Source organism: Cryptomeria japonica, chromosome 8 (genome assembly GCF_030272615.1).
Source record: "Cryptomeria japonica chromosome 8, Sugi_1.0, whole genome shotgun sequence".
In the NCBI taxonomy this organism is placed as follows: Eukaryota; Viridiplantae; Streptophyta; class Pinopsida; order Cupressales; family Cupressaceae; genus Cryptomeria; species Cryptomeria japonica.
In genome coordinates, this window is record NC_081412.1 from 487,426,240 (window position 1) to 487,498,328 (window position 72,089).

Here is a 72,089-nt window from a genome sequence, read left to right on the forward strand (position 1 = left end):
AGAATAGAACCCTTAAGGATATTGCTAGCTGCATGATTCATGGTTGTTCTCTGGGACCAAATTTTTAGGTAGAACCTATCAGTTGTGCTATGCATATCTAAAATTGGGTTCCCCACAAGGCTTTGATGGGTATGACTCCTATTAAGGCTTGGTGTGGTAGAAAATTGATTGTGAGACACTTCAGGGTCTTTGGTTATCTAGCACAGGTATGCATACCTCCATTGAAGCATAAGGTATTGGAACCTCAGAGTAGGCCTCACATATTTGTTGGATATCCCAAGGGTGTTAAGGCATATAGACTTTTGGATCCAAAGACATGTGATTTATTCATTGAGAGGAGTATTCACTTTGAGTAAAGCTCTCCTAGCTTGGTCTCTCATACTTTTCATCATTCATGCATAGTAGAAAGTGATGATTGCGACTCAAATGACAATTCCACCTCAACTCAAACTTGAAGGTTCACACTTATGCAAGGTTCACTTGAAGTTGAGGAAACTCATCTTTCATCTCCTCTAAGACCTCGTTGTTCTCGACAAACTCTTGAATCAGTGGGAACTCTTGTTGGGGATCCTTTTGACACTCAAAGGACTAGGTCTCAATATTAGCATCTTCCAGATGCTTACATTGCTTCAACTTCTGATCCACGATTCTTTAAGGAAGCATTAGGGGTTCCTGAGTGGGATTCAACAATGGAGGAAGAGTATAATTCCTTGATGAGGAACAACACATGGGAATTGGTCCCTCTCCCTAAAGGGAGGAAGATGGTTTGATGTAAGCGGATCTATCAGACTAAGTTTATAGCGGATGGTAGTGTGGATAAGTACAAAGCTCAACTTGTGGCAAAAGGTTTCTCACGAGTTCTTCATGTTTATTATACAAAGACCTTTTCCCCCATAACTAAGATGACCTCCATTCACTTGACACTTTCTATTGTCACAACTCATGGTTGGGTTGTACATCAAACATATATAAAGAGTGCATTTCTTCATGGGGATCTAGAATATAATATTTACATGGAGCAACCACAGTGATTCATTGAGGGTTCTTCTTTGGTTTGTAGATTGAGGAAATCTATCTATGGCCTCAAGAAGGCCCCTAGGGCTTGGTATGTTAGGATGAATTCCTTTCTTCTCTCTGCAGGATTCATCAGGTGTCATTTAAATCAAAATGTCTACATTTTGTGACAAGATGACTCTCACTTGCTACTTGTGCTCTATATTGATGACTTGATTGTTATAGGGAGTACCTCATCCATCATTAGCAATGTCAAGGTTTCTTTGGATGAGATATTTGCTATGACTAACTTGGACCTTTTGCACTACTTTCTTGAGATTGAGATATCATAGTCTTTTTCTAGGATTACTCTTGCTCAGCCCAAGTATGCTCTTGATCTTCTAGGACGGTTCCATATGGTTGATTGCAAACCTATGTTGACTCCCTTTCTTTTAGGAGTCAAGCTTGATGCTAAGTGTTCCACTCCACTTCTTGAAGCCACATTATATCACCAGAGTCTCATCTACTTGACTTACATGTGTCTTGATATTTTCTTTGTGGTTGGCATGGTTTCATGCTTTATGAAGGAACTACATGAGCTTCATTGGAAAGATGCCAAACACATCTTACACTACATATAGGGTATAAATCAGTTTAGGATTCATTATGCATCAGGTACAAGACTTACCTTGGTTGGTTACATAGACTTCGATTGGGCTAGAGATCTTGATGATGGTAAGTCTACTTTAAGCTACAAATTTAATCTTGGTTCTAGCCCCATTTATTGGTAGAGTAAGAAGCATAATGTTATTGCTCTTTATTTAACTAAGGATGAGTATCGAGGGGCTATTAATGTAGCTATGGAGGCTATTTGGCTTCAGAATATTCTATTTGAGTTTGGCTTCACCACTCCATGGCCTACAATACTTCATTGTGATAATCAGAATGCAATTCATATCTCGAAGAACCCGATTCACCATAAGAGGAGCAAACACATCAAGATCCATATGCAGTATATCAGGGCGTTGATATAGGAGAAATTCATTGATTTGTAGTATTGTCCTACAACAAAGAAGGTTGCAAACATCTTCATCAAACCCTTCACTGAGAGTAAGTTTCATCAATTGTAATCTCTCTTGGGGGTGTGTGATATTTCATCAGAGGGGGTTAGGTGACTTCTCCATTCTCTCTTAGGGGGGGTACTTTTTCTTCACTCGAGGTTTTGTCATTTTCATTCTTCTTTGAGAGTATTTTGTTTTTTCATCTCTCTTTTGGGGGGAGTTTTTTCCCACTAGATTTTCTCCCTTTCTCCATTTGTGAGAGATTGCATTACATTTGTACATGGGTACCTATCATGGCCTAGTAGTTAGGACCCATATTGCATTGTTAGCTTGACTCTACATTCCACTAAGCTGCACTTTAGGGAGGATGTTGGTGTAATTAATTTGTTTTATTTATCCTTAGGATATAATTACACTTCACTTAAGCTTACTTAGGGAATTGCATAATCTTAGTTAGAGCATTTCCACTTTAGGTGGAATTGTCTTTCCCTATTGCCTTGCCTTTATAAGAAGGCTCATGTACATTGTATGTTGATCAAGCTTTTACATCTTGATGAGAATACAATTTGTTCTTGTTTATTTTGTTCTATTTTTCATGTGTTATTCAATGGCCTCTAGATCTTGGGTTCATAGTTAATTCTTACAATCATGAAGGATAATCGAGTGGTCACCCAATACCATAAACAAAATTAGAGCAAGTTTTGGACAACAAAATCAAGTGCAATACTAGAAACAAAGAATACATCAAATAACCAGTGAAATGGAAAGGAAGGCCAATGAAAGAATCATCATATATTTCACAAGTCGAGTTAAAACATTTTGGATTTCCTCCAAATTGGAAAATTGCATAATTACTATTTAAATAGCCCCACACGTTTGATGAAAGAGTATCCCAGGAAATCTTACCATATTTCATTGCATAAGTTTAATTTGTCTTATGATACAAAAACACACATCTACAAAATCTCACACATAATACATTCTGATTTCATGATATTTGGATTAGTTTTTGGAAAGTTATCACCATTAGAATATTGTGACATAGAGCATATAGCATAAAGTTCAAATGTGAAGTGTGCAAATATTTTTTTACCTTGTGGCTATTACCAAATTTTGCTACACCTAAATTTGGTGACCTGTTACAGGCCTTATACATTGCATTTTGAAGAAAGAAATAGGTTTTCATTTCATAACTATTAGGTATGTGGGGTAAAATGGGCTCCCACAAGGGTTGAGCTCAGCATACCAGTCATCACTTACATAGTGACACTAATTAGCTACCAGACATGGAGTACAATCACATCTATAGTCCCCTATATTGTCACTCAATGACAGTATACACTGCCATCCAGTGGTAGCATATACAACAATGAAAAAATGGTTGCACTTAATGAGAAACAGCTAACTAGAGCCATCATGCAAATGAAAACATGGAGTCATAAAAGAAATGACTAATTACAGTCATATAAGACTGTCATAATATACCATAAATTGTCTCAGAGCAGCCAATTAGACTCAAAACTATGAAAAAATATTTTATTGATATTGCAGTCCCAGTTTCAAAGCAACACTCTTCACAGCAAAGAGTAATACTCAATATATAGAGCAAAGGTTTGAAGCATCTTGCATAGTCTATAAATAGCCACAATAATATCAAAAGCCATAGGTATCTTAAGGACAATTGCAGAGACAAGTCTGGATAGATTTTCAATCCATTACAAAAACTCAGAGAAATATGTAATGCCCACCAAATTACCCTAGATAATTAAACCAAAATCTGCCAACAAATGGAGATAATTTTAATTTTTTTTTTAAATTAATCTTCACTACAACGTTGATACTAACTTCTAGTTTGCATCATTACTACTAATAATGCATCATTAACTATATACATGATCACGTGAATCAACATGAACATAACCATGAATCATATTACGCAAACAGAACGTCTATTTAATCATTAGCATAACTACATAATAAAACCATATAATGCATCTCCATTCCCTAGGGTATCTCAATGTCACTACTTGACATTAAACTAACACATCACATATCCATCTAGAACACCATATACTATCATGCAACCAAACATTTACTTCCCATGCAAATATGATAAAACATTAACACATATGCATAACTTTATTCCCTTTCATACTCTTTCTAAGGTTCATTTTTAAGTACCAATTGAATGTTTCTAATACTCGTCTTTACTCATTTTAACAATAAACACATCATGAAACTAAATGCATTTATCCTTCTTTTACTAATGGTATCTGATTATTTCCTTAAGCACAATTCATCAAGAATACCATCCATATCCATATGCAAGATCATAGCAGCAAGTATTTATCTACATCCAAATAGGATTCTAATCTACTAAACAGGTTCGAGAGTCATATGATTGTACAAGAATAAATACAATCTAATATTTCAATCCCCTAATTACAACATAGGATTTCATTCTCAACATGATAAACATATCTATAACATAAACCACATACCAATACATCATCTTAGAACAATAGCATAGTTCTTCTATATCAATTTCATTTACATAAGAGAACATGGAGCAAGCACATAGTCTCTTTGATACATCCCATCCTATTGATTAATAATACAAGTTACATAGACAAGTATTCATATTCCTCATTTACAAGACATCATAATATGGTAACAGATCTCTAATACATATAAATCAACACCATAGGACAACTGCATAATAAAGAGCCATGTTTTACATATGAACCACAACTACTCCCTTAACTTCCATATCTCAAGATATCTAACATTGGAGATTAACATCTTTCAAATCAAGGCATATATGATAATTAACTTAATCACTACTATCCATAAAATGTACTCAAGACATAGCATACATATCTCTGAATCATTTAATTCCTTTATAATCAAGAACAACATCTACAATAGAATACCCATTTACAACAATCTTATTCAATACATTTCATTCAGAAATCATCTTACTACATGTTCTCAATACGTTGATTACATAATCCTCTTTACATTTCCATCTGTAATACTACATGATATCAATTTTGATTACATAAATATGCTCCAATAATCCAAGCTCATGATGAGATACTATAGATCTAAATCCACGCACACTAACATCCAAGAAGAATATCCTAATGGTATAAGGCACCAAACCACCCGACCATGTGGAACCAAATAGGAGCCACCCCATGTGCTAGGAGATGACATAAGGTTTCAATTCACATTCAAGACCTAAGTTGACACCTAATAACCATAGGATACAACATGACACTACAAGAATCCAACATAATAATATAACATCAAAATACATCACATGGCTAAATCAAAGCAATCAACCTCTAGAGGCACAATAAAAAACAAGGCATATGGATAATGGACACATGTGGGTAGAGTGTCATCACATTCTAGCCTCATGTGGCATCTGTCTCCACCTTGGAGTCACTCAAGGGAGATTGGGTATACTGTTCTAACGGTCTTCCCAATCTAGGATCCCAAAAACCACCTCTCTGGGTCCGTCCAATTGAGGCATACAACAACATATTCGTTATCTTGATTAGGTGAATTCCTAATTACCCAACCCACTAACCAATTCTTAATAATGTTATCACTTGAAAATTAAACCATAAACTCTTCATGTGGTCCCATCAAGTCTAGACCCCCTCCTAGAGGCCTAATGCTCAAGACCCTGGTCCACACATGCAAGAGCCCACTCTCCCAACCATGGAACATAACCATAGGGTAAAACACAACACAATAACAACATGAAGATCAACATGGAAACCATCCAAAATTCATTGCAAAATTGATACAACTGAATCACAAAGATAGTCATCAACATACAACCAAGAGTCACTTAACAAGGATCAAGCCATAAACTCATAATTCCCAAATTCATTAATAAAGAGAGGCTCAAGAATGTCAAATACACATAAATAGGGGAAATACATGAATCCAATAACATAGAATGATCCTCCATAGCGAGGCACAACATAACCTCTCTCTAGAGCTACAATTAACCATCCTCAACAGTAAGGAATTACTCAGCTTGTTGGAGAAACATATCAAAAACTCAATGGACAATCACAAAACCACTTTTCGAAGCCCAAATGGATTCACATATATCATAAATGAATGGCACAATGCCCCAAAACCATGAAACATAAAAAAACAAACCTCTAGAATGAAGACCAAGCAGAGAAATCAACTAAGGGACTCAAAAACCAACCCAAAAATCTGCTAACACTACTTTGGCGCTATTGAAGCCCAGAGTAGCGCTATTATAAAAGGGAACCAACTCACGAAAAAAAGGATACAAAGATACTCAAATTTTCTCAAATTCGGGCACGAGCCTTACAATGGCATAATTATGACCTAGAAGTCACTAAAAGCCAATAAGAATCCAAAACAAAGCCTTGTTAAGGCCAACAATACAACGCATCCAAGAATTCCAACTTATATCGACAACAACTTGAACATAAATGATTACAAACATGACCACTCTAGATCTAGTCAAACCAAATGGACACAAGACAGGGTATGCAACAACAAATAAACCTCACAAAACCAACTGTTACCACAATGCATTCACATGCAACTTATAATAAACATATCAACATACACAAATTCCCTTTTCCAACAATACAAAACATAGATTCATAAAATCACACATAAATCTTTTTCCCAGAATATTACTCCCAATTACTGATAATAGAATAACCATTCATTCCCAAATCTCCCCAAACAATCTTTTAGCAATCATGAAGAAAACAAATCTTTTAAAAAATCAAAATGCAAGAATGGAAAAATATCTCCAACGTGGAAGTAGAGTGATGGTAATGCAATCGTAGAAGGGAAAAAATCCAAACAAACAATCTTTCCAAAATTCAACCCAACCAAGTAATTCTCCCTCAAAGCAATTCTAAAATCCAAAAGTTGTAGAAAGATACCCAAAAGCACACCCACAAAATGCTCACAGAGCCAATAAATACAATCTCATTCAAAACTACAGAAGAATATCCGCCAATCAAAATATTCCAATAAGATATATTCTATACCAACCCCCTTTCCAAAAATCAAGGTAAAAATATAAAATAATATTATTTACTTACCCTCAAATCTCAACCAATAAAATAATAGGGTAGGTATAAACATAATATTTAATTACTCAATTAGTAACAAGAGAATGTAATAATAATTGTAGACACCTAAAATTGTCATGTCTATTTAATTTTATTTATTTAATTATTTTAACCTAATTCTTCTATTAATTAAATAAATCTTTATTTATTTAATTAATTCATTTATCCTCTCTAGCCTTATTTCTCATTTAAATAAATACCTTTATTTATTTAAATTATCCCTTTTCTTAAATTAAATAAATATCTTATTTATTTAATTGATCCCACTTCTTCTATTAATTAAATAAATCTTTATTTATTTAATCAATTCATTAAACTTTTCTACCCATGACACATGTCATTCATCTCTTAATTCATACACTACCTACCCTCTCATTATTTTCTTATTTTCTCTACCTACCCTCTAATCATAGCCGAACATTTATCTTTTACACCTCTCAATCTTATCCCTTCATTTCTTATAGTATCTTCTATATAAGGAGATGCTTCCTTCATTATCAACCCTAATCAATCTATGCACCCTAGACTACCTCACTATGCATTCAGCCCCGATGATAACTCGACTACACTACGCTTTCGAACTTGCATATGCAATCAAGCCTACTTGCAACCACAAATTCATAACCATACTTACCAAGGAACATCATACTCCTGTAGAAGATCAAAAGGACATCAAATTCACAGTGAGCAGGGGTATTATAGTAGGGCCAATGACTATTTAAGTAGTAGAGGACAACATCAAGCTAATCACAGGGATAGTGATAAGGTGTGTAGTCCTTAGCCACAATACCTATGCCAAGAACAATAATGATATTCACCATCATAAGAGTGTCTCAGTACAAAAGGACAGGTCTGAGATAGGTGCTCAAGACAGTGAGGGAAAAGTTTGTAGTCAAAACCATTATGAGCAACCATAGCACAAATCACAGTCACTAAGCAATTCAATGCCTTTGGATAAGTCATTTTTAAATTTACAATGCTGGAGAAACAATCCAGGTACAAATGACAGCTTCACTATCAAAATAACAGTACAATCACAACCAAAATGAATAAAAGAGCATGAGTATCCACAATCATATGCATAGCACTGACAATAAAAGGACAAGTGAATGATTAAAGTTAGAAGCTATGAACACCATGAATAATTGGCTATGACAGACCCAGAAAGGGATAGTTCAAAGCAAAGGTATTCTGAAAAAGACATTACAAACAATGTAGCTGACATCTGTAAAAGAGCTATAGGCTACATGATAAACCAATAAAGTATTATTATAAACTTCTGAGAAAGTCTTAAATATCATAAGATATGTTAAAGAAAATAGTTAGATCAGAGCATCATTTAAGGGCAACCTCTACTAAGGATAGTCACACTATTGGGAGAACAAGGCAGATACATCTTTTGTTCACTATTATATGATAAGACAAATTATGATCAGTCAAAGAGCATCTTAATAGTGATAGACGATAATAAAGATTACATGAGATTTGCAGGATAAAATATCACTGTCATTTGCAAAGTCATGAAGCCCATCAATGGTGAGGTGCAACCTTCATGTGAAAGAAAATATGCATACAGTCCAAAAATTCCAAAGTACTATCAACATTTGATTATTACTCAGATAAGAATTTATCTTTTTGGTTTGATATCAAAGATAAAAACAACTTTCTCAATGGAATACGTGAGTATTATCTGCAAAACCAAAAGACAATGACCATGTAAAGGTATCCAAAGAAACAATACATTTTAAGAACAATAAAGGGTCAATCTGAAAAATGACTATCTCATAATATACTCAAGTATTATGTGACTCATGTGCAAGATAAAAGAATATTAATAATCACATAAGTATGAGAAGTTGCATATTTACACAGTGTTCAAAGAATCACCAAAGTGATAGCTATAAAAGATAAATAAATTCACAAGTGCACAAGAATGAGGAGTTTTAGAAGAACAACAACCCTAGATAACAGAGGTTTTCAAGATATAGTCTGCAGTTATCAAAGTGCACAATTAAATCAGTCCAAATGACAATAATGGAAGTTCAAAGTGAATAGATCACATGTTAATGTCTTGATAAGACAAGGAACTTGTGACAATGTCAATACATAAATGTGTCATGGGAGTCACTGAATACACAGCAAGATGGGTAGGATATCAGTGACAACCATGATCATCTATCTCATTATAGGAAGCCAAAAGCCACACAATGATCAAACATGACAATCAAAAGACCACTATCATTAATAATCAGTCAACCAAGCATTGATCCAGAAGGTAGCAACCCAAAGTCACCAGTAATAAAGATCCAAACGTACAATATGTCTCAAAACAGTGTAAGAACCGTATGGAGACTTCATTCAAAGACAATGAATAAAGGATTAGATACAATGGATGTCGATGAAAATGAATTGTAAGGAGAAATCACACAATGATAATGATCAACCACAGATAGCAAGCATAAAGTCACAAATTAAACAATGGCAATGATGATCTTCAACAAAATGAGGTCCTGAAGGAGATTTAAGGTTTGATCATTGTTATGGAAAAATATGAACACAAAGGCATAGAAATGGACAAAGTGAATGATCAAAGCATTATGACAGGGTACTACCAAGGATCGCTACATATACAATCATATAGATGCATCACTATCAAAGCCATAAGTGGGCCAGCAAGGCATTACCTATGAAAAGCATACACAAACTACATTACTTTTCAATAAAAATTCCAAGTGGGTGATTCATATGTGGCAGAAATAATATCAGACAATAGATTTTTAACAACCATGATACAAAGCATAAGAACATTGATCAACATCGTCACAAGCACATAAATCAACCCATAAAAAAACAATGAGGCTTTATGACCTACAAAGCACATGTCATCATACAATAATTAAAGAGAAAATGAATAAGAATATGGGCATTGATACACATCTAAATTGTTCAAAAGCACTTAAGGGTTAGCATTTTATAGTCCTTCTCAAAAGATACAAACTCAATCCAGAGGGTTTGACTGTTGTTATTCAGTAATTAGGCCACAACCTACAATGAATGGTAAAACTCTCATAGTCCAAAGAAAATATACAACATCATAGAGTTCCTTTAAAAAAGAGAAAATATAATGAAAGAACAGTCACTACTAAAACTTCTGAGCAAATGATGCTGATGTTTTCAAACCCCTAGCATTTTTTTAGGTTGTATTCCTATATTTAGGGTTTGAGAAATCGAAATGATACAAATATATGAGTAACCTCAGCCGTATATAGAGATGTGCTGCTAAAACCATAATACATGCATGGGAAAAGCAAAATATTCCAGAGATAGCAGAGAGGAGAAATAAATAACACATACCATGCTCTAAGAATTATGATTTCATGTGAAGTCCAAATTCCAACCACGCAAACCCTCTGTTCAAGCCTCAGATTAAGTTCCAAACTCAACCCTAGTTTGAGCCAAAGAAGTGTGCATGGTGGCAGAGGAGCAATCTTCTCAACAAAGACAAAGGTGCAAATAAAAATAATAAGTGAAATTAGGGTTTAGAGTGCTTCTAAATGCATGCCCTATTTCGAGCTTAGAATGGGGTTTTCTATTAATTTTTTTAGAAATAAATCATTTCCCAACAATAGCCTCGAGTAATGACTTAAAAGTCACTGATTTATGCTATATTTAGAACCCCAAGCTAAGAAAGGGGGGTGTGATCATATAAAGACAAAAAGAATGTTTTTTATGCTTTTCAATTATATGCCTTCTCATAAATAATTTTAAAAATATATTTTTAAAACCTCAAAAGATGAAAACAATATAGAGAATTATTTCAAACTCAATATTCATTCATGGATATTTTTTTTAGCCACCGGTTTACCTTTGATTGGAGAAACATGCAGATCTAATAAGGGGAAGAGGTTCTTTTTCTTTTCCAGTCACTATATTTGGATAAGGGCATCATGCAGTTTACACAAAGAGAGGGTTGCTTTTTGGCAGCTATTTTTGGCATTTCAGAAGCATGAAGAAAGGGGGATGCTCTTTTCAATTCATAAACTATTTTTGGCATCAGCTTGACATGCAGTTCAATAGAGGGGGTTTTCTTTTTCCTTCTATATTTGGCAGCATACATGATGCATATTTTGATAACTTAATGATGAACTGTAAGTACCAAACTGGTACTGAGAGGGGGGGTGAATCAGTACAATCAAAAACACTTTCCAAAAACCGGTTAGACAACAAACATTGCAAATGACTATCAAACAATAACACCGGTCTGAAACTGAGTACAACCAGTAAAGCTAAGAATGACTGTGACAAGCATTAACTGGTTAATCACTTATCTTTCCACTCGACTTAATACTACACTTCCATTTCACCCTTATCCATGAACAGGTAATCAATCATCAGAAATATAATAACAACTAGTTCAACATGATTTACCTTTAGACACAAATCACTTAAACCATCACATGAAAACCACCACACATAACACACATATTTTTCACGTGGAAACCCAACTAGGAAAAACCACGGTGGGGATGAATACCCACAAGCTGTTTTTGAACTCTTTAGAAGTCCGCTCTGTTAGGAGCTTAGTCCGATTAAAGATTGTTACAACAGGTTTTGTTAGGAACCGATCCTGCTAGGGATCACCCGGTTAAGGGATAGCTAAATACCTGGTTAAGGGTTAAACCTTGTTAGAGGATTTCAAGAACTCAATGAATTTGAGTCACCCTGTTAAAGGATTTACAACAAGCTGGTTAAAGCTACCTGGTTAAGGGATTTTCCAACTATTGAAGTGATTAAAGATCAACAAGTATTACAATGATCTAATAATAGCACTCAATGCCAATGCAGATCCGCTTCAGTTCCTTCCTTTTGTACACACACTATGCAGGTATCGATCCTCTTATCTCATTTGATCTGGCAAGAATCATGTATCTCTGCACTTAGATACACACACACCATTTGCCAACAACCTCAACATGAAACACAACATCGACCTTATAGGAAATAGATAGGTCGGTAGCATAAACCCTAAACCCTAAACATTTAGGTTAAGCAATTGAACGGTTCAATTCTGACCATTGAACACTTTGCATTTGAATACAATGGTCTTGAATAGATCTCAAGACATTCTCCATCGTTTGTTCTTCACCGCTTCATGGAGGTAGTAACCCATCACGCACTCTCCACCATTTACAGGGACTTCACACATTCCCGAGGTAGATAGGATCAATCTCCTTCACGCAAGATCCTTCACGCGCTCAAGGCTGACGTGGCAACATGATATGATCTTCATTATAATGCTAACTCATCACACGATGTCATCGATTGAATCACATAGGCTTGGAACACTTCAACCAGAAACCCCGAAGCTAAGACTACCAACCGGTAGTCCTACCACATTCATGTACTGGTTCACATTTCATCATATTGGTTCACTTGGACAAACATACCGCTTCACTTATTGCTCATATATTGTTTTACACCACCATACCAGTTCTCTTTGCCAGCAGCTTAGCTCCAATAAACTGGTTCACTTCTTTGCACATATACCGATTCACCACATCATACCGGTTCACTTTTCAGCATATTGCCGGTTCACTCTCCTGTATATTGACATCAATGACAACATAATATCATCATGTTAACATACTCTACACAAATGCCAACAATCTCCCCCTTTGGCATTGATGGCAATATATAAAGATATCACTTAGAATCACATCTTCTATTGCAGATATCTTCTCTGCTTCACATCTTCTACCCCTTTGACAACAATGCCAAAGTAGAGGCACAAGTTTTCCCGTTCCACTATGTTGCTCCCCCTGAGGAGTAGCATCCTTCAACACATCAATCTTGAAAAATATTTGAAATGCAATACCTGACTGATGTGGAGCACATACTTTCAGTTCACCTCTTGAAGGGGTAGCACCCCTAATTCACCTCTCAAATAGGTAAATATAGCCTTTGGTGGAGGCTTGGTGAATACGTCTGCTAACTGCTTCTTACTGGAAACATGTTCCAATACAACCTCCTTGTTCTGAACCTTCTCCCTCAATAAATGACACTTGAGCTCAAAGTGCTTGGTTCTAGCATGCAACACCAGATTCTTGGAAATGTTAATTGCACTTGTATTGTCACAAAATATGCTTACCGGTTTAGATACAGGAACTTTAAAGCCATTCAATACATGCTTCATCCAAATAGTCAGGGTGCAATTCATAAAAGCTGCAACATACTCCGCTTCTGTTGTAGACTAAGAGATACAACTCTTCTTTTTACTCATCCATGAGACCAGTCTACCACTGAGGAAGAATGCACCACCGGTTGTGCTCTTCTAGTCATCTAGATTACCGGCCCAATCAACATCTGTGAACACTTTCAAGTTGAAATCATTAGTGTATGGATACCATAACCCATAGTCAATTGTTCCCTTCAGATATCTAAGAATATGCTTGACTGCTACCAAGTGGGATTCTCTTGGGCTTTGCTGAAACCGAGCGGTAATACCCACTACATGTGCAATGTCCGGTCTGCTATGCACTACATAATGCAACTTACCAATCATTGATCGGTAATCCTTCTCATTTACCAATGTCAAGTCATCCTCTTTTGATAATTTACAACTGGTCACCATTGGTGTATCAACCAATTTACTGTCTTCCATGCCAAAGGTCTTCAACACCTCTTTGACATACTTGGACTGAGTAATAAAGATTCCTTCTTTCATTTGTTGAATTTGCAATCCAATGAAGAACTTAATTTCCCCTATGAGTGACATCTCAAACTCCTTTTTCATCTCATCTGCAAAATCATGACTCATCTTGTCATCTCCTCCAAAGATGATGTCATCAACAAATACTTCACAGATCAGAATCTGATCTCCTTCTGATTTCAAATAGATATTGTTATCTTCACTTGTTCTTTCAAATCCAATCTTCACAAGATGGGAGTGTAAGCGTTCATACCATGCTCTAGGTGCCTATTTTAGTCCATGCATGGCTTTATGTAGCCTACACATCATGTCACTGTCTTCTGTTAGGGAAAACCCATCTGGTTGCTCTATGTACACCTCCTCTTCAAGTATTCCATTTAGGAATGCAGATTTTACATCCATTTGGTATACCTTGAATCCTTTAAAAGCTGCATATGCAAGAAGCATACGCACTCCTTCCAGTCTTGCTACTGGAGCAAAGTTTTCTCCATAATCTTCTCCTTCTTCTTGGGCGTATCCTTTACATACTAGTCTAGCTTTGTTCCCTACCACTGTCCCATCCTCATTTAGCTTGTTTCTGAAAACCCATTTGGTTCCAATGACATTTTTATGCTCTGGTCTGAGTACCAAAGACCATGCACCATTCTTCTCTATCTGGTCAAGTTCCTCCTCCATTGCCTTGATCTAGTCTTCATCTTTATGTGCCTCTTTGAATGATTTAGGCTCAAATTCAGAGATCATACATGAGCTTTCTCTGATCTTTCTTCTTGTAATAATTCCTGCATCTTTGTCTCCTATGATCTGCTTTGGATCATGATTGAGTTTGACATATTTAGGTATGTTCTTAAGAGATTCCTCTTACTTTTCTTCTTCATCAGCATCAACATCCACCGGTGTAGGAGCACAGTTACTGGTACTGGGCTAATTTGCAACCGGTTCCCAGAAGGTTACTACTAGTTCATCTCCTACTTGCTCACTATCGGTTTCCTCAGGGTTCCCAGAGTTTTCATCAACCCTAACATTGATGCTTTCAACAATTCTTTGAGTCTTATTGTTGAAATATTTGAGAGCTTTACTCTTGGTGGAATATCCTAGGAATATTCCTTCATCACATTTTGCATCGAACTTGCTCTGATGTTCACTTCTTTTGATATAACTTTTGCTACCAAACATTCTAAAGTAGCTTACCACTGGTGTCTTGCCGGTCCAGTACTCATAAGGAGTCTTACCCTTTCCTTTCTTGATGAGTACCTGGTTCATTGTGTAGATTGTAGTGCTCACCGCTTCTCTCCAAAAGGTGTGAACAACTTTTCCTTAGATCAACATGGTTCTAGCCGCTTCAACCACAGTTTGGTTGTTTCTCTCTGCTAGACCATTCTGCTATGGAGTCCGGGGGGCAGACAGTTGCCTCTTGATGCCATTCTCTTCACAATATTTGTTGAATTCACCAGAAGTGAATTCCCCTCCTTGATCAGTTCTAAGGCATTTGATTCTTCTACCACTTTCCTTTTCTACCAGTGCTCTGAAAACTTTGAAATTTCCAAAGGCTTCAGAATTGTCCTTCAAGAATGTGACCCACATCATTCTTGAGAAATCATCTGTAAGAATCATAAAATACCTATCTCCCTACACACTCCTAGTTTTCATAGGACCACACAAATCAGTATGCACAAGATCAAGTAAATTGTCAGCAATGAAAGATTTACCTTTGAAGGTTGAGGAAGACATTTTCCCCAGTTGACATTCTCTGCACAAAGAATTTTCTAGTTTTCTTAGCACCGACAATCCTCTAACTGCCTTGATCTTACTGGCCTTCACAATGTTATCAAAGTTTACAGGACAGAGTCTCCTATGCCATATCCAACTATCATCAAACTTAGCCATAAGACAGGTACTAATATTTGCATTCAGCTGAAACAGGTTACCTTTGGTCTGCATACCAGTGGCCACCAATTCACCATACTTTCCATTGATTTTGCACACTCCATTTCTGAATTCCAGAGTGAGTCCACTGTCATTCAGCTGGGCAACACTCAATAGATTGTGTCTGAGACCTTCCACCCAATACACATTTTCAACATTGCTCTTTCCATTCAGAGAGATGGACCCTCTTCCTCTGACCATACATGGTGCATCATTACCAAAGTGAACCACAACACCATCATATTCTTCCAAAGATAGAAACTTGCTCCGGTCACCAGTCATATGGTCAGAACAACCACTGTCAATAATCCACTCATTGGAATTATCAAAGCAGGAGACAAGAGCCTTCTTGTCTGACACATCTTCCTTTACTACAACAAACACAATATCTTCACTTTCTTCATCTTCTGATTCCTCATCTATGACACCTTCATCAGCTGCTACAAAATAGTTTCTCCGATTTCCTCCTTTGAATTTCTTGAACCTTTTCGGTTTGTTCTTGTTGTCACCATTAGGATAGTTTATAGCAATATGTCCTATCCGGTTACAAGAAAAGCATTTCAAAGGGAGATTACCTTTGTATTTACCAGTTCCCTTAGGAAATCTCCTGGCAAGAAGAGCTTCAAATTCCATAAGAATCTCCTCATCATCCATTTCTCTGCTCTGTCTTGGTTCACCGCTGGTGCTTGCTTCTTTTCCTTTTCTGGATGGTGCAACAGAAGCTCTAAAAGTTGATTCAGTCTTTTGAATACTGCCATCAAAACTATTTATCTCATAGGTTGTCAACTTTTCAATGATGGAGTCTAGGGATACCTTAGTCTTGTCTATTGATCTCAACTCCTGAATAGCAGCAACCCTTATTGCATAGACCAGTAATAAGGACCTCGGGACTTTACTAATAACAGAAGAATCTTCCATTTTTCCTCCCACACTCTTGATGTCTCCAACAATAGTCTTTATTCTTATTCCATATTGTTGAATGGTCTCACCTTCAACCATCTGCATGTCTTAAAACTTCCCTCTAAGGATTTCTTCCTTAGCTTGTTTTACATGCTCATCACTGCCATAGATATTCTCAAGAGTATCCCAAACTTCTTTGGGATTATCTTTATCCTGGACATCAATAAACTCAATGTCAGATAAGCTGTTGATTAGGGCTTCCATGACTTGCCCATTCTCCTGTATCTCTCTCTTTTGATCATCGGTGAGAGTACCGGTAGGAATAACAAAAGCATTCTCAATATCTCCAGTGTTGAGCACCCATGCTTCTGATGTAAATCTTCATTTTGTCCTTCCATATTTTAAAGTTATCTCTATTGAACTTTGGACCTTCCCTCTTCATCATTACAATAGGATCTTTCCCTCAAGTGGTTAAGCTTACAACACAGAGGACCTGGAGGATGCTTTGATACCAATTGATAACTTAATGATGAATGGTAAGTACCAATCAGTACTGAGAGGGGGGGGTGAATCAATACAGTCAAAAACACTTTCCAAAAATCGGTTAGACAACAAACATTGCAAATGACTGTCAAACAGTAACACCGGTCTGAAACTAAGTACAATCGGTAAAGCTAAGAATGATTGTGACAAGCATTAACCGGTTAATCACTTATCTTTCCACTCAACTTAATACTACACTTCCATTTCACCCTTATCCATGAACATGTAATCAATCATCAAAAATATAATAACAGCTAGTTCAGCATGATTACCTTTAGACACAAATCACTTAAACCATCACATGAAAACCACCACACATAACACACAGATTTTTCATGTGGAAACCCAACTAGGAAAAACCACAGTGGGGATGAATACCCACAAGCTATTTTTGAACTCTTTAGAAGTCCGCTCTATTAGGAGCTTAGTCCAGTTAAAGACTGTTACAATAGGTTCTATTAGGAACTAATCCTGCTAGGGATCACCCGGTTAAGGGTTAAACCCTGTTAGAGGTTACCTTGTTAGAGGATTTCAAGAACTCAATGAATTTGAGTCACCCTGTTAAAGGATTTACAACAAGTTGGTTAAAGCTACCCAGTTAAGGGATTTTCCAACTATTGAAGTGATTAAAGATCAACAGGTATTACAATGATCTAATAATAGCACTCAATGCCAATGCAGATCCGCTTCAGTTCCTTCCTTCTACACACACACTATGTAGGTATCAATCCTCTTATCTCATCTGGTCTGGCAAGAATCACATATCTCTGCACTTAGATACACACACACCATTTGCCTACAACCTCAACATGAAACACAATGTCGACCTTATAGGAAACAGATAAGTCGGTAGCATAAACCCTAAACTCTAAAGATTTAGGTTAAGCAATTGAATGGCTCAATCCTGACCATTGAACACTTTGCATTTGAATACAATGGTCTTGAACAAATCTCAAGACATTCTCCATCATTCATTCTTCACCGCTTCATGGAGGCAGTAACCCATCACGCACTCTCCACTGTTTACAGGGACTTCGCACATTCCCGAGGTAGATAGGATCAATCTCCTTCATACAAGATCCTTCACGTGCACAAGGTTGACGTGGCAACACGATCTGATCTTCATTATAATGCTAACCCATAACACGATGTCATCGGTTGAATCACACGGGCTTGGAACACTTCAACCGAAAACCCTGAAGCTAAGACTACCAACCAGTAGTCCTACCACATTCATGTACCGGTTCACATTTCATCATACCAGTTCACTTGGACAAACATACCGCTTCACCTATTGCTCATATACAGTTTTACACCACCATACCGGTTCTCTTTGCCAGCAGCTTAGCTCCAATATACCGGTTCACTTCTTTGCACATATGTCGGTTCACCACATTATACAGGTTCACTTTTCAGCATATTACCGGTTCACTCTCCTATATATTGACATCAATGACAACATAATATCATCATGTCAACATACTTTGCACAAATGCCAACACATTTTTGATAGTGAGTTCACTTTTTCAGATTGGCTATTTTGAGCAGAGGTGGCAGTTCTTTCTTTAGTAGGAGGTATCTTTTTCATGCACTATTAGTGACAGACCTATTTTTGGTAGTAGGAGCTATTTTTGGTAGGATTATGCATGAGCTTTTTATGCTATTTTGAGCAATTTCACCCCAAGCCTTTTTCTCATGCAGTTTTTTCATTTTAGGGTTTTTGAAGGAGAATCTTCTATATATTATTTTCTCCTCCTTTTTTCCCTCTAGTTCTTTCTTTTCTGTTACACACATAGCAGAAAAAGCATTATATCTCAGCACTTTTTCAGTTTTCAGCATTGCAATAGAGATTATTTTTCAGTGTGCAATAGAGAGTTTTTTTTTCAGTTTCCTTGTCAATTATTCTTATTTTTCCATTGTGAGATGAATGATTTGATAGAGTTATTATGATTTAATTTTGAATCATTTTCTCTGTCTTGTTTATGGTTTGCGAAAATAGGAAGATTTCATAGTAAATTCATGTTGTGGGTTGTGTTCATATGGTTTCCAATTCTTTGCATGTTGTGAAATATCACTTTTCCTACATGCAAAAGTTGGATAAATTTGAGCCTTTGCATGAAATGTTGATGAATTTCATGATCTTATTTGATTTGTGAAATAATTATTGGTCTTTGTTGCAACTGGTTATAGTTTTAGGACAACAAGTAGAACTACATCATTTTGGTGTATCACCTCCATTAGGATAGGTTTTTGGTCACATGCAAGCCTTTTAACCCTTTTCTCACAAAAAAGTTAGTTGTAGGAGATCCATCAAGACAGGAAGCTGACCTGGTCTCCAGAGGTTTACTTTCAATATAGGCAACCCACTGGCCTGAAAGTATTCCCGTGTTTCACAAGATTGCTAGGTTTCATACTTAGCATTTTCAAGTGCAATCCTTTGTGACAATAGTGGCATAAATCCCAATACATCATGAGTTAGAATGAGAATAAGAAGACCCTCAAATGGAACCACATCTAATTACATCAAATCTAGAAACTTCATCATCAAAATTAGGCTGAGCTACACATTGCATAAAATATTATGTGTTGTGACACCTGGTGGCTAACTTAGATAATTCCTAATACTTGGATCAAGTATATGAGCATCCATTGCATTCATTAAGAGTCAAATAATGATAGAGAGTAATTTTAGTAGTAGGTAGTTCATGGTTGGCAAATTAGAGAGACATGAATATATAATTGAATTAACTATCACATCTGCATGTAAGCTTTTGAAAAACTCGTGGTATCCTATGAGACAATCTGTAGTCTAAATATAGCAAGCAAATGTGATTGATGTAGTCATTCTATTATGTTGAATCAATAAGAAATTATTTAAGTTATGTGATATTTTTGTTGTGTTAATACTTGGTTGCACAGTTGGAAAGTCCTTTTCCTTTGATCATCCATCCATGATGACATCATAGATAGACTTAGATACTCAATTATATTGCCTAAGTTGTCATGAATATATTAACAAGACTAATAAAATGATTATACAAGGCATAAGTCAACTACACATATCTCAATACAACTATTGAGTTAAGAGTGTAGTGGTTTTATAACTTCACCTTGTGGTTTGATATTTTGAGGTGATAAAATCTACAAAGATAGAGGAACATTACTCAATTTAGTCCATTTTGGTGAAGATTATAAAATACCATCTTTAAGATTTATAATAGGTTTTGATGCAATGGCCTGAAAAAGAGATTTGCCAACACTTTAGAATCTTTTGTTAAAAATTTGATTTTTCATTCCATTGTTTTAAAACAAATAATAAATAAACCCCTTCTAAAATATTCTACAAACTCCTTCATGTGGATGTGGTTGTAATGTTAGGGGATCGATCTTGGACAAATTTGTTGGATTATGAGGGCCTCCCTTTTAGGTGTTGTGGTTGTTTCGTTACTGGACACATGACTTTGGATTGCTCTCTTTTGCGTCAAAAAGATACTACTATTTGGTGGAAGAATCCTAAGGAATATCACTTGACCATCAAGGTTCCTATATCTTGTGAGGATATCTCTTCCTAGTATTTCGATGAGTGTCTTTCTTTTGACGTGGATTTGTCATGGCTTGGAGTCCCTAATGTGGTTCCTCCTACTTCATGTTTCACTCAAATCGCATTGGTTTCTTCTTCACAACTTCTATCTTCTCTTGTGGTCAATGATTGTCTTCCACTTTGTAATCTTGTCCCCCCTTCAGTTATTGTTGATCCTCTAGTGGGGTGTCGCCTCCCACCATTATAATGGGGCCTTGGATGATAATATTGCTTGGATTGTAGTTTATAGGAGGAAAGATCCTTCTTCATCTCCCCATACTCTTTTAGGTGTTGTGAAAGAGAAATATTTTGTTTAGGGTTGAGACCCTTGTCTCTCATTGGTTCCTTACTTTGATCAAAAGCATTTTATTCTTTAGTTGGTTTTCCCTTTTGTTTTCCCAATCTCAATACTTGTAAGATTTTCTCTTTTTGCCTTGATGGCTACTATGTATATGGGATTGTGCCCTTCCCAATATTATCAAATCTAAACATTGTACAAAATGGGTGTGTGTAGGGTCATGGGGGTCCAAACTAGACCCTTAAGTAATAATGAAAATTTAGAAAAACCAAGTTAGGCAACTTTGCATAAAAAATTGAATAAGTTCTTAGCTTAATTTGTAAAATATGTAAGAACTAAATTTATAACAAATTAAATATAATGTTTCTAGCCTAATAGTTATTTTTTAGAAAAATAAATAAATATGTTTGGTGAAAATTTGAAATTTTAGTCCAATAGTACTAAATTTTTTTTAAAAAGCAAGTGATGTCCAATCAACCTTAATACAAGCAATTTTTTTTTATACTTCCAATATAAGTAGAGGACACATGCTCGAATGTGACACATATTGTTTTGTATTTTTTTGCAACTAAATACTTAGTTATGAATTTTTTATTAGGACTTTTTTAAAATATTAAAAAAAAAATCGGTCAACATAACTTGGTCAAAAATTTATGAAATTCATTTTTTTTATCCTATAGTTTGGAAAATATAAAGTGTGACACATCTTTCAAATTTGAAAAATGTGAAACCATTTGAAAGTTATAGATATTTTTCAATCAACCTATGAGTTGAAACTATAGACATAATACTTGTAGGAAATCAACAAAAGTTATCTATTAAATTCAAAATAAGACATGTATATTTTATTTCAGTGAAAAACTAATAATTTCCTCAATAAAGAGGATGGCTACAGAGAGGAAACTGACCATGAAGAGATAAGGAGGAGATAGTTGCATATGGAGAGATAAGGCAGTTACAGAGAGATAAGGAGGATGGTTGCAGATGGAGTGATAAGGAGGCTACAAAGATAGGACAAGATGATAGGAATAATACATAGAGGTTTTTATACCTCATATATGATTCCAGGGATGAGGTCCCCTGATTTGTGGCCTCACCTAGTGATTGCACCAAGCTAAAAACCCATGTCACCGATCAAAAAAAAGAAAAAGAAACATCAAATGCTCACAAATTTTGCATATGAAGTCCCCTTTTCATGATTTTTTGTAAAAATCATATCAAAATAGTTGAAACATTCAATGAGTAACGAATAATAAAAAATTAGGCTTTTTACTAAGGAGAGTAATAAATTTGGATAAACCATGATATGTTTGTATGTCTCTTTACCTCTCTCTATCTCCTAATATTTAAACCCATATCTCCACCTATCCTTGCTCCATACCTCTCTCTTTGTCCCTCTTTATGCATCTCTCTCTAGACCTATCTCTCTACCTCTCCCTCGATTCCTCCTTCCTTCTATCTTTCTCTCAATCTATACACTTATCTTTCTATCTCTTTATCTCTCCCTTCACTATCTCACTCCCTTAAGATATAGAAATTTCTCTCTACTTATTCCTCCCTCCCTCCATCCTTCCCTCTCTCTTTGTCCCTTATTATACCTCCCTTGAACTCTCCCTCCCTCCCTCCTTCCTTACTCTTAATTTTACCTCTCTCCCCAATCTCTCTACACATCTCTCTACATATCTCCTTCTTCCCTCTTACACTCTCTCTCTACTTGCCTCTCCCTTGGACCACCGTCCTTTCCTCCATCTTTGGTTAGATATTTAGAGCTCTTTGTATTATAGTGAACTAAATCAATCCTATACAACCTAATATTCTTCTAGGGTTTCTTAGATCTATTCTTTCATGATATCTGCATCTCAATTTTATATTTGAAACTCTTTACATGAAAAATTATTCATGTTGATTGTATATTGTTACATGGCAATGCTATAGATACACAAATATAGATATAGATATATGAAGGTCTAAGAAGAGAGGATGAGAGAGATAGAAAGAGAAAGATGGATCAAAAGAGGGAGACATATCTAGAGGCAAAAAATGAGAGATGAAGATAGAGATAAAAATGAATATAGAAGGAGAGAGAGGTGAATATATATAGAGATAGAGAAAGGTAAAGGGATAGATAAAAATATAGAGAGATAGGAAGGTAGGGATAGAGAGGGGGATAGAGGGGGAGATACATAGAGGAAGAGACAAAGAAATATAAAAGAAGAGTGATATGGATATATAGAGAGACATAGATGGTACAATAGAGTGATAAAGAGATAAATAGAGATAGAGAGGGACAACTAGAGAGAGAGAGATAAAGAGATATAGAAAGGATGGAGGGAGAGAGATAGGAATAGATAGAGAGGGGTAAATAGATATATATAGGCACAAAAAGGGATAGATACATAGAGAGGGCAAGAGAGGGAGAGGGGAGAGATAGATAAATCATGTATAGAAGGAGAGATATTGATGAGGGAGATATAGAGAGACCGAGAGGGATAGCGACGGGGAGGTAGAAATATATGTGGATAATAAGGGATGGATAGAGTAGGATAGATGGAGTGAATAAGAGTGAGTTAGAGACAATGAGATATAGATAGAAATGAAGATGTATCTATAGGGAGACTTATGGAGATGGAGGTAGAGATATATATGGATAGAAAGGGATAGAGAGCGTAGGACAAATGGAGGGAGAGATGGAGTGAATAAGAGAGAGTTGGAGATAATGAAATATAGATAGACATGAAGATAGATCTATAGGGAGATAGAGATAGAAGGAGAAAGAGTGAGAGAGAAAGGAGGTCACAAAGACAAGTAGTTAATTGGTATAGGTAGAAGGAGGTAGAGGGAGGGAGATAAATAGAGAGAAGAGATATTAGTAGAGAGGTATAAAAATAGGGAGTGATAGGGATAGAGGGGGCGAGTGAAAGATAGGGATAGAAAGAGGGAGAGATATGCAGAGATAGATATAACTTGGGAAAGATCTAGAGGGGATGAAAAAAGGTGTGAGATAGGTAGAGAAGGAAGAAAGAAATGAGAGATATAGATATAGGTAGAGTAAGGGAAAGGGAGAGAGGTGGATCAAAAGGGAGATAGAGGAGGGGGGGAGATTGAGATATAGCTAAGTAAATAGAGGGGGGGAAGATGTATAGAGGGACATGTTCTCCTAGGTCAACTTGGGCAAAGGTGTGCATAGGATCAAAGACAACAAAGCTACCTTCTATGATGATTTATGAAAATGTATTACTCTCCTTACTACATAGAATCTAAATATTATAAATTTACTACTTTTTAAATGTTCCAATTCTTTTGGGAGCAAAAGAATTGAAAAAAGGATTACATGCAAAAGTTTTGAGCATTTAAAATTTAAAAAATGAAAAATGAATTTAAATGATTATATTGATTTTTGGTGTATAATATAATAAAACTCCCATATACATTTTGTAGGTCTCTAAATCATCTTTACAATGCTTGTAAAATATCAAAATTTCAATAAGAAAAATAAAATTTATGCCCATTTTACTAAAGTATGCTTTTTAGGCTAAACAATTTTGTTTTACGGATATCCATTTTGTTTTTCATAATGGATATCAATTTTGTTTTCAAAATGGATATCCAATTTTGTTTTCAAAATGGATATCCAATTTTGGAAAACATAATATAACGAAAAATGACTTTAGGAAACACATATCCATTAATAATAGATATCTGTTACTAACAGATATCCATTTTGGTTTGGTATTACCAAACCAAAATCAAATTTTGTTTGACCCATACAAAAATTCAAACACCAATTTCATGTTTTTGGCAAAGTAAAAGTACATGTTTTTCTCCCTATTGCCACTTTTTGGACCACCATGATCCTCCATTCACCCAAATATTACATAAAGATCCAATTTCTTGCTCCAAACATAGGATAGCTAGTCATTTAAGAACTTTCATGAAGGAAACATATCAAGAGTTAAATAAACAAAGAAAATACTAGCAAATTTAAGCACTGGCTCTTATTTTTCCAAAACACCAAGCATTTCATCATTGGCCACAAGGAACATAGTAACTACATGTTCACCTTTTGTTCCTTTATCTTTGCCTTGATCTTGAATGAACCTTCTATATTACACTAATATTCTACACCTTCACCAACTAATGACCCATCACATGCAACTAGAGCATCCCTGACAAACTTGTTTTCATCAACTAATGCACATTAAACATTCTTTAGAAAAGCCATAACCAAAACATCTAGATGTTGCGAGTTCAAAACTTTGCACCCTCAAAATTAAGTTAGGACCTTCACAATTAAAAAGGGTGTACTAAAAATCAACGATACTAATAAAAAGGGATAATAAAATAACCCATCAAAATCTAGTTTAAACAAACACAAAACATAAAATAAAAAACTCATAGATAATAAAGGAGACCAACCAAACACAAAGAATTGAACTTGACAAATACGATAATTGAAGATAATTGTTCGACTTCCACCACTAGAACCCAACATCATATCTCCCCAACCTTCCTCCTAATGCCAAAATTAGCTAAGGGAGATGACCCAATAGTTGAGCATGATCCAATAGCTATGATAGCATTTGTTGATTTAACACCCAATATTTTTTATAATATAACATTAGTAGTTGTGACTTTAAAGTTGATAGTGTTGATCATGAATACTCATAATTAGATTAAATGTATTTCTTGGATCTATAAAACAACAAATCACATGATGCCACATCAACGTACAAAGAAAACATGACTTAGTGCACAATTACTAGTTTTAATTTTTTTCCAGACCTTTTTGGATACATGAATATAAAGCAAGCTAATGTGGCATCATATTCAATGATGTGGACCTAAAACCTTAGTTATCAATAGGGGACTTGCCAATTGAGGTGATGTAAAAATTTGAAAATGACTTGAAATCGTCACATAAGATTTTGAGAAACAAAATTAAAATGCTCCACTACTAAATCCTTTCCACTAAGGAAGGCACCATTATAGCTAAGATCGCACACCCTAAGCACCTAAACAATAAATCAGATTTTGACCAAAAAAAAATGGTTTCTTCGTATGCAACTTAAGTGCTTATACCCATTGTTTTCGCTTCTAGGTAGTTACAACGAATGCAGTGGGATTCGTTATGCACACAAAGGTTAAAAAGTGTCATTTTAAGTTAACATCTGATACATATAATCTATTGCCCCAAAAATTGTTTGCTTTGACCACCACAAAATTTGCACAAGTGATACAATACTTATGGCACAAATGCCCCAATAATCATGCACTATTGGTACCAATAAAGTTGTACAATTGATCTAATTACTAACTTTTTTCTCAACTACTAGTGTGGGCAGCTATTGTCCACTAGATAATTTTCTAGTACACTTGAGTTGGCCTAGTGGTGGAGAACTTGTACTCTTGATAAAGAGGTCACGAGTTCAAATCCTGCAGGGTGTAAGGTATGTATGCCTCATTTGTAGCACAGTTAGGTGCCTCCTGCAAGGAATATGACATAGTCCTATATTTTTTTTGATCAGTTAATGGTATTTTTATTACTAATAATAGAAAATTACATCATCAGTATCTATAGAAAAGTTCATATCATCCATACAAGATTTACAAAGTCTATATTGTGTACCCCCACCTATAACATGCTAGATCAAAATGGAGTTGATCTCCCTCCCACAACATACAATAGATAGACCTTTACACTACCAAGCTTTACAAAACATTTGATCAAAAGATGAAAGCAAAAAATCAACATGCAATTTACTCCACATTAACAATCTCCTTGCCTTTCCCTGTCGCATCTCTGCCAAGCTCCATCCCTTCCTCTGAGTATTTGATATCATCATTGTATTCAAGAGGAAACCCAATCCATAGGATTCATTTGCATTGCTTCTTCTTTGACCCCCTTGAGCGCCCACACTTGCGTTTGGAGGATGATGCTCTACCAGAGTATGAAGATTTCATCTCGTGTGATCCCCATTTCTCCGGCTCCAGTCTCACTTCTTGCCTTTCCCATGCTTTCAAATACTCCTTTACCTCATGCATGCCAATTTGTGCTAAGGCACGATAGACTTCTTTATTACATTTCATGTTCCAGAGGAGATATGGGCTCAATGGGGGCCGAAACTCGCTCACATGGAGCCAACACCCATTTGGACACACAAAGCTAGCCCCATCGCATGTCATTATCAAAAAAATATCAAGACCACCACACCACTCCTCTTAGACACTTTCGCGCACGAGCCACTCAAACTGCTCCTTGTTCTCAAGTTTGAAACACCACACTGCGAACATGGACGCAATTTTCGCATTGGTTCGGTACTTGAGTTGCACGTGCAAATATTCATCCCCGAGGATAATCTTGTCTCGGGTGAGGAAGTTGTTCTCCTCAAAATGAAAAACATCTGCCAACCTTTCGTTAGATATCTGCCCCCAAAAAGCCATCATTGGTCTTGAAGCTTGCAATAAAAAATTGGGCTCCATTCACCCAAGTTGAAGTGTCTCAGTATCAAGAGCCAACCCGCTACCTCTATTGAAAATGCTTCCCTTTTGTTCTTCTCCTTCGTTCTCAACTTTGGCTTATAATAGAAGCAATTCTTTCATTAATATCCTTGACATTGGCTGTGAGTATATTAATGTTCTCGGCCCTTCGAAAATAACAATGTTAAATAGATTTGACATTTCTATTGTTTCACGTATGGGAGGTACATGCTTGCATTGTTGGTGTGTTCAATTGTGAACTTTCCCGCACATTCGTCAACTAGCTCAAGAGATTTGGAGCAAATTTTCATCTTTTCATGCATCCATCGTGAATTGCAGTCATACAAACTCTGACTTGCATTAATTGTTCTTGGGTATCTCGATTCAATTGAAAAATTACACCACCCCATCTTTATCAACCAAAAAAAATTGAATCACTCCAAAGTATAGTCGTTAGGGAGGTAGGTGCACACGATTAAATCGTCAACTTGTTAGTCAAAGGCTTGGTTGGCGCACAAGTTAGCATCTTTATTACCTTCTCTGGGAACATGGGACACTTTGAAAGTCTGAAAAGTGTTGAGGTGTTTTTTAATCCATTGTATGTCACTATCAATCTTTCAATTTTGAGCTTCTCTCCTGATAATGGCATGTGTTATGATTTGAGAGTCTCCTTCTAGGTGGAGTTTTAACACACCTATTCTTTTGGGCAATTTAACCACTAAGAAAGCTACCTTTGCCTCAGCTTCATTATTGGTGTGTGGTTTCAATCGTCATTTACACTTGGTGGTGATATCACTATTACGATCCTTGGCTATACATCGTGCACTAGAAGGTTTGGGGTTTCCCAAGATGCCCCATCAAAGTTACATTTCCCAAGACACCCCATCAAAGTTACTTTTTACCCATCTTGGTTCTAGAGGACACCATTAAGAAATCCTCATTGGTGGAGAAAAAAGATTAACCCTTTGAGACCCATTAACAAGTATGTATTTGATAAGAGGCCAATGATTTTGTATCTTGTTGTCGCAACTATTATATGGATATTTGCTTTCATTGATTTTCCTAGACGCCGAGCTCACCAATTCCAATATTGATCTTTAAATTCTACTACATAAGCGATCTACATTTTCTTCCACTTCCTGAAAGATGCATCGATTCCATTATTTCCATACCTCCCATGATAAAGATGATGGGGAAATACTCCATATGCTAGAATAGATAGATTTTGGTTCCCTATTTCCCTAGCTGTGAAGCCAAGATCTTAAGTCTTCATTCAAAGGAGAGAGGCATCCCAGTTTCCCAAGCAATTTCATCCAAAAATCAGGTATTATGGGACAATGCAACAAAAGGTAATCAATGGTTTCCTCATTTTGCTTGCACATCACACATCTAAAAGAGCCCTTGAATCCTAGTTTATTTAAATGCTCTCTAGTCAAAATTTTGCCTCTACTTGCCAGCCAAGTGAAAGAACTCACTTTAGAAAGGCAATTGGCATTCTAGCATAGATGAGTTGGCCAATTTTCCTCATCTTATTATACATCTGGAAGCTTAAAACCAATTTTGACAGAGTACTCTTGTTTTTTGCCCCACACCAAATCACTTTGTCAACATCATTCGTTAACTTAATGGACCTGCAATTTAGCATTTCTCTGAGTCAATTCTCACAATTAGGAGCCAAGTTTAGTTCACTCAGATCCCCCCATGACCATTTGACAATACCCTAAATTTCAGTTCCCACTACATAATCTGCCACTTTACATCCCCATACTCTTTCCACCATAGTCCTTACTTCCTGCCAATTCTCATCCTCACAAAAAGTAGGATGTCCCTCCCATGAGTCTGTCTAGAAGTTTTCCCATAGGCCATTGCCAATCCTCCAAGTGAGATGATTGAGAATAACCGCCCTGCAGCCTAATAGGAAATTCCATGTGGTTGATCCTCTACATGGATTTCTAGTCATTAATATCATGTCTACACTTTGGCTATCTAAGTATTTGTGTGATAGGATTTTCACCCACTTATGGTTTGGATGAGCATACATGTACCATGCCAGTTTTGCACCCATAGAAATATTCACCAAGTTTCACTTTCTAATGCCGACACCTCCCACTTGTTTTGATTTGCAAACTTTATCCCATACTAGAAGAGAGATTTATATTTCTCTTGCATTCCATTTTAGAAGAATCTTCTCATACCCTTCTCTATAATTCTTATATTTTTGGCTAGGATTTTTAAGCATGACATAGAATACAAAGGGTTGGCCGAAATCATGAATTCTTGCATGATTATTCTGCCTACTAAAGATAGCCATTTACCTTTCCAACTCTCCATTTTGCTCATGCAACTATCCATTGGTTTATTCCAAAGATTGGACTTATTAGCTCCCCTAAATAATGGGATGCCTGAGAATTTGCTTGATAACCTACCCAATTCGATTCCCAACACTCTGCAGATGTCTCTTTGAATATCCCTTGTAGTATTGAAGCAATACAAATCCGATTTATGTCAGTTTACTGCTTGTCCTGATATTTGACAATACTTATCCAACACTGATCTAATAACTTTGGCTCCTCTCATTGAGGCCTCCCCCATTAGGAGTGTATCATCAACAAATTTTATGTGTGTGACAACATCCACTCCTCTAGCAATGCTAATGCCTTTCCATTTGCCTGACAATCTGCATCGGTTAATCATTCACCCTAAAGCCTCCGCCATAATAATGAATAGAAATGGTGGCAATGGGTCACCCTGCCTAATGCCCCTTGGGGATGAGAAAAAACCTTGCGAAGATCCGTTGACCAACATCAAAAAGAAAGGAGTGGAGATACAACTATAGAACCATTTTATCCAGTTGGGATGAAAACCAAACTTTCCATCACTTTTAAGAGAAATGATTGATTTACATGATCATATGCTTTCTTAACATCTATTTTGATCAACACTTTGTTGGTTTTGGCTTGTCTAACTGAGTGTATTCCCTTGTGGGCAATGATGTTTCCTTCAACAATTGATCTGTTAGGCGTGAATCCACTTTGCTCCTCTGAAATGGTCTTAGGTAGAATAGTTTTTAGTCTATTAGTCATTACTTTAGCAATGATCTTGTAGGTTGTATTGCATAATGAAATGGGTCTCATATTGTCAAATGTTTGGACAACTTCTTTCTTTGGAATTAGAGCAATCATAGTGTTATTCAATTCCTTGGATAGATATCTCCTTTCTCTTGATTCTTCTAACATCTCCCAAATATCTTCCTTTAGGATTTCCTAGAAGTGTTGAAAGAAGAATGGAGGGAAACCATCTGGGCCTAGTACCTTATCTCCATTCATAGAAAAATGGCTTTCCTAACTTCCTCTAGAGAGGTATTCTGCATCAAAAATGTGTTCCAATTGTCACTAATTAGCCTTGGGATAAAATCCAAGCCTTCCCCACCACTGCTTAGATCATTGATATTGTCGGCTTTTAATAACTCAGAAAAATGGGAAACTGCTTCTTTATTGATGTCTTCATTTTCTATTAATAAGAATCCATCTTTGTTTTTTTATCTCCAAAACCTTGTTGAAACTTCTTTTAACCTTTACCGATTTGTGGAAGAAATTTGTATTCCGATCTCCCTCTCTAAGCCAATATTCTTTGGATTTTTGCCTCCAATATGTTTCTTCTCTGGCTAAGACCTCTGCCAGCTTTAGATGTAGTTCCTTCTCTTGCTGGAATTTTAAGGCTGATATCCCTTTATTCATCACCATACCATTTAACCCTTCCAATTACACCTCAATCTATCATCTTGTTACAAAGATGTTACCGAAATGGATATGGTTCAATTCTTTGAGCTTTTCCTTAACATATTGCAACTTGCGGGTAACCTACAGTACTTTTGATGCTTGAAAAACATGAGTCTCAATCCACCATTGTCTATATCAAATTGAACAAACTTTCCTCCCTAAGCCACATTTTCTCGAACTTAGAAGGGCATCTTAATGGCACTGAGTCATGCTAAATATTGAGGGAAATGGGGAAATAGTCTGACATTGAAAATGGAAGGATGATAGACTCCCATAAGATTTGCAAATTATTCTAGTTTTTTGATAATAGAAAATGTTCTAGCTTTTGAGATATGCAATTGACTCCACTTTGCCAATTTGACCAAGTGAAGCAACCATTCCTAAACTTAGGATCAATAAGATTATTGATTGTGATAAAATTTTCAAAAGCCAAGTTGATTCTATTGAGACCACCGCTACCCCCCACCTTCTCCACTAGATTTCTAATTGCATTAAAATCCCCACCAAGGATTAGTAGCTCGTTAATTAAGGGACTGAGAAAGGTTGAAATTTGGGACCATATCTCATCTTTTTCTCTGCTTGATGTGGGGCAATAAATGTTAACTAGGAAGAATATCCTTTTTTTTGTTATAGCATTTATTTTGGCCACTATCCAAGATTTGTTTTGAATAACCAGCTCACCTTTGACCAATTATGACCTCCATAGAATGATAAGTCCACCTGATGCTCCATCCGCATCCATAAAAATTCCATCCCAACCTAGCCACAATTCTCTAAATTTTTTTGTGTCATTCCCTTTTAGTTTGGTTTCTTGCAAAATGATAACATCCAGTTTAGCTTGGTCAATACCCCTTTTGATCAAGCGTCTCTTGTTAGGGGCATTGCATCCCCTGACATTCCATGAGAGGATTTTCATTGCACTCCAGGAAGGGGGATACCCTTCCTGGATCTTAGTTTCCTTTGTCCCTTAGCACTACTAGCCATAATAAGGAGCTCTCTCTTAGTTTTTTCCCTTTATGTTTTTTTTCTATGAATTTGATTGTTCTATTGTCCATTTTTCCACTATATCCTCACCCCTTTTGATCAGGCGTCTCTTGTTAGGGGCATTGCAGCCCCTGGCGTTCCACGAGAGGATTTTCATTGCGCTCCAAGAAGGGGGATACCCTTCTCGGATCATAGTTTCCTTTGTCCCTTAGCACTGCTAGCCATAATAAGGAGCTCTCTCTTAGTCTTTTCCCTCTATGCTTTTTTTCTATGAATTTGATTGTTTTATTGTCCGTTTTTCCACTATATCCTCTTCTACATCAAAAGGGTCATCATCCTCCTAGTCAGACTGACCTGGGCTCCCAAAGCTTAATCTTCTATGAGATTTACCTTTCATTGTAGTCTTGAAGTTGTCTTCCCCTGGAGATTCTGCCACTTCTTCAGGTGTCTTTCTCTTATCATCCATCTCAGACCTGCTCTGTTTCAAAGGGGATTTCCTCTTATACACTAGATTTCGAGTGACAGTGAGACTTTTGCCTGAGTTTCTTAGAATTCCCTCTGGACCTCCCAAGGGTGTTCTCCCAACAACCGAGGGATTTGTAATGAGTCCCAAGTTGTTAGTACTTTCTAGGCTATCCATATCAAAGTCCGGGTTTAAATCTATGTTTGTAACTAGAGGGATTGGGGGTACCTTACTAGTTACCGATAGTTTGGGAGTGGCCTAATCTACTTTCGCACCCCCATTTTCTATTTCCTGGCTTCTATGAGAAGGGATTCGTTCAACTCCGTTTGCTTATGTGGTTCTCTCCTTGTCTTGGGTTGATATTTCTGAAAGCTTGTGGCCTTCTATAATTTCTAATGTAGATTCACGTCCTAGAATCATAGGAGGCGTACCCAATGTTAGTCCAATCTTGCCAACCTTTTGTTTTCCTTTTTCACCTTTTAGGCAGGTAGCAGTTGTGTGTCCATCTTTCTTGCAAATATTGCAATGCTCCATATTTGTCTTGACTTCAATCTTTTGCACCCAAATTCCTTTGTTTGTGATGAGCTCCATCTCTTGTGGCAGAGCAGGAATAGGTCTCCAGAGGATACAGATCCTCATGTATACAATTGAATTGAGTTGGTCCACCGCTTCGTCCAACTTTATATATCTCCCTAGCTTGTTTCCAATGAGCTAAAAAGTTTCCTCTTCCTAGTATTCTTGAGGTAGGTTGTAAAGCTAAATCTAGGTTGGTACTTCTTCGACCTTTGCTTTGAGGGGGTCAAAGTTTGACTCCCAATAAATGCCCCCATGCCTCCCATCATGTATGGACCTCCTTTCAAAATCACCTCCTTACATTTGCTATCTCTGCAAATTATTAGAAAAAGCCATTGGGAAGGGATTTGACAATGCATCCCTTACCCCACACTCTCTTGCACCATTTCTTTACTATAGGCAACACCAACCAGCCTCCAACCCATTTGATGAAGATTGCTTTTTCCCTAAGAGTCCTAACTGCATCCTTTCATTCTTTATCTTCAATATTTTTAGAGATCCTTCTTCCAACCTCAATCTAGATTTTCTGCAGTTTCTTGGTTGTTGGTGATTTATCCTCTTTGGGTCTCTAGATTTTCTTCATTATATGGTTTGCATTTTCTCTTCTGGACGACCCACCCACAAACTCATCCCATCTTCTTCCCTATGATCACCTTCAATTGATAATTTTTCGGGTGCTTCAACCTTCTCTTAGTTAGTCATGAGCGAGGAAACTAGTCCTCTCATACCCTTTGTGGTGGTCTCCATTGGAGGGATCACCCTTTCTGTAAAGCTCTCCCACGACCCTGAAACGTAGACTGTTCTAGACTTTGGCTCTCCATTAACAACATTTTACGACATAGTCTCATATTACCATAAGCCATATGTACATCCATAAACTAATTGTCCGATATTGTGAACTATAAAAGGATCCTTAGATGCTTCCTGCAAAGGGTATGAGTAGTCCCATATTACTATAAGCCATTTGTAGACCCATATATGGACTGCCTGATATCGTGAACTGTAAAAGGATCCATATCTATATCAACCGGTTAGTCAACTTTTAATGATCTTTGTAACATATTTCTAGTATTACTTTTCTTTAATTAAAAAGCTCCTACTTTATTGCACTTTAATCGTTCAAGGAGTACAAGGTAAGGTGGAGAATTTGTGCTCTTGAAAAAGAGGTCACAGATTCAAATCTCATAAAAGGTAAGATATATACACCTTGTTTGTAGTACAATTAGATGCCTCTGATTACTATAAGTCACTTGTAAAACCAATCTATAAACCAACTCACATTGTAGATTATAAAAGAATCTTTCATTTTTTTTATTTTTTATTTTCAAATTCCAAAGGCCCAATAAAATGCCAAGGGAAATTTGTAACTAGAAACCACAGGGATAATAAAACCAAAGTTGATATTGATATACGGATAAGCAAAAGATAGGAGTCGTCTCTGAGCCGTCCGATAGATTTCCTCCTCCAAATCGACAGTGAACAGGGCAGCGACGTAATACTGGAAGAAGACTAGATATCCTGTAATATTATTATTGCATAGGTGCCCAGAGAAACAAACAGCAGAGCGGGCAAAGGAAGAAAGAAAAAATCATGGCTTCATCTCTCTCCTCCTCATCGCCGGCCTGGCTATGCGGCCACAAATTGAATTCCTTACACTCAGCAGGCAGCGGCCATGGAAGCAAAAACTTCAAAGTATTTGCGCGCTTCGGATTCGGCGGCAGCAAGGCCAAGACCAAGAAATCTCCGCCCCCAAAGCCCAGAGGAGGCTCTTTTTCCGACAGGCCTTTGTGGTTTCCGGGCGCCACGGCCCCCGAATGGCTGGACGGATCTCTGGTCGGAGACTACGGGTTCGACCCCCTGGGATTGGGGAAACCCGCAGAGTATCTGCAATATGACTTGGATGAATTGGACCAGAACCAGGCCAAGAACTTGGCCGGAGATGTGATCGGAACTGTGCGCTTCGACAGACAGGAAGTGAACGCCACGCCTTTTCAGCCCTACAGTGAGGCGTTCGGCCTGCAGCGATTCCGGGAGTGCGAGCTAATTCATGGCCGCTGGGCGATGCTCGCTACCCTCGGTGCCCTAGCTGTCGAGACTTTCACTGGAGTCACCTGGCAGGATGCTGGAAAGGTATTTTCCCCCCTTTTCTCTGCCTCAAATGCACTAAAAATAAGTTTGAATTCATTGATCTTAGGGTTTATTGTGTTTGGTTTTAGGATAATTTTGTAGGATGGTTAATTATGCTAGTTGTTTGTGTGTGGGGTGGTTATTAAAGAGAAAGTTATTTTAGGTATTTTCTCTTTTTTCTTGTTTCAAATACATAAAAGAAGTTTGAATTCATTGATCTTAAGGTTTTTGTGTTTGGTTTTAAGATAATTTTGGAGGATGGTTAATTATACTAGTTGTTTGTGTTTGGGGCGGTTATTAAGAAGAAATGTATTTTCTCCCTTTTCTCTGGCTCAAATGCACAAAATAAGTTTGAATTCATTGATCTTAAGGTTTTTGTGTTTAGTTTTAGGATAATTTTAGAGGATGGTTAATTATACTAGTTGTTTGTGTGTGGGGTGGTTATTAAGGAGAAAGGTATTTTCCTCCTTTTCTTTGGCTCAAATGCACAAAAGAAGTTTGAATTCATTGATCTTAAGGTTTATTGTGTTTGGTTTTCGGATTTTTTTGGAGGATGGTTGATTATACTAGTTGTTTATGTCGGGTTGATTATTATGCAGATGGTTGATTATAATAGTTGTTTATGTTGGGGTGGTTATTATGAAGATGGTTAATTAGTTCGGTTGTTTATGCAGATTATTAGTTATTAACTATACTAGTAGTTTATTTAGGACAATGTTGTGAGGATGGTTAATCATACTAGATGTTGATGTGGGTATGGTATTATGGAGATGGTTAATTATACTAGTTGTTTATGTTGGGGCGATCTTATTATGCAGATTATTAATTGTACTAGTAGTTTATGTAGGATAATATTGTGAGAATGATTAATCATACATAATTGTTTATGTGGGGATGCTTATCATGGAGATGGTTAATTATACTAGTTGTTTATGTGGGAATGGTCTTATTTATGAAGATGTTTAATTGTACTAGTAGTTTATGTAGGACAATGTTGTGAAGATGGTTGATCATGCTAGATGTTGATGTGGGGATGGTTTTTATGGAGATGGTTAATTATACTAGTTGTTTATGTGGGGGTGGTCTTATTGAAGATGGTTAATTGTACCAATAGTTTATGTAGGACAATGTTGTGAGGATGGTTAATCATACTAGTTGTTTAAGTGGGGTGTTTATTATTGAGATGGCTAATTATACTACTTGTTTATGTGGGGGTGATCTTATTATGGAGATGATTAATTGTACTAGTAGTTTATGTAGGCCAATGTTGTGAGGACGGTTAATCATACTAGTTCATGAAGTAGGGTGGTTATTGTGGAGATGGTTAATTATACTAGTTGTTTATGCGGGGGTGGTCTTATTATGAAGATGATTAATTGTACTAGTAGTTAATGTAGGACAATATTGTGAGGATGGTTAATCATACTAGTTGTTTAAATGGGGTGGTTATTATGGAGATGGCTAATTATACTATTTGTTTATGTGGGGGCAATCTTATTATGCAGATGATTAATTGTACTAGTAATTTAAGTAGGATAATGTTTTGAGGATGGTTAATCATATTGTTCGTTTAAGTGGGGTGGTTATTGTGGAGATGGTTAATTATACTTCTTGTTTATATGGAGGTGATATGATTTGCAAGATGATTAATTGTACTAGTAGTTTATGTAGGAGGACAATGTTGTGAGGATGGTTGATAATACTGATTGTTTATGTGGGAGTGGTTATTATGGAGATGGTTAATTATACTCTTTGTTCATGCAGGGATGGTCTTATTATGAAGATGGTTAGTTGTACTAGTAGCTTATGTAGGGATGGTCTTATTACAAAGATAGTTAATTGTACTAGTAGTTTATGTAGGAAAATGTTGAGGATGGTTAATCATACTAGTTGTTTATGTGGGAGTGGATATTATGGAGATGGTTAATTATACTAGTTATTTATGTGGGAACGGTCTTATTATGAAGATGGTTAGTTGTACTAGTAGTTTATGTGGGAACGGTCTTATTATGAAGATGGTTAGTTGTACTAGTAGTTTATGTGGGGATGGTCTTATTGTATTAGTTTATGTATAACAATGTTGTGAGGATGGTTAATTATACTAGTTTTTGTGTCGTCTGCCTTATTATGAGGATGGTTAGTTGTACTAGTAGTTTATGTGGCGATGTTCTTATTGTATTAGTTTATGTATAACAATGTTGTGAGGATGGTTAATAATACTAGTTTTTGTGTCGTTTGTCTTATTACGAGGATGGTTAGTTCTAGTAGTTTATGTAGGACAATATCGTAAGGATCATAGTAGTTGGTTATGTGGGAGTGATTTTATTATGAAGGTGGTTAATTGTACTACTAGTTTATATAGGAAATCTTTTAAAGATTAAAAGAAGTGAATTCTTTGATCTTGAGTTTCATTGTGTTTGGTTCTCAATTATTTAGGATATAGTTGCAAGGATGGTTAATTCTACTAGTTGTTTATGTGGGGGTGGTCTTATTATGAAGATGGTTAATTGTACTAATAGTTTATGTAAGATAATTTTGTGAGGATTGTTAATCGTACTAGTTTATGTGGGGGCGGTTTTATTATGAAGATAGTTAATTGTACTAGTATTTCATGTAGGACAATATTCGAATATTAAAATAAGTTTGAATTATTTGGTCTCAAGGTTTTTGTGTTTGGTTCTCAATTATTTAGTATAATGTTGCAAGGATGGTTAATTATACTAGTTGTTTATGTGGGGGTGGTCTTATTATGAAGATGGTTAATTGTACTAGTAGTTTATGTAGGACATTATTTTAAGGGTGGTTAATCATACTAGTTGTTTATGTGGGAATAGTCTTATTATTATGGTTAATAGTATTTATACTTTATGTAAGACGATATTATAAGGATGGTTAATCATATTAGTTTTAATGTGGAGATGGTCCTATTATGAAGATGGTTAATTGTACTAGTTGTTTATGTGGGGATGATCATGCGGTGAGGATGGTTAATCATACTAATTATTTATCTGGGGGAGGGGTGGTGAAAGTGCTCTTATTGTAAGGGTCAGTGGTAATAAGATTATATTAGCAAGAGAAGGACAATAAGAGATTGTATCCTATCCACATGTCATTTACCAATATTCTCTTACATTAGAAGAGACTCTATTCTAATTGTAGTGAGTAAAGGTAGAATAAGAGAATGTTTCTTTCTTTTTTTAGTGGTGACGATCTTTAACAATTTTAAGTTTTTTTTTTTTTAATGTGGATTTTTTTTATTATGAAGATGGTTATGAGGATGTTTAATGTAGGACAATGGTAATAGTGGTTTATGTTGGAGAATGTTGTGAGGATGTTTACTTTTACTAGTTGTTTGTGTCGAGGGTGCTATTATGAAGATGGTCTATTGTAGTAGTTGTTTATGTGGGGAAGGTGATGTTGTGAAGATGATTAATCATACTAATTATTTATGTATAGGGAGGGGTAGTAGTAGTGCCCTTACTATAAGAGGGCTAGTTGTAGTATGATTGTATTGGTAATAAAGGGTAGTAAGATATTGTATCCTATGCACATGTCACTTACTGATACTCTCTTATACCACAGGAGACTGTATTCTAACTGTAAAAGTAAAGAGAGTAAAAGAGAAAGTTTCTTTCATTTTGAGTGATGATGGTGCTTAACAATTTTAAGTCTATTTTTATATTTTTGATAGTTTATTAATGCAGGTCAAATAACTAGTTGTTTGCATGACAATGGTATTTAGTTATTAAGATATTGTTTAGAGGATGGTTACTCTGTTTATGTTGACATGACACTACTAAATATTTATTAAAGAGTACTTGAAGATCAAAAGTTACAAGTTAAAATTCTACCTTGAAAATTTAAACTTGAATCTCCATAGTAAAAACTCAATCCCTTAATTTCTTGATGTCAACCCTTTGAACAAATTTTATTTTTTATTAAATTTATAAATAAAATATATTTTGGTGAAGATCATATAAGGATTGTTTAAGCCTTTCCATTTTCTCATCTCTTTTATAAACCTGAAATACTTTTTATTAGGTCCATAGGTACATTTTATTTTAGTGAGTTGGTACCATGATTTTTATTTACATATTTTTGCATTAATAATGTATGTTTTCATAAATATTATTGAAAAATTAAATTTCAATGAGAAACTTGTATAATTTATAGGTTTATCAATTTTTGATATGAGTAAGTCTAGGAGAAATGTAATATATCTTTTTCTTATTTTAAAATGTATAAAAACTTAAACAACAAGTTGCTTTTAAAATTTGTTTCAATTAAATTATGAATATGTATATTTAAATATTTTTTGTGGTTACATAAGTTATACTAGTAACTATATAGATAAGACAATATACATGTTTCTAATAAGACATATGACATAATTCCATACATATTATAAAAAAATAATAATATCAACATATTTTCCTTTTCTATATAAACTATAAAAATGACCTAAATTATACTATTTATATACAAATATTAAACAACTTGAAATTAACATGTTGTCAAAAATATAAACAAAAGTGCTAGGTTACTTCTTTAAGAGAGATGGACCTCTCAAAGAATTTTTCCTTCGAATATTATTCGTTGTAATTCTTAGTTCAACTTTTATGAAATTTCATTTCACTTATTATAGTGTGTTCATTGTCCTAAAAAGTAACCTTTATTTTCTCTAATTACTTACTTTTACGTAGTACTACATAATTAATTTCATTGCATTTGATTGTAAGCTCTAATCAATAATATTTATGTGTATTAAATAAATTACTAATATTTAAATAAAATATAAAATAATCTTTTTAAAAAGTGGATTTCATCATATATGAATTTTATAGGCATAAATATATTGGTTTAATAAGTGATATTGTATTGAATGTTTATGATGATATTTGGATGTTTTTTTAATAGGTGGAATTGGTGGAGGGATCAACATACTTTGGGCTACCTTTGCCCTTTAACATTACATCATTGATATGGATAGAGGTGTTGTTAATTGGTTATATTGAGTTTGCAAGAAATGCTGAGTTGGACCCAGAGAAGAGGTTGTATCCAGGTGGCCCATTTGACCCATTAGGATTGGCATCAGACCCTGAGAAGAAAAGTCAATTACAATTGGCAGAGATAAAACATGCTCGCCTTGCCATGGTTGCATTCGTGGGCTTTGCAGTACAAGCAATTGTAACTGGAAAGGGCCCTCTCAATAACTGGGTTACACACCTTAGTGATCCTCTCCATACTACTATTCTTGACACCTTTCTCTAGGTCTATGTTATAAATTATTGAAAAAGTAGATCATGTACCATCTCAGTTATATCTTTTCCTTTACATGTAATTTTTGTCTATGGTCCTTTTAATGTAGAGTTTGAAGTAAAACTTGATCTTTGATCATTTTGAAAAATAGTATTGTGTTACCATATTTGTGTTTGAATACATTTGAAGATAGAATTTAGAGACACTATAAAATAAAAAGTCAAACGATCAAAATTAACTATATTATTGTTTCTCTAAGAATCGAAACTACAAAAGATTAGAAGAAATAAATACTCAAACATAATAGAAAATAAAGAAATATAAGAAAGGCCACAAACTCTTGAGGTTGTTTCATCGAGATGTTAGTATTAGCTTGAGTGGAACAAGAATAATAAAGGGTTCATTTTCTTGGTTAGTTGGACAGCTAATTGGGGTAAAGATGAGATGAATCATTTTCTTGACATAATGGTTAATCACTTAATGTGTAACTAAGAAGCTCAAATATTATTAATGATCTCTTCAATTTTTATTACATGAACATTATAATTTGGTAGTTCTTTTTCTCCTCCACCTTTAGGATGAGAAGCCATTAGACTTATAAATTGGTGAATTTATTCTTTTGCAAATCAAATAGCTTTAAAAAATTCTCTAGTCTCATTTCCATGGTATCTATGTTTGACCCAATGGGTATTTTACGTCATTTCCTAGTTCAACCGCATAAAGGTAATGTGGAATTTCCTAACATGGTTAGTATAACAATGGTGATAATCATTATGACCACTTTGCATAATGTAAGACTATCTATCTAAACTATTGAGCATGAGTAAAGGGATCAAACAATTATAGAAATATTAATTCATCCACATATAAAATACATAAGACAGTTTAGCCAACCTATAATTATGTTGCTTAGATCTACTATTGTTCTTTTTAGAACCCTCTAAAGGTTATAAATAGAGGTGAAAATATCTAGGGAGAACTACATATTAGTCTTGTATTTTAATCTCTTATTTTCTATGCTCTTATAAATTCGTAATCCTCTTACAAAAATTAGGCACGTCTTCCATCACCAATAAAATTGATAAGAACGAGGATAAATTTGTCACAAAGTCACTAGTATATGCTAGTCAATAGATAAACATGTATAATCTTTGTCACTAGATAAACATGTATAATCTTTGTCACTATAGTATTCAACAATAGATATTTCTCTATTAGTGCAATACTATGTCCCACTTCTGGGACATCCTAATTTTTGCTTAAAATCACATTTTTTATAGAAAAGATAATGATTTAAGCCTTGAGAGGTTCCATTTAAATAATTTTAATTAAAGAGGGTGAGATCAAACCCCTTAGATAGAATCCATCTCAAATCATACTTGCAATGGAGTCTCCATTGCACCTATCAAAATGTTGACAAAACTCACATTTGCTTTATCTTTTGAGGGATCAAATGAATTCATTTAGAAGTTATGTTTTGCAAGTATGTAACCCTTATTATAAGCTTTCCAAAAAGTATAATTTTGAATATATTCAATTTTATTATTATATTTATTTTGTATCTCTTGTGAATGCATGTTTATTACCGAACATTAAGGTTTTTGTTTCCCATGTGGATAAATAGAAAAGTAGAGAAAAAAAATCTAAAAAATATTTGTTCCCTAGGTATTGATGTACCAATTTCAACCAAAAAAAAGAACTTAATTCAAAAACATACAAAAAAAGTTGTCATACAACATAAACCTTTGTCGAAATTATAATTACTCTGACTTCAAAAATTAATTAATATAAAAATAATATGCAACAAATATATATATATATATATATATATTTGATCGGTTAATAGGTCTCTTTTTACTCATGCTTTTGATTGGAGCTTTGAACCAGTGGGGTCACAATGGGGGACCCCATCTCCATGGTTACAATGCATGTCAAGGCCTTAACACCTCTTAGATTTGTTTCTAGTTGAGGATTTTATGCTAACCAAGCTTCTTATCTCTCCAAATGCCTCCAAGCTCGTGCAATCCTTATTTCTCCACATCTCCTTATCCCTCCACTGCAACAAGCAACTCCTTATCTCTTTGTCTATGTCTCCTTTGTTGGCAACAACAATGAAGGAAAACTGAGAGGGAGGGGTGAATCCGTTTTCACCAAACTTAAACAAATTTACCAAAACTTCAAATCTGATCATTAACAACAAGAACAAAGATAAACACCACAATAGCAATACACATAACACACAAATTTTGACGTGGAAAACTCAGTTAAGGGAAAAAACACGGTGGGAACCTACCCATAATCTGATCATTAACACCAATCTAGATTACATGAACTGAAATAATAGCACCTCCAAATGCTTGATCACAGTTCCGGTTAAGCACATTGTCTACTCTGCAACTCTCTTCTTCACTTCAACACTCTTCTGAAAGATCAAATGCATGTTCGCACATACAACACCCTCTAAGAACGTAGACACACATGTCTTACATGATTATTACTCTTATTTATACAAATCATCAACCTTAATTTCAAGGTCGGCTCAACTCATAAGACCTAATTACAAAATTACATCACATGATACATAAATCAATATGCAAACCAATACAATGTCGACAAGGACATAGCATGGACCTAAATCAAAACCTCGAACGCAAAACACCACCGAATATCTCGCCAAGATCATCTGAACACGCAAGAATCATCGGTTCGGCCAGAAAGTCATATAACACGAAGAATACCACCAAACCAAGAAAATCTTCAATAGCACACACAACAATCAATGCAGACCAGCAACACGGATATAACACGACAGAAAAACATCAACAAGCAACGTGAATTCCACCACAACAATTGCAACAACTCAGATTACTAGAATCATCATCATCTCCCTTCTGGAGCTCAAGAACACCAACATAGCTTTCTGACAAACTGAAAGATACACTTGTGAAGTTTCAAATCATTAACCACTCGAACTGAGGACACGCATGAACGTCCCAAACACTCTCTAAAATTTGCTCAACATAATGACAAACCAGAATAACAACTCTGCAATAGAAAACCAATAGAAATACCAGTCATCACACCGAGCCTCATAACTTGATCAAATTACCTTCTAGGGCATTGAAAATCATGTTGAATCAACTAAATCTACTAATCTCTGAATCCTTAAATCTGCATCAGCATATCTGCAATATACCAATTAAACCAACTCTCTGCAACACCAAAGCACAAGAACACAAGAATATGTTGACATCAATGACAACAACACATTCCAACAACTCTAATATCCAACATCCTTATCACTCCATGATGCATCCTTATCTCTCCACAACGTCTTCCACACACTCCATATTCTTCTGCCCTGGTTGCATTAACATCTCCACAATGACACTCATTTGTTAATTGATTTGAGCTTAATTGCACGACCTCCATTCTGCAACCACCTGTCTCGGTTAATGATGCGACAAACACTATGTACATGAGCTGGGCAGGGGGGTCCAACAGGTAGTGGGTATTTGAGCAAGCTCGAATCCAAGACCTCCTAAATAAGAGGCGTGCAACATACCAATGTGATTTGGGGTCAACCCCAATATAAAAAAATATTCATGCACTAGATATTGGTGTGAAAAATCTATATTTAAAAAATTAGGATTTTATCTTTTCTATAAAAGAAGTTATGCATTTTCACATGAACATCACTTTTTCAAAATGTTGTCTACTATAAAAAAACAAGTTATTAAAAGTTATGTACAAGGATTCTCAATTTATTCATAATTTTTTATAAGAAAATATATTTAGAATCTGCAAACAAAATTTCACAAACCACTAGTTTGCATCATCTTGAAACTCTTAATGGTTTAGTTGCTATAGGTGTCTGAAAGTGAAGAAAAATGATGACTTCGCTATCTTGATTTAGCCAAAAAGTGGGACTCATCAATGTGGTCTAACTCGAGGACATTATATATGTTTACAAGACAATGATCTTCTAGTAGAGATACCACATCTATATTCAAATGTCTCTTAAATGCACAATTTGCATGCACTATTTTATTTTCAAGGCCATTACTAAGATACTTCCATCTAAAATCCTATTTCCAAATGAGGATCTAGAAAAATACAGATGGATTATATTTTCACCATACATTTTTTAATGACGATTGAATTTTTTAGCCATAGATTAATAGAATTGATTGTAACCAAAGATTTATATTTTGATAAAATTAATTAAATAATTTAATTGATGATCCAAACATCAAAGAAGTTCATGATTTTAAAGAAAAAAGTAACTACCATACATCCATCTAGAATGCACATTCCTATGCATAAATGATCAAGTAAATTAAAGCCTCATGTTTATCTTCAAAAATAATATATTATTTCCTAATACATCATAGTATGTTCACTTATAATGTGGTCAAAGAGGTAAAGATAAATAGTATATTGTAACTTAACCATAATAACTATAGCAATGACCAAAACAACTTCAAATTTTACTTGGGAGATAGCTTCAATCATGAGAAAAACACTCAAATTGAAATAATACAATTCCATATATCATCCATGTATTAACTATTCATCACAATTAACAAAAAAACTCAAGTATTCATCTTTGAGAAAAAAAAATCAATGATCAACTAAATTTAGTTAAAATGCAAATCATATATGTTATAGCTATCTAAAATTTATTTCCAACCAATACTGTTTTGACCACTGTGTCAACATACTTTAGGATTAACGAAACACTAAATTAAGCTAGTACAAGCTCTAAGATTCCCTATTGAGAGGTGAGGTATCATGGAGACACTTCTTCAACCCTCATAATACTAGCACTTGCACCCCAACGAGGTGCAATGGTTACGCTGATAGCGAGATATACTTTGGTAATATACTAAAAGGTAGGGTAAAAATTGCAAGAAATGTAAATTGAGTTTATTAAGACTAATTATTTATAGTAAAAGTCAATTGATGATGGGGGGTGAGAAGAATTGAATATGAACAAATGAAACTTAATTTAAATAGGTATGTTATGCTAAATGGGTTTACAACATAATTTTTTTTATAATGCAAGAAGACAATTAACTTAAAATGTTGATTAGCTTGAGTACACTTGTCATTGGTTGATGATATATCTTGTAATTAGATGTAACTTAATTTTAACTACATGTTGTGCAAAATGTTTTATCATACAAAATTATTTTATGACACATGAAAATCATTAACTCGAGAGATTGGGTGTGTGAGTAAGAAGAAATCACGAGTGGATAGAAAGAAACATTACATAGGAGTAAGAAGGAGGCCATGGGGGGAATATGTAGCTGAAATAAGAGATTCAAGAAGAAGAGGAATGAGGACGAGGCTTGGAACATTTGACAGTGCAAAGAACACAACCATGGTTTATGACAAGGCTACCCTCAACACTAGAGGCCCCAGAGCCATTCTTTATTTTCCTATATTCACCTCATGTTTCATGATTGCAAATGAATTTAGTGAAGAGAAAGAGTCTCTTGATGGAGGATTACAGAAGGAGAAAAAGAACAAAGTGCATGTGTAGGCAGTGAGAGATTGCCCCCCCATAAACTGTTGAGTCTCGCTAAAAGGTTTTATTAGGAGACTATAGATGTCATATTGTTGGTATCTCCTAGGTCATAGCAAACAAGTGGAGTCAAATGTAAAACAACATTCAATTCAATTTCAAGAAATCAACCACGATAAATTTTTCATCAAGAAGCACTCTAAAGCTACATATTCATTAGATTTTTTTTCTTTTCCATCATTTGCATCCAATAATCACAAAATTATATTCATCGCCTAAGGACTTGATTACTAACTAGACAAATATAGAACTTCTCCAAGGTCATCTTGAAGTTAGCCCTACTATGTTAGCAAGTTAATGAAAAATTCAAAGCTCCCACCTTATTTAAAATAAATAAACTCCCAATGGCTTATATCTTATTTGTCCATTATTCCTATTGATTGATCATTAAAGTTATATTTATATCACATTAGTGTGGAAGTGTAGAATTTCCATACACAAATTGGTGGATATTAATATTACTTTAGAACACAATAGAATATTTTTATCAAAAAAATATTGGATGATAAAATAATTAATTCGTAGAGATAATTACTCATCTATTATATTGTTATTGCTTAGGATAAACAAGTGTAGAGATATTTGATAATGTTTATTACAATTTATTTCTTCCTTTTCTAGCTAGAATTATTCTTCTTTCTTGTTGAACCATAATTGAACTAAGATCCAAGAGCATTTTACTAACATTTGCATGGTTGATTTTAGGAAATATGATAAATATAATTCTTTGGTATTTTCTACATCTTTATAATGTACTTTTTTTAAGGCTCTCAATGTGGAATTGGCCCCTTCGTATAATTTCTTAAGAGGAGAGCCATAGGTTGACCTCTAAGTAACTCTTACTAGTCTCTTGGAAACATTTGTATTGCATCTAAGTTTAATTTTTACCCAACTGGCTAGGATTTATCTTATTCCCAAGTTGGTTTAACGAAAGTAAATATTTTTTTAGTATTTTTGTAATTTTGTAGTTAACCTCAAACGTGTTCAATAGTTTCCCCTTAACATTTGTCATAAAAAGTGGAGTACTAAAAAAGTTATAAATTTCTTGATCAACGTCTAATTGTAACTATAACAATAATGTTGAACTCTTGCAAACACTATAGAATAGATTGGCCTCAATTATATGGCACTAATATTGATTTTGTTGACACCTACTATGGACCTAATCTAATGCTCGTACTTTTGTATGCCTTGAGTTGTCTAATATCAACATTTTTTTTTCTACCATGTTCATTTTGATCATTTCACATCTCTCAATCAAAAAGTCATTCAACATTATTAAAAGATTGTTCTTGGTCATTAAAAAAGAGATCAATTGCAAAACATTTTGATTTGATACTTAAAAAGATTAAAGAATTTGTATCTTAGAGTTTGTTTGTGCCTGTGATTCCATTCATACAAAAATAGTTGATCTAGATGACCGATCCTTGATTATCAACAATTCTTCACTGTATTTTTAAAACTACTAATCACCATAGATAATAGGAGCTCGAAGTAGCGCTAATCAAGTAAATATGAGAGAAAATTTTGTGTTAATCTCGAAGAAGAGATTGTGAAGCATCTTCAAGCATGATAATCATCTGTTTGTGTAGATTTTAAACATCCTCTTTGGGGAAGAATTTATGAGAAAGGAGCACCGATATTGAATTAATATCGATATTGTTTCACTTCTTATGGCATGGGGTTTGGAGTTGGGAAGCAAGGAGGATGTTCAATGGGTCCTAAAGGAATGTGTGGATGAGGAGTGGACTCATGGTTTGAGGCTGATTTTGGAATGGGCGCGTCCGGGTGAAGGTCTCATGGCATCGACAGGTGATTGGTTGAAAATTGGAGATCAAATCCACTGCTTCGACCTTTCATTCAGTGGAGTACATCGAGTAATATGGATGAAAGGAAAGTTGAAGCTCATGTTGGTTGGGAGGATTTTAAAAGATTATCTCTATGAACAAAGTCTAGAATGTGATGATGCTAGCGTGACGAAGAAGCAGAAAGGGAAAGCCCGTGTGGAGTTGGAACATGATGTTGTTGGCACGATGAAGAAGAAGAACGGGAAAGCCTATGCGGAGATCAAATTTGAAGATTGCTAGGCCAATGGACCCCTCAGGGCAGGCAAAACATAGTTTGTAAGGGAAATGGGAAACTTTTTTGTGGATAATCTATAGATTTTTTATAGTTTGTGTATCTGTGTGTGTGTGTCCAATTTTGTTGATATTTTGTAATCTTGTATGAAAGGTTGACTATAGTAATGACTTTAGGGTATATTTCATGTATTTACAAATAGGGAAGCCAATTAATATGGGGAATGTTGTAATATGTTAGATACTGATGTGGTGGTTTAGTGTATGGAAGGGTAGTTTTTTATTAAGGATCATACAGGTTTTGAAGGGACTAGAACCCTAATAGCAAAACATTGCCATCAACAAAAACATAGAGAAAGGGTCGCTAATCAACAACAAAAAAACAAAAGAGACCAACAAACAACAATAGAACTAATTGAGATTCTTTAATGCCTCAAGAAATTCAACTTCAAGCTAGGACATATTCAAAGCCATTTTCTTGATATCCTGAATGTCTTGGACTACTTGGTCATCAACCCTCTTCAAATTACCATGAGTGCATTTGGAAGGGCCCTTCTCCTCATCAGGGAGTTGTTTTCCTTTGTCAGCAACATCTACATCCACCACCTGTATCTTGTTTTGGTGCATTTTATCAAATCTGTCTGCCATGGTGTTTATGTTGTTCGCACTACTCTTGATAACCTTGTGGCTGAAAAAAACCAGAGTGATGAGATTGTCATTGATATGCTTCATCTTAGACTCCAGACCCTGAATTCTTCCCACATAATCCAATTTCATAGTCTCAACATCTTTGACGACCTTCTATAGAGAAGCAACAATATTTCTCCCCTCATTCTCATCCCAAGGAGCTTCCATTCTCTTCTCTTGAGTGTTGGTGATAGCTTGCAAATTAAGGTGGATATCTTTGATTTCATGAAAAAACCACTTATTCATTCTAAAATTATCCATCACTGCACTCCTTGTAATGCCCCAAAGATCATTAGGGCTTTCCCGCTCCAGATTAAGAAGGGGGAGATCAACATTGAAGACCCGAGGGAAAGGGGTTCTTCCTTCTATGTTGGTAGTAGGCATAGATTTCCCAAAATCACTATGAATAGAGGGGTCAAAATCCTCCTTCCTAGCAGAGATAGGGGAGAACCTTTTCTTCTTGACAACCTTCTTCCCAACTTTAGGAAGTTTACCCTCCCACACCAAAGAATCGGGTTCAGAATTAACATTAGTGTTCCATCCATTCTCCTCTGAAAACAAGGTGTCTAACCCCTCATCTTTAGAACTCATGGCTTCCTTAGAAGTAGAGAGGAAATTGTACATTTTAATTTTGAAGGGGAGGGCAAAGACTTGCAGTACTCATAAATAAGTAGTTTAAGCCCCTCATGTAAAACAAGGTTATTAGGGTTCTTGTGATCCTTTATGCTAGCATTCAATGAGGACAAAAGATATAACGGGAAACAAATTATAATCTTGTGTTGAAAATGGTTGAGCAAAACAAACTGGTGGCAATCAATTCTAGTAAAGCAACCATCCAAGAAAAAATATTGCATTAGTACCTTCAAAATCGCTGCCAAAATCGACTTGATTCAATCAAAGTCATACCCACCATTGGGATGCTTCACTAGCCTTTCCTTTTCGTTCCCCTTAGGAAATTTCTTGATAGCCACCTCAAAATGCTTCCTGTCCCTAAAAAAAATTGTCACCATCCATTGGCATACCCATAACCTAGGCAATGATCTCCTTAGTAATGTTGAAATTCTAGCCGAAGAGGGTAATATGACCATTCTTTTAGCCCTTAGCAAATAGGACAATGAACTTAGGGTCAAATACATGGAGTCTCTCTAGAAAGGGCATAACACCCCCTTTGTCTGGAATCCTCCATATAGTCACATCCTTCTTCACCTCAAAGCAATTTATGGGTTATGAGTGTTGGCATTTGCATGAAGATTGCATTAATGATATGTTATGTTGTCATTGATGTCAATTAACCGGTAATGATATTGCTGATATTGTTGTTATTGTTGATATTGTCTTGTAACCGGTAGGAAGAGCTTTGTGAAGGACATTATAAACCGATATGTAAGTTTGTGAGTTAAACTGGGAACCGGTGTAAAGGGTTAAACCCTATCTATGTAATGTAACCGGTAAACCCTACCGGTTGTTTTTGTTAAACCCTAACCAATTAAGGTTGTTGAATTGGTTATGTTGGTTTATGATATGATGTTGAGCGATAAATGATGGTGACACGTATGGTCATTGTATGAAGACAAGTTCAAAAAAATTCGCGCGTTTTTTTGTCTAGGGAATGAGCAAAGTGTATTGCATCTAATGCAAAGCGCATGATGAGTTACTGAGCTCGATGAAGCGGTAATCAAGGAGCAGTTGAGGTTTTCTTGATTGATGTGTAGAGATTGCTATGTAATCCAACGGTCATACTTGAACCAACTTGTTTGTAATCTCTATGACATAATTAGGTTTTTGTTGTGTTACTGACCTAATTGATTTTTTTATAAGGTCGATGAAGTTGTCTAGTTGAAGGTGTTGGCAGAGATCAGTTGAGTGTGTGGTTGCCAAATTGGATGATGAGTCTGCAATTTGAGTAAAGGCAGATAGGAGCTTAAAAGGATCTGATCAAGCAAGTGTAGTGCTATTCAGACAGATCAAGAAAAAATCCTTGTTGTTTTCTAATAATTATAGCAGAACTGAAATCCCCTAACCGAGTAAGCTCTAACAAGCTTGGTTACTTTTCAAATCCTCTAACAAGGTGATCCATTAGCTTGGATTTTCAAATCCTCTACCGAGGTTACTCCTAACAGGGTACTTGCTTCTAATAAGGCATTTGTAGTGAATCCCTTAACCGGGTGATTCTTAACAGGATCAGTTCTTAACAAGACTTTTGTAAAAGCTTTAACAGGCTTGGCTCCTAATAGAGCGAACTTCAGAAGAGTTCAGATAGTTATCTTGTGAGTCCCATCTCACCGTGGTTTTTACCTATTTGGGTTTCCACGTCAAAAATACTTGTGTCATGTGGTGAATGTTTTTGTGGTTATGATCGTATGGTTGATTTGATTAACTACTTAACTATTATGATAAGGCATGATAACCGGAAGCATTGAGGAATGAAGTATGTTGACATATGATAAAGCATTTGGATGTTTACAAGTTTAATGTTGTTTACTGTTAAGTTGATGTAACAGCCAACTGATTTTCTTATGATTTTTTATCTTAACAGTGGTATTTCATTAATAAGTTTACTTTGTGTGATTGAGATTGAGATTGGGAAAGTTTGTATCGGTTTTTCTATTTACTGATTCACCCGCCCTCTCAGTAATCTACCGGATACTTATTCTTTCATCATACCATCAATGAGTGCTTTCTATCTCTTCCCATGAATTGAACCCTACTCAACACCTCTGTCGGTCTTGGGAAAAAGAAAAATAGAGGCACAACAGTAAAGGCCAAGAAGAAAATAGCCTAGAAAGCATTTGAATAAACGAGAGAATTATAACAACACAGTTCCAAACAGTTTCACCTCATCATGTTTAAGAAACTCTTCAGGATCTATAGCATCCTAATTGTACTCCCTTACAATGTTTTCCTCGTTTGAGCCCTCACCTTTGCGTTTGTGTCCCAAGGATTGATCGAAGCCTTGATTCTGCTCACACCATGCACTAAACTTAAAATTTTCATCATGCACACTTTCTTCCCCCATTTTCTGTGTCCTTGATTGGTTAGGACCAGAGCACCCAACGCTCTGGTCCTCCCAATCAGGGACCATTTTGGGGCCTCTTAGCAAGAACATAATTTAAGCAAGAACCTAGATCCCACGTTGGCTCATTTCAGAAAATTAAGTTGTTTTTCAACAAGCATATATAAAAGGAGGTCTACCCCTCTCATTTCAATCCTAACAATCACCTATCACATCCATCAAGCAATCATGCATTCAAATTCAAGTGAGCAAGCAATGTCTTCTTTCAAGCATTGGAGTAGACGTAAGATCAAGGTTTAGGCATTGGAGTTGGCATTCATGTTCTATGTTTATGAAGACTACATGAAACCCTAAGTCTTTGTGGAAACAAACAAAAGTCCATGAAAAGGTATAACATTAGTGTTTTAGACATTATTCAACATTTCCCTCAAAAGGAAATCATTTTCATTACAACAATTCAATTACGTTTCATTTCTATTTCATGGTTAATTCCAAAACTGGGGTTTGACCTAAGGCAAACCCCTATTCCCAACCATTTTCCCTTCTCTACTGTGTGTAGGAACAAGTATGGAGTTGCAATTCTTAGGATCGGTTTTATTCACAGAGATGAACAAGTTCCCCTTTGGACAACAAAAATTGCAGAGGACCAGACCGATGACATTCTAGTTCCAACATTTCAGGATGACCTTCTGGGAACAAATCTAAACACTCAAATGTTGCTTAGATCCATGTTTGTGGGTTTTCGATGATTGTAGCTCACTGTTTATGCACAATTACTTCAATTTCAACACATTTACCCTAATTTCAATATTTTCACGATTCAACTTAAAAGAGAGAATCAAACTCCAACCCAATGAATCCAATAAGAATTCTCAACCCTATCCTTGCTAATTTGAGGCTAGATCTATTGGGTTCACTCATCTTTAATGCAGTGGTCCATAAGAAAAAATTAGTGGTCATCTCCTTTCTTTTGGTGGAAACCCTAAATTTTTCACCATTACAAGATCAATGACATCAACCTCATTAGAATTTAGTAAGATCTATATTTTCCATGTGTATCTTGTTATAGACAATCAATTGTCCAACACCCTCCAACAAGTGGTCATCCTATTTCCAATACATAATATTATCACTCTTAACCCCATTGTTCGGAAAAAAATTGGCAACTTCATTCTCTTCTCTATAGACATGGGAAATATAATTTTTTTCAAAAGATTTTATAATTTCCATGGAATCCTTAATCCAATTACATATGGTTCAAGAAGGTTCTTTAATACCCTTAAGACATTGGATAATATTGTTTGAGTCCCCCTCAATCCAAACACATCTATAATTAAAATGTCTAGCAAGACACAAACCATAGTATGCCACAATAGCTTCAGCTCGGTGGTTGGTCTGACTTCCCAAGGGGAGTGCCACCACTGATAAAAGCCTACCATTTTCATCTCTCAACACTCCCCCACACCCTACCGGACCGAGATCCCCTTTAGCCGCCCCATGAAAGTTAACCTTCACCCAACCAAATGAAGGTTAATTCTAAACAACATTCTCTCTATAAGAATTAAGAGGTTTAAAAGCTATAGAAATATCAAATTGAATTTTCCATTGCTGGCCACAAGAGAATCATAAACAAAACAAGAAATTGCACCTTGAGGTTTAAGATTAGAAATCCCAACATGGAAATTCTCCAGAATATCTCTGTAAATCTTAGAAGAAACAACATCGGCAGGTAGAGCAAAATCCTTGAAAAATCTATTATTCTTTTCCTTCGAGATACCCTAAACTAAATGGGGGATCAATAAGGACCAAAGGACAGCCAGAGAATAATTGGAAGTAGGCGTCATCCATTGAGCCAGAAGCACCTTAAAAGAAGAGGGGGAAACCAAATCCACTTGCTAAAGATGAAGAAAGAAACTCCACACATCTTGAACAAAGGAGCATCTAAGAATAAGATGAGCAACAAATTCCAAATCTTCACAGCATAAAAAACATCTATTAATAGGAGGGAAACCTCTTTTACATAGGTTATCTAGAGTAAGTGCAATGCCCCTCCCTGATTCATCTTGCCTTTTTGTACATCAATGGATCATATTGATATAGCTTAGTCCACTCTATGATGATTTGATGGTATCATACTATATACTAACCCTATTTTTGGCAAGAGACACTGCTTAGATGATCAAACGTTGTCATTGATGACAACAGATGTCAGATATTTCATTCGCATTTCATAATTTGTTCATACTATAAGTGTGATTGAGTTTTGGTAAGGTCTGGTGAGGTTTGTTCAGATAAAACAGTGTATCCGGTAGTATGCAGTATTGGCGGTTCATTTTGGTTGAATGTTTTGTTTTGTGGATCTCAAAGAAGCATTGTGGATGTGTAATCTACCTTATTCTAGGTTTGCGGCCTCCAATAATGATTCTTGAGTAAGTTGGTGTACAAGTTTTTGGTTAGAACAATGTTCATCAATAGTAACGTGTGGATATTCATTATGCGGATCTTGTGGATCGATTTTGGTCATTTGTGTGTTTGAGGATGTTTAGTCGACATGTGGGAAGTGTGTGGACAATTTGTTTTGGTCTGCATATGCATTTGAGTTCAGATTGAGTTGAATTGGTATACATGTTTCATTTGTGTGTTATGCATTTTTGGGTCGATATGAAGAAGACATAATTTGATGTTGCAGATATAAAAGAGTGATTGATATGATCATTTTTTATATTGGTGGTTGTGTAAAAAGTGGTTGTGAGAGATTTGCACAGTTTCACGTGCGCAAGCAAAGGATTTGTGCTCCGAAATATAGCAGAACAACATAACATAGCAGTATAGCAGAGCAGAGTAAGATTATGTGTTTTGTGCTTAACCATAACTATACTTAGTCATTTGTTGATGCTATTTAATAGTTCAAACCTTCCTTTAATCTTTTGTAATCATTTTGTAAGGCAGTGAACCTTCTGGGTTGTAGCCCTTATTGCAATTTGAGCAATGAGCTCTAGGCAGTGTTCCTAAATGCATGTGCATTCCCCTTATATAATTTTTCTATACTTCTAACATAGTATATTAATATTGTGGGTCTCAATCCCATCGTGGTTTTTCCCTTAACCGGGTTTCCACATAAAAATCCTAGTGTTATGGTGTTGTGGATATTTGCTTTATGTGTTTGCATCTTTCTTTTGTTCAGTTGTATTAAGTGTTTCAAGAATCAGGTTAATAATGTTAAAGATTGCAGAACACTGATTCACCCTCCCTCTCAGTGTTCCTTGATTCCAACAATTGGTATCAAAGTCTAGTTCCTCGAAAAAAGTTTAACAGCTTGAGGAAGATCTGGGGAAGTGAATCAATGGATTCTGATAGTCTAGACAACAACTTCTTGTTGCACTTGAAGATCTTGATCAATCACAAGCCGAGGTCCGACAAGAAAAAGTAAACCTTAGGGATGCTGGGAACTTCATTGAATTATTGAAAGATCAATTGAACAAGTCAAGAGAAAAGAGAAAGGAACTTGTTGATAAGTTGAAGAAGAAACAAAGTCAAATCATTGATGAAGAAGCCTTGAAGGAGAAGACAGAAGAATGTGAGAAGCTTGCTAGAGATAATGCAGTTCAGAAGAATGAGATAGAATCTATAGTGATGAGATTGACAAAGGAGATTTAGGAAAGGAAGAAGAATGAGGAGAATCTTGTTCAGTCCCTAAAAGATAAATCTAAAGAATGTTGCAGACTAGAGTATGAGAATGGACAACTGAAGCTTGACCTGAAAGGCTCCAAACAACATGAGGAAGATCTTGGAAGGAAGATCATTCTTATTAGATATGATCTTGAAGTTGCAAATGAGTCCAAGGAGAAGTTCAGAATCAACTCAACCAAGCTTAATGAGATGCTTGAAATACAAAAGAATGCTAATGACACAAGAGGTCTTGGATTTGAGAAAGGTGAAAGCTCCGGATTTGGTCAAGACAATACCAAATCAACACATCAGAAGAACAATTCTAGAAGGCCTCCGATAAGGCAACCTAACGCTCATAAGTTTAATGGTAATTATTTTGTTTGCAATAAATTTGGTCACATGGCTAATCAATGCAAAAATAGGATGAATAATAATGATCCATCTTTCTCTGGTCAATGTTTCAAATGCAACAAGTTTGGATATAAGTCAAATGAATGCAAAAGTGTGATGAACATTTTTTAAAATAGAAGGAATGTTAGATGCTATGCATGTGGTGGGTTTGGACATTTTGCTAATCAGTGCAGATCAAGGGAAAATTAGATGAACTTCAGGCCTATGCAAGGAAATGTTGTTTTCTATGCTTGCAACAAATCCAGTCACATTGCAAGATACTGCAGAAGTAGAAATGTGAATAGGAAGGGTCCGATAGATAAGAACAAGAGTGTGAAGGCAAATGAGAAAGGCAAAGCGAAAGTTGAAGAGATCAAAGATCAAATGAAGAAGACGTGGGTTAAGAAGTGCGATAACGATGCAGGGAGCGGGTCCGCACTTGATTCTGGTGCTGAAACTTCATCTGGTAACTAAGCTAAGGCATCCGACCTTAGGGGAAGTTTTCATGGAAATCTTATAAACCCCATGTTTGAGATCTCTGCTTGATTCCGACAGGTTGAAGAAGTTGAATTTGATGATGACTAATCTATCTAAAAGATTTCTAGAAGAGTATGAAAAAAATTGAAGATTTGGAAAGGAATTTTTGAAGATACAGAGTATCCGAAAGTATTAGGGTAAAGGGCATTTATTACAATGAAAAGTTAGGTATGTAGAAGATAAAAAGTGTTTTTATCACTTCATTTCTCACTTTGCATTCGAAGAGAAGAAGAAAAGATAGCTCTGCAAATAGAATTTCCAGCGACCAAAGAGTGAAAGAATATTTTCCAGGCAAAAACCGAATTCGGCGGTAAAGGTATTTATCGGTGAAACCCTTCAATTTGAAATTTCTGAAATGGCTACATTTGGTACTACTACCCATTTAGTTGTTGACATCATAGAGAGATCCCAGCCTGATTTGAAAAGCCATCCATTTATCTCTATGGAAAATGATCTAAAGAGCACGTTTTCGTCAGTTCCATATGGTGTATTGCAGGGTTTACACTCATTGCCCTATTGAGGAATTGGAAAGCTCTAACCTGTTAAATATCTACAACAACCAATTGTTCGATGGAAGTTTGATGCTTAAACCAGAATTCTAGGTTTTGGAGAACAAGGGTTTCGTGCAGTATGTAAGATTCTCGATGTTTGATAAACCCGCATGGGTCCGGTATGTGTTGAGCAGAAAGCATGACGAGTTCATGTGGTTAAGAAAGCCTAGCAAGATCACGAAGAATTCTATTGGGGTTGTTACTGGTTTGTGTTCATCTCGAGAGTTGCCTTCATTAAAGGTAGTAAAGAATGAGATTGTTACAAATGCAACCGGGTCTAAATTTGATAAAAGAGCAATGATTATCAATGACATTTTGGAGCATGATGTAAATTTGCATCAATGGTGATTGGATACAAGGTTTATTACTCCAACAAGGAGAATTATATCTCTGGAATAGCCATCTATATTGCATATAAGATGATGAAGGAAAATAAGAAGTATGACTTGTGTGAACTACTTCGGAGTGAGCTAATTAAGAATTTGAAGAAGATTAAGGAGAATAAGAAACATTCGTTCAAATACAAAACTTTAATCGTATGTTTGTTTTCCACTTCATGACTAAGATACCGAGAGTTGGTCAAGTACAGTGGGCCTTTGACAAACCTGTAGGTGTGTACATCCACAAGTACTTGTATAACTCCTGTGACTCTAAGGTTCAAAATGCTAATATGTGGGGATACTTTAAGAATTATCAAAAGGATGAAATATTTATAAATAATGCTTATCATTGTCTAAATTCACTAAGGATTTATAGAAAATATCTAAGGAGCATGAGGATGAGTTAGCCCAGATATCTTAGTTGGTTGTTTTACTGTCAATTTATGTGAGTAGCCATGAGGATCAAGTAATATCTCTACTTGAAAAAATCAAAAGTTTGAGTCATGACAGGGAAAGAATAATTAGCGAAGTCAATGATATTCGAAGTCATATTACTCCTAAGTTGGACACTATGTTTAGTGCCTTGACAGATGCTAAGGATGCTCAGGCTAGCAATGAACCTTCAGATCTTAAAGCAGCAGAGACACAAGCATATTTGTTCAGTGGCCCTATAACGGTTTTAGAATGCCTCAAGAAGGGTTGGGATAGCCACTTGGATTAATTGAAGAATACTTATGCAGATATCTTCAAGTTTTTGTAAGTAAGGACTGTGTGTATATATGTATATAGAATTTTGGTTTGAATTTTGATATCCAAAAACCCATCTTTGCCATTGATGTCAAAGGGGGAGTGTAGGCAAGTAAAAAATATTGTAATAAGCTTAGGGGGAGCCTTTTGGAGTTTTGCAATTTTTAATTTTTGGTTGGAGTGTATAGTATTTTGGTTTTGGTCCAACACTTAGGCATTTTTCACTAAGTGTTGCCATCAATGCCAAAGTGTAATGTCCCCACTTTGAAAATAATATAATAATAAAATTAATTAAAATACAAAAGAATAAAAAATAAAATTAAAATATAAAAGAATATAATTAAAATTTGATTAAAGTTAACGAATGGTCAAAAGGCATGAAATGATAAGTTGTGACTCACTCAAATATAAGGTATAAAAGGGAGGAGAGAACTCATTTGAAGAGCGGGTAATTTGGAAATCAGAAGTGCACATTTGATTATGCAAGGTTATCTTCCTTTCAATTGGCAGAAATAATGAAAAGTTGCACTCTTTCAAAAGGTGCTAATGGTGAAAGGGTGTGTCTCTTGCCAAAGGGCATGCATGATGAAGAGGTGTGACCTCTCCCTCACATTGAGAGATATAAAGGAAAGGAATCAAATCATCCAACAACATCACCATGGATTGGATCATATTAGAACTGTTATTAAGTTACAGGTAGTAGCGTCTTTGTTCTTGGTGTTATGCATGGGGATGTGCTGAAAATGTATGCTTAATAAATGCAGCCTGATAATATTGTTATGCAGAATTTAGTAGTAATATTAATATAGACTACAATATGTATGAAAGCCATACTTAATTTCATATATATTCATAATACATGAGAAGTTAGTATACTTATAGTCTGAATAATGTTGCTACTATCAGTATTTAAGAAGATGCGATTGAGTTGTTCCAAAGAGGGGCAGTCTAAATCCAAGCAATAGGTTAAGTCCCAAGATAGGGTGGGGATCAATGACCCGTAAGCCTTGAGGGTATAGACCCAAGAGAGGTAAGGGCTTGTATCTGTAAAATTTGAGGGAACCTATTGTAGTTGGTCTCTAAGTGCTTTGGTAATATGCATAGTATCCTTCCTTTAAGCTGAAGTGGTAGCAAAGGTTGGTACTTGCATTAAGAGTAATGGTAGATGAACAATTCACTTACTAATAATAAATTAATTGAACTATGGAAAGCACATATTTGATTCATGTTAAAAAAGATTTGTCTTCTAATCAATTTAGCTTAAGTCTTTAACTTGATTGTAATAGATTAATTATGTTATTTTGGTAGGGGACATTAGAAATGGTATCAGATCTTTGGTCCTGCCATCTTGCAGGGTAAAGATGAATCAATGAATCATTCTAGTCAATAAGAAGAAATCTAAAAATTTGTGTATTCACGTGTATGCTTTGTGTTTACATATATCCAAGTGTATTCTTCGTGTCTTTCATGTGTATGGTCCATGCTTGATTAATACTGGTAGATGACTCAATTTGAGAAAGTTAAAATTGACATTGCTTGTGGACAAGCAAATTTGGGAAGGGTGGACTATAATGTCCCCACTTTGAAATATAATTTAATAATAAAATTAATTAAAATACAAAAGAATAAAAATAAAATTAAAATATAAAAGAGTATAATTAAAATTTGATTAAAGTTAATGAATGGTCAAAAGGCATGAAATGATAAGTTGTGACTCACCCAAATATGAGGTATAAAAGGGAGAGAACTCATTTGAAGAGGGGGTAATTAGGAAATTGTAAGTGCACGTCTGATTTAAATAAGAAGTGCAAATATGATTATGAAAGGTTATCTCCATTTCAAATGGCAGAAATAATGAAAAGTTGCACTCTTTCAAAAGGTGCTAATGGTGAAAGGGTGTGTCTCTTGCCAAAGGGCATGCATGATGAAGAGGTGTGACCTCTCCCTCACATTGAGAGATATAAAGGAAAGTAATCAAAGCATCTAGCAACATCATCATGGATTGGATCGGATTAGAATTGTTATTAAGTTATAGGCAGTAACGTCTTTGTTCTTGGTGGTGTGCATGGGGATGTGCTGAAAATGTATGCTTAATATATGAAGCCTAATAATGTTGTTATGCAGAATTTAGTAGTAATATTAATATAGACTGCAATATGTATGACAATCATACTTAATTTCATATATATTCATAATACATGGGAAGTTAGTATAATTATAGTCTAAATCATGTTATTACTGTCAGTATTTAAGAAGATGGGATTGAGTTGTTCCAAAGAGGGGCAGTCTAAATCCAAGCAATAGGTTAAGTCCCAAGATAAGGTGGGGATCAACGACCCGTAAGCCTTGAGGGTATAGACCCAAGAGAGGTAAGGGCTTGGATCTGTAAACTTTGAGGGAACCTATTGTAGTTTGTCTCTAAGCGCTTTGGTAGCATGCATATCCTCCTTCTTCCTTAAAGCTGAAGTGGTAGCAAAGGTTGGTACTTGCATTAAGAGTAATGGTAGATGAATAATTCACTTATTAATAATAAACTAATTGAACTATGGAAAGCACAGATTTGATTCATGTTAAAAAAAGATTTGTCTTCTAAACAATTTAGTTTAAGTCATAAGCATATTGAAATATATTAATTATGCTAATTAGATAGGGGACATTACACAAAGGGGGAGATTGTTGGAAAAAGACATTGCATAGATAATCAAATGTTGTCATTGATGGCAACTGATATCAGATATTTCATCTAAAGTTCATAATTCGTTCATACTGGAAGTGTGATTGAGTTTTGGTAAGGTTTGGTGAGGTCCGGTGAGAGAGAACAGTGTATCCAACAATATGCAGTATTGGCGGTTCATTTTGGTTGAATTTTTTGTGTTTCGGATCTTGAAGAAGCGTTGTGGATGTGTAATCTACCTTATTATAGGTTTGTGGCCTCCAATGATGATTCTTGAGTAAGTTGGAAGATCTAGTGTACAGGTTTTTGGTTAGAACAATGTTCATGAGTAGTAACGTGTGGATATTCATTGTGCGGATCTTGTGGATCGATTTTGGTGATCATTTGTGTGTTTGAGGATGTTTAGCTAACATGTGGGAAGCATGTGGATAATTTGTTTTGGACCGCATATGCATTTGAGTTCGGATTGAGCCGACTTGGTATACAAATTTCATTTGTGTGTTATGTGTTTTTGGGCCGACGTGAAGAAGACATAATTTGATGTTGCGAATATAAAAGAGCAATTGATATGATCATTTTTTACATCGGTGGTTGTGATAGATTGTGTGCAATTTCACGTGCGCAAGTAAAGGATTTGTGCTTCAGAATATAGCAGAATAGCATAACAGAGCAGTATAGCAAAGTCGAGTAAGATTATGTGTTTTGTGCTTAACCGCAACTATACTTTCGCATTTGTTGATACTATTTAATAGTTCAAACCTTCCTGTAATCTTTTGTAATCATTTTGCAAGAAAATGAGCCTTTCAGGTTGTAGCCCTTATTGTAATTTGAGTAGTGATCTCTAGGTAGTGTACCTAAATGCATATGCATTCCTCATATGTAATATTTATATACTTCTAACAGAGTATACTAATATTGTGGGTCTCAATCCCATCGTGGTTTTTCCCTTAACCGGGTTTCCACGTAAAAGTCCTGGTGTTATGGTGTTGTGGATATTTTATTTATGTGTTCGCATCTTTCTTTTGTTCAGTTACATTAAGTGGTTCAAGAATCAAGTTAATAATGTTAAAAATTGTAGAACACTAATTCATCCCCCCCTCTTAGAGTTCCTTGATTCCAACACCTATTTCATGATTATATTGGATATGATGATTATGATAGTGCTTATTTGTCATGATTGTCTTCTATTGTGTTGTGATAGGGACAATGTCATACCACTCATTCATGAGCATGATATGACATTGTGATTCCCCTTCACTTGTCTACCTATTTAATGATATATGTTATTGTATATATTGTTGTATATGTATTGGTGGTGACAGGTTTGCAGATACTAGACATAGACTCCACATGGCTTCACAGGTCTGAGCTTGTCTTCATCCCAATGGCAAGTTGATCGGAGGTGACATGAAATCTCATTCTACACTCTAAGTTTAAGTTGATATACTTGTTAGTCTAGTATCTTGAGTTGATTCGTCATATAGCATTGTGTGGTATGTTGCGTTACCTCTTGTTGAGTCGTCTTGAGGAGTGGTGATTAGTGGCTAATTAAATTATTGATTAATTAATTGGCTCACATAGTTTATAATAATAAAATAAATTAATAGTTGATAATAATATTTAATATTAATTTAATGAGAGATTAATATTATTGGGATTATTATTGATTAATATTTATTTATTGATTTAAATGTTTATTGGATATTTATTATTTATTGTTTAATTATTTTATTATTTAAGTCTTTTGGAATTATTATCCATTTATATAGTTGAGGCTTTAATATTAATTTGGAGTATTTATTTACATTACCCTTGGTTATTTTATTATTGGGATTTTATATTTAATTGTGCCCATGGTTTAATTTATTATTGGTTGTTTATGTTATTATTTTCCTTTTTTTACCTATTGGGGTTAATTAAATATTATATTCCATACCTACCCTATTATTCCATTGGTTAATTTGTGGGGTAAGTAAATAATATTATTTTATATTATTTACCAAGATTTTGGAAAGGGCTTGGTATAGAATATAGTTTTGGGGAATTTTTTGATAGGTTGAATTATTTCTATAGTTTTGGTTTAAATTTTTATTTATTTTCTTTTTCTATGTGTTGTTGGGGTTGGCTTCTCTATGAAATCTGAGTATTGCGGGAGATTTTGGCTTGCTTGAGCTTGGACTTGATTGATTGAAGCTTGTTGGATTTCCAAGTTGGTTCGATTTTCTCTCTCTGCAAATTTGCTTTTGGAAAAGATTGTCTTCTCCGTGCTTGTTTATTGTGTGTGGAAATGGGGGAAATATTGTAGAGAATAGTATAAGTGTTGGACATAATGGATCACTGAGAAGGGGATGAATCAGTGATTCAAACATTTTTTTACTTAATCGGAGCTCTATCGGTTCAATAAGAGATACACAGAGACCGGTTACCAAATCAATGCAAACAGTGTGTGTAGGAGAAATAACTAAAGGATTAATACATCACACACATGAAGATGCAACACATAACACCAAATGTATGAGGAAAACCCAATGTGGGAAAAACCTCGGTGAGAATAGCTGTTGGAGATCTTCTTCTTAGGGATAGGTACTTTAATAAACCACCCCCCGGACAACTGTGTAAAATTCTGGCAAATTAGACATTATTTTCGGGGGGAAATTTTGTAGTACCCTTCCTCGTGTGAACTTATTAGACTCATATTTTATTATTGTTTACTTTCAGTGGATACATTACCATGTTGTGTTATTCAGATTTATATGACATTATTTCATGCTTTATTTGAATATGAGATGCATAATTTATTTGCAGTATTTCAGTACTTGTGATTTATGGCATTTTATGGATTATTGCTATGTATTGACACTTTACTTTATCTATGCAATGTGGAATTATATGTTGTGTGTCTGCGAGTGTATTGGATGCAAGGGGATGATTTTCCTTCACTCATTTCGGTGAGACAGGGAACGTCGCGATTCTCCTTCATCGGTGTGTATATCGTGTTTTCTATATTGTATATATGCATGTGTGGTTCGGTGATGCAGGATATTGCAGGTACACGTACCAGGTAGGTACGGGGTATCGTCTCCACCTGGCTTCACAGGTCTGAGTGTGCCTTATATTGTTCGATGGAAGTGCAGGAGGTAGTAGCTGACCCTATTTTACTTAGTTACACTCTTGTGAGTGTCTTCAGTTGGTCATCCTGTTAGTTTGTTCGACCTTTGTATTTTGTCGTTTGATTGCTTGAGGTTTGTTCAGTTTGTGGGTTTTAGTGGATTTAATTAATTAATTAAATTTATGGAGTTATCTCATAGTTTGTATTTTTGAATTATGGATTTTATGCATTGAGATTATATATTTAATTAATTAAAAGGAATTATTAAATTAAGTTGCAAGCTACATGATATTGGAAATATATTTTATTTAAATTTTAGTGAAAAATAAATTAGATTAATTTGTTTTCTAGAATTTTAAATAAATAAATGAATAAAAGAATTAATTAGAATTAAAGTACTACTTTAATTTATTTATTTAGAAAATTAATTAATTTGCATGAGAAAAGAAAAGAAAGAAAGAAAAAAATGATTTTTAATTATTGCATGTTAACTTATCCTTTGTTAGAAATTAGAAAAGAAAAGAAAATTGCTTTTATTACTAAAATTAAATATTAGGTTTTTTTTGGGGGGGGGAAATATATGCAACCTAGAATTTTAGTTTAAAAGGGGAATAAGTCTTTATTCTAGGGGGACACAGGAAACAGGTCAGGGATTTAGGTGGAGATAAATTTATTTGGAAGCTTGTTGAAGGATTGGTTCTCTTCTACAAATTTCTTCCAAGAAAGCTATACTAAGTTGGGTGGCTTTGTTTGATTGTTTGTTTTAAAGAAAATATTTTATTTCTTTCTTGTTTCTGAATGATGTGTGTGTTAAGACGTTTGTCAAATCTAAAATCATGTTTGATTGTTTCTTGTTCTTGGCTAAAGTCCATTCCTAAAGTTACTTTTTGGTTTATGGAAAGAAGCTATTTTCTGAGTGTTTTTAGATTAAAATTTTGAGAAAATTGGGAAAAGTTATTATGGCAAATTTTGCCAAGATTTTTATTGTGTATGGAAATTGCAAGATTTGGGAGGAATGAGATTTACTAGAGAAATCATTCCCTCTTGTTTGATTTTTGTTTTGATATTTGGCTATGGCAGTCCTTTTTAATATTTGTGTATCTCTATGATATTATTAGTTATTATAGAAATAAATTAATCATAAATTAAATTTATTGTGTTATTAAAAGTTAAGGGAAATTATTTTATTATATTATTTTGGAGAAATTATGTATTAATCAATTTCCTTGGAAATAAATTGGTTTGGAAATAAATTCTGGTTGAAAATTAAATTTACTGGTTTTTAGGTTATTGTGAATTTTTTTTTTTAAAAAAAAAAAAAACATACCAATCGGTAGCCACTACCAACGGTAGTACGACTACTGTACGGTAGCAATACTATGACGATAGTATGCTACTAGCGATAGCATCTGCTATCGTAAGGTAGCAGTGCTACCTATGGTAGCACCTGCTACCGTGTGGTGGCAGTGCTACCGATGATAACATGTGCTACCTACGACAGCACGTGTTACCGTGCAGGGAGCAGGGGTATTAATTATTTTCGCTTCTTCCTAGAAATATTTCGTGCAAACCGAAATATGGAGTTTCGGATTTCTGTGCAGGTTATTAAATTTGATTTTTAAATTAATTCTATATATATATATATATATATATATATATATATATATATATATATATATATATATATATATATATATATATATATATATATATATAAGTTTATTTTATTATGGGCATTAAGTTATTTAGTATTATTTTAAAACTGTGAAAATTAATTTATGTGGTTATATATATTTTGTAATGTGATTATAGGTATATGATATATATACGATGTATATATATATATATTCATATAATTTAGAGTTTGGTTATTTCCAAAAAAAAAAGCTTATAATTTTTAGATTCTATATTTATGCTTGGAAATACATTAGGAGATTAATTTTTATGTGATTTTATTTAACCTTATTTGACAAATGACAACATTGGTTTCCTTGTATTAATATAGTTGTATTTTCTTATTTTCTGGAAGAATCTTTAATTGCAAGTTATTTATGCTTTTAGTTGTTTTAAGAAAAGATTGCTTGTATTAGGATCTTGTGTAAATGGTGTTTGCAGTCAAGCTTAATTTCGTTGCAATTCTGGTTGAGTTGTCATTATGTCATATGTTGTTATATCTCCTTGGTTAGGTGTTGTTGTATAACCTCGTGGATGTGAGCCATTGTGTGTTTTGTTCCAAATGGTCAATCCTGGGTTAGTGATTGTGTGTCCTTCACCTGTGGTTTGTCAGGATTAGTTATGGTTGTCAGTTTCGCCATAGAGTTCTCATAGAGAGACCTTTCCTGTTAGTGTCCTATGAGAGAGAGTGGCTTTCGAGCGGGAGCCGCACCCGAAGTGGATGGCAGGATAACCTGTCGAAAGTCAATTAAGAAGTGATAACCTAATAATTGATTAGGGGGCGGGTAGATTAAATATTAATTAAGATAATGTACCTCATGCATAGGTGAGTGCTAGTACATGGCTCATAATGTTGCGAGAAGGCCTGGAATGGCAAACTTACCACCTCGTCTTCATGAAAGGATTGGTAGGGTCCACATGAGACTTAGATGGAGCTGGAGGTTCGGGAGAGGTTACCAGGATAACCCAGGATGGGGGCCGGGACCTATGGAGGCCTACCAAGGTAACCACCATAAGCCATGTGATGACACTCTCTCCTTAGAGTCACTAGTGTTTGTGAGTTGAGTCACATGGATGTTTTGGAGTCATGTGGTTCTTTCGTACTTGTCTTATTTTGCTTGCTCGAGGGCTTTCTACTATCTCCTAGCACGGTGGGGTGGTTCCATTTCGGGATCACATGGTCAAGTGGTAGTGCCACTTCTGATCGGATGTTCTGGATTGTATCTTCAGGCGAGAGAAGGCTTCGCTGGTGTTTCTTGGTTCGTGGTTCGTGTACCAACTCTTGTTCGTGATCATTGTTCAGTTGAGACCTTGTGGTCATTGTATCAAACTTTTATGTAACCTTGATATTGTAACTTTTGGATTCCGTGGTATTTTTGGAAGCCATGTATTTATGAATATTGTAATACTATGTCAGTGGGATGAATGTTAATTCAGTTGCTTTGAATCTTTTGTATATATGATCTATGGATAAATAAATGCATTGGAATACTTTGATTCTTTCATTATGGAATTTAAATGTATGTGTAGTTTTAAACTTAAGCATTTAATTTATCTAATTAAATGGACAATTGGATTAACCATGGTGTTAATGTAATCTACGATTAATCTTCGTTGGTAACCCTTAGGAAATCATGTGTTAGACTTCTGTTGTGTTATTAAGCGTGCTATTGTTATAATTAATCCACTTAATCTTTAAAAAAAAATTATTTCACCCTTTAGTTGCCTAGTTGTGTTGTTTTCCTTTAGGGTTCCTGGCGGGGCATTACAAATTTTCATATTGATGGTGAATTTGTTTTTCAAAATAGGGAAAAAAATTATTTTGTATTGGCGATTTTTTTCTAGGGTACGAAAATTCCATAAATTTCTGGCGAATAATACCTTGTTCTATGGAGAAAATATATATTGTAGGAGGCGAATAATTTTTGTTAAAATGAAGAAATATATAATTGTATGGGCATAAATTTTTACTCGGAAGGAAAAATTAATTAAATGTATTGGCGATTTTTATCCACCGCTTGAAAATTATTTAATTTGTTTTGGCGAATATTTTGTTATTTATGGAAAAATATATAATTTATTGGCAATTTCATGAATTAATTGTCATTAATAGACAAGGCACATCACATCACATCAGTACATCACATTGAGTCCGGACTCTGCACGATGTATCAATAAGCGTGACCTCTTTGACACGTGAAGGGTGACACATACCTAAAATCCATCAATGATTTTAAACCGTTCGATGATCGTAGATCAATGGCTGAAGTTTTATTTCGGCCCAATTTTTTGAAGAGAACATAGCTCACCAAAAAGTGCCCGGAATGGAATTAGATTCAATAGACACGTATCAAATGTCATGAATCATGATCGATAATTTCGGTCATTTAATATATATCTATAACTGCAATCCACTCTGTCCCCATGACTTCCAATGTGGTACTTGCCAAATTGGTACTAGTTTATAGTTGTTTCCAATTCTGCATGCTAGTGCATTTATGGGAAAGATTTGCGGAGATACGAAAGATTTAAAAAAAATTAAAGCAATTAATACGGTTATAGAAGTAGCCTACTAATGGGATTTTGAGGGCTTATCCTCCTAGGGTTGGTGATAAAATTCATGTGTGGATGCCGCCAGACAGGGTTGGATCAAGATCAACTTTGACAGGGCATCCAGGGGGAACCCTGGGATCTCCGGTGCAGGGATCATAGCTTGAGATGAGAAAGGTAGTATTTTAGCACTTGGAGCCAAGAGATTGGTGGATGGCACTAACAATGAAGTTGAGTGTCAGGCGGCAATAGAAGCAATTCTTATGGCAAAAAAATTGGAGGTGAAAGAACTACACTTTGAAGGGGACTCCTAGCTAGTGGTGAATGGCATTGCTAGGGGTAGGATGGAGGCCTGGCACCTGGATAAACATATCAGAAGAATGAATAACCTCCTGAATGGGTTCAAAGATTTTAAAGTATCGCATGTTCTAAGGGAAGCGAATTTGAAGCTGATGTGCTCTCGAATGTAAGTGCAAATGGTTCCTTGGCTGAACATTTAAATTTCTTTGAAGACTTAAGGGATTTGGATCCCTTGGTATTTGTATGAAGGTGCTTTGAGTATGAAAGGGGAACCCGAAAAGTTGAGATGAGCTATGCAGGAACCATTTTAGATAGACATGTTGAGGGGTGGGGATGGATCACGTGGTTTGCGTTCACGACATTGGCAACAATTTGTGAAATGGCAGCGTAGGTGCAATGATGAATGTGATTGGAACTTTGGATTGATGGAGATGTGTGGTGTGAGGTGGTGTGTGCAATGAAATAAATGGAGAGGGTGGCAGTGGGTTGTGTCATTATGGTCCTCGTTTTCTTTTTGGCACTGCACAGAGGTCTGCATTTTCTCTTGCGAGCGTTGTGTTTTGGCTGTGTGACAAGGGAACGATGGAAGTAAATTTTTCGTTGCTCACATTGGGCCAAATGTCTGCCTTTTGAGGCACAATTTCAAGCCACCGTTTGAAGAATGTTTTTAGGGTGGATGAGGAAGAATTTTGGAGGGTTGTTCGCTTGATGTTTGGGGATGAATTCTTGGACACTGACTGTTGCCCACGAACCAATTTGGACATTTTGTCCTTGTTTGTGGCTCTGGCGTTGATGGTGGGAAGTTCAAGGGAAGAGGTGTTGTGGGTGGCGTCTCTAATGCTGAGACCAAAATGGTCGGGTGGCCTGGTGGAGGTGGTGGATCGTGTAGAGATTGGAGTGGGTTTGAGAATGGAGCAAGGGTCGTGGAGGCGCTTAAGCAAGCGGAGTGATGCAGTGCAGCCTTTGGTGGTGTGGTCGTCCTCTCTCCCGGTTGAAACCTAGCTGGAGGATGCAAGGAAAGGGTGGTGGGAACTGTTGGATTTTGTGTGGAAGATGGGACCGATGGAGCAAGCGAAACTGTGTGGCAAGCAGACCCTGGTGAAGTCACAGGCTCCGATTGGTGAAGATGGGCGGTCGTTGGTGCATCACCAAATCTTGCGGAAGAGTGCGAAGAAAGTGGAACGCAGTGATTTACGTGGAGGATGGTCAGGAACCACGACAAGTGTTAGGATGGCACTGCCCAATGTAGGACCCAGTCAGGCCATCCCCAACTTCTCCAGGGAGGAGGCCCTTGGCTGGTTCCGGTAGGTTGGTTTCCTGAGTAGGCTGTCAGTTTTTGAGTGGATTTCCCTGTTGTAAGGAATGTAACCCTAATGGTAGGAATAGTTGGTGTGGTTTCTGTCTCGGGTTTCATTTTGATTTTGTAGGGATGAGACCCCATTGTCTTTAGATACTGGAACGCTGCAGAGCAGCTGAAGGCGTGTATTTTTCCTTTCAAGCAATATAAAACTTAAACCTATTACCGATCAAAAAAAAAAATGGTTAGAGAAGTAATTATTACAATCAAGAGCTTCAACTATTTATATATGATCTCTGGTTCTTTCATCTTCAATTAGCCTTTGCCATTTGGTAGATAAATTGTCAGAGCTCACGGTATTTAAATTATTCCTTTGGTTTAGGTTTATAGGCTCAGGTTGTTTAATTTGTTAATCTGATTTCTCAAGATGGACACTCCCATCTGCTTGAGAAGCATTTTTGCAAAGGACCAGAGGGCCTTTCCGGGCTCCGTTAGAGACCCAACCCTCCAATCAGTCTGCAAGGAGGTTGGGTCATTCATCAATGAGGTTGTGCGGATGGTGCTAGGCAGAGAGTTTCTGCAAAATGAAAATAGATATCGTGTTAACATGGACATTACATCTCAGTTCTTAGCGTCTCTTTTGGACCTCGGAGGAGACAAGGTGGATATGTTGATGCTGTTGAGGAAGGTTTTTAAGGAAGACTTCCTTGGAGACAACATTACTATTGTCGTCCTTGCAAAAGCAGGGGTGGGGATCCCTTGGGCGAGTGCATTATCCAAGCTTCTCCTCCCTGACCAAACAATGTCAGTGGCCAGGCAACCGTTTCTCCTGAACTTGAATGCGGAGCACTTGATGCGTCATAGGAAATGGGCGCGGATTGGCAGGGACTTTCTCCAGAAATGGTTGCTCCTGGATGACTTTCCAAACTACATGTGGCTTGAAGAATTCACTCAGCTTATGCTGTCTGAAGAATTCTACATGGAAGCAGGGCCAGATTGTTAGGGCAAAGTTGTAAACCATCCACTACCTGTGCCCTATCCCCGACCCCCTAGTAGTTTTTTTTTTGCCTATGTCCTTGAAACCTCACAGGCTCAGTGGCTCACTCATTTTGGCTTTTAAGTTTTTGAGGGACTCAAGTCTCAGACGTAAAAATTGTAAATTTCCAAAGCATAAATATTAATGATAATTTTTCAAATTCCAGTTTGTTTCAGTTTGCTTCTTAGAGTCTTATGGATATAAAAATGCTTTCTATAATTCTATTTCATTTTTATTAATGAATTTTTTTCAAATGTTTTATGTCTATGAGCTACGTTATTTCAATATTTTGTTAAACAATGAAAATAAATTTAATACTGTGATCTTTTTTATGTAATGCTTCTTCCTCTATATTTAATATATAAAAAAAAAAATTCAATTCAGTCCATTAATTATTTGTACATTGATTATGGTTGATTATAATTTTATAAATATATATAAAAAAGAAGTTTATCTCGTGAAAAATAAGTGAATTAAAACTAAAAGTCCAACTTACTTGTTGTTGAAGTTTTGAACTAGTGCATGCGTGGGTTGGTACTGGGTACATGCTATGATTTATAGTTAAGATTTTGTCATAACGAAGAAATTTGAGACATTTATGAAGGGTAGATGGGATCACTTTCATGGAAGAGAACCAAGGGCAAGGATGTCCCAACTTCACACAAAATTGATCTGAAGTAGGATTTAGGAATGATAGCAAAAATGACATCTAAGCACTTAGTACCAACCTTAACGTGAAGAGTAATAGAACCTATAGTAGGACAAGAGAAACCATCTAAGATCTTAACCACTAAATCAAATTTATCATATCAATATGTTGCTTCATGCAATTGTAAAGTATAAAGATATTCTTAACTTATTACATTCACCATACATGTTGGATCAATCATCAATGAGAACCCCTCATGAGAGTATGTCTTTGATCTTTGCAGGTGATATATAGACTTATAGTGGGCCATCAGGTGTTTCAAATTTCAATAGTCTC

At 35.5% G+C, this 72,089-nt stretch overlaps 1 protein-coding gene across 1 annotated transcript; it reads left to right on the forward strand.

Moving 5' to 3' along the window:
* The first annotated feature begins 34,956 nt into the window (after window positions 1–34,956).
* LOC131077273 (chlorophyll a-b binding protein CP29.2, chloroplastic) lies at window positions 34,957–40,985 on the forward strand. The gene is made up of 2 exons (XM_058014727.1): window positions 34,957–35,563; window positions 40,478–40,985. The coding sequence occupies exons 1-2, from the start codon at window positions 35,024–35,026 to the stop codon at window positions 40,829–40,831; spliced, it is 894 nt and encodes a 297-aa protein (XP_057870710.1). The 5' UTR covers window positions 34,957–35,023; the 3' UTR covers window positions 40,832–40,985.
* Window positions 40,986–72,089: the final 31,104 nt, after the last annotated feature.

Bases quoted from the DNA above. Each gene is read 5' to 3' on its own strand.
- LOC131077273 (XM_058014727.1), top strand. From the start codon at position 35,024: ATGGCTTCATCTCTCTCCTCCTCATCGCCGGCCTGGCTATGCGGCCAC. The intron at 35,564-40,477 runs GTATTTTCCCCC...TTTTTTTAATAG, and splicing joins CCTGGCAGGATGCTGGAAAG to GTGGAATTGGTGGAGGGATC.